This window comes from Nerophis lumbriciformis, linkage group LG01 (genome assembly GCF_033978685.3).
Source record: "Nerophis lumbriciformis linkage group LG01, RoL_Nlum_v2.1, whole genome shotgun sequence".
Taxonomy (NCBI): Eukaryota; Metazoa; Chordata; class Actinopteri; order Syngnathiformes; family Syngnathidae; genus Nerophis; species Nerophis lumbriciformis.
Window position 1 is genome coordinate 57,475,632 of NC_084548.2, and position 72,089 is coordinate 57,547,720.

At 42.9% G+C, this 72,089-nt stretch overlaps 1 protein-coding gene across 2 annotated transcripts; it reads left to right on the top strand.

Moving 5' to 3' along the window:
- Nucleotides 1-862: 862 nt before the first annotated feature.
- LOC133624424 (glutamate receptor U1) lies at nt 863-38,084 on the top strand. 2 transcript variants are annotated; one of them, XM_061987965.1, is made up of 10 exons: nt 863-966; nt 1,032-1,100; nt 17,708-17,739; nt 19,341-19,526; nt 23,373-23,596; nt 26,054-26,151; nt 33,593-33,810; nt 35,468-35,687; nt 35,744-35,994; nt 37,468-38,084. In XM_061987965.1, exons 2-10 carry the CDS (start codon nt 1,037-1,039, stop codon nt 37,564-37,566), a joined length of 1,392 nt encoding a protein of 463 aa, XP_061843949.1. In that variant the 5' UTR covers nt 863-966; nt 1,032-1,036; the 3' UTR covers nt 37,567-38,084. The 2 variants fall into 2 exon arrangements, with proteins under 2 accessions (XP_061843949.1, XP_061843958.1); XM_061987974.1 differs by having other exon boundaries at nt 865-966; nt 1,036-1,100.
- The last annotated feature ends 34,005 nt before the right edge of the window (nt 38,085-72,089 follow it).

A 72,089-nucleotide genomic window follows, 5' to 3' on the forward strand; every position in this document is an offset into this window, starting at 1 on the left:
CTATAAAATCCCACTAAATAACAGGGATCTAAAAATGTTAAAAATAAGTTATACTTTTTTTTCTTTTCTTTTTTGGAACTTTCAACGCCTAAATCTCTTGAATTAATTTTAAGATCAATCAGTCGATTATAACTTTTTATTATTTTAATGTTCGTTTTGTGTGTTTATATGCCCCTTTTCATTGCAAACTTTGGTTTTATGGCAAAGGCATAAAATATGTAGTATTTTCTCCAATTTTTTTTTTTTTACTGGATTATTTGGTATGACCAGTTGGAGCTTTAAATAGGTCAATAATTCATAACAACTTTGATTTATTATTTTTGAGCAATGACAGTAAAACAAACAAAAAATATAATTTATTATTAGGGTTGATCTGAATCATCATTTTAAAAAATCAATGTATTTTATAAATAAATAAATGTATTTGTTTTTAATCTGAATAATTTTTTTTTAAATGCGTTTAATGCAAACATTTTGCAACCAAAATTAGATTTTCTCACATGTAACCTGTTTTGACAAAGTTTCATTACAATTATTACACCAAATACCAATCAACACTGCAACTTTTTCTTGCTCTTTTATTCCACTTTTCTTTTTTTAATCATATTTCTAAAATGTGCCACAGATGACCCCCAGGCCGCACTTTGAACACCCCTGACTTAAGCAATACTTCATCACATTATTCCTGGTAGTTCAACTACTTTCCAGTATTTTTAAAGAGGGGGGAAAAAACACATTATTTGGGGGGGAAAACAACTGAGCGTTCCTACTTGACACATGTGCCCTGAGACTTTTTGTCAACATCCTGTTGTGGTTTAGTCCCTCCCCCTCTTCATCCGCCCACATTTAAAACGGCCCACTTACTGCCTGCCGCACACAGCATCCTTGCACACAGCATCGTTTATTGACAATTCCTTTATCTTCTCCCTACTTTCGTCTCTGTTACACGCAGCTCCGAGATCAGAGGTGAGGACTCCAAATATTATTCCACCAAAAGGATGCATTAAATCCGTATTCGACATTATTTTCAGGCAGGATGAAAGTCTGCACAGCCTTCGTCCTCACCATAGCGGCCCTTCAGAGATGGGCGTTTGCTGCAGGTAAGAGTCTCACCTTTTCATCTCCTATTTCTAACTCCCTTCAAAATCATAGAATTAGCTCCAAAAACAAGATTTTGTTGACTGCAGTTCACATTAGGCACGTAACATTGCCTATAAAACACCCCGAGAGATACGGTTTATGGCTCTTTGGAGGGAGCCGGATCGAACGAGTCGTTCCTTTCAAAGACTTGTTCAAAAGACTGGCTCGTAATGGAATTTTTTTTTGATCAGATAAACAATCACTAGTGTCAGATATACCATAGGATGTGGTACACAAATATTACTCTATTGGTGGGGAATTATACTGAAATTTAGTTTTCATTGTAAACATTCCATAAAGCGATGACATCACCAGTTTGAATTTGCCTTCGCCTAAAAAATGTGTCGCATTTTAACAATATAGAAGAAAAAAAATACACAAATGATAAATAAGAATAAAATGCAACAAAGGATATAAAAAGTATAAATAAAACATGCATAATGATAAATCAACCAAATTAATAAATATGTTTCTTAACTAAACTGTAGATAAAATTGAAGTGCAAACGACAATACGGATTAATCACTTTAGTCATAATTCTTGCGCTTAAGAATGACTTTAGCGGCAGACTTCTTCTGTTTGCTTGACACTGTCATTACTGCCACGAGTGGTGGAAAAGTGTATTACAACTGAGCACGGTCCACAGATGAGAAACAAATATGTTTTGACGGCCCAGCAATGGGCCCTACGGTTAAGGAACACTGCTCTGGAGTAATGAACCCGAAAAGGGAATCCAAACAAAAACAAATCAATACAATAATAATAATACTTTTAAAAATAGGTTCCAGCACCCCCCGCTACCCCGAGAGGGACGAGCGTATTAACTCTGAGGCATTTTCTAGTCCAGTTGCCAATGAGGTGGAACACGCGTGCATAGTGGGCAATTGTTGACGCTAAATTTGCCTGTGCATAATTGTTTTTGTTCTTATTGTTGTTGTTGTTGTAATTTTGCAAATTCATTCATAAGTTAGTATTTTATTTTTTTATTAACTACTTTAACTTTGTTTGTATTTGAAGTATATTTGTGTCTAAGCGTTTTTATTTTTTGAAAAATGCTAAACACACACATACACACGTGTATGTGTATATATATGTATGTATATGTGTGTGTGTGTGTGTTTGCAATATTGACATTAATAACACAAAGCTGCCATGTTGGCAATTTATTTTAAAACTTTCATTGCTCAAAAATAATAAAAAGATAAAATCAACAAATAGATCTGAAGTTGATCTAGAGATTTGTTTTAAATAATAATGACTTATTTTTACCACTTTTATGAGTGGGACCCTTTTAGATCCCTGAGAACTTTAGTGGGATTTTTTTTTTAACTGTCATTGCTTTAAAAAATTAAAAATCAATGTTATGAATTATCGACCTCTTTAAGGCCCCAATTACTTCACAATATTAATATTATTATATTGCATATTTTTGTGTTTTTGCAAAAAAAAACAGAGTTTTCTTTGAGAAGAAAGGTCATAATAATTGCAGATAGTCGTTTCCTCGTCGTATTTTTTTGTAAAATGAAGCCATGCTTTGAGGCGTTTTTTCCGGTCCATTGTTGTTGCTGCTTCTGTATCTGCCGCCTAATGACTGAGCTACGTCATTTCCTGGGACGTGTCACAAGGCATTTCCTGTGGGACGGAATTTGTTCCCAGGGATTCGAATAAAGAACCAACTCTTTTTCTTTACTATAGTGGCCTCGATAACGGGAACCGGTTCTCAAAAAGGGATTCGATTATTTTTTATTTTTCCCCTCCCTCAGGGGGGAACTCGACAGGGTGGTTGCTGGTTGTTCCATCTCCATCGTTGGGGTCCCTGCGGGTGGGGTGGGTGGTTCCCGTGGCCCCCGTGCTGGGCGGTCCTGCGGCGATCGGATTGGGTGGGGTGGCGGCCCGGTTGCTGGTGGGGCGTGGGCGGTCTTCTCGTCCGGTTGCGGGGAGTCTCTGGATCCCCCGGTTTGGGTGTCCTGCCTTTCTGCCCGTGTGGGGTGTGGTCTCTCGCTGGCTTGAGGTCTGGTTGTCCCCTGCTTCTCTCATGCCTTGTCCTCTGCCGGGTGCGTCTGTCTGCGGCCTGCTGCTGGCTCTTACGGGCGGAACGGTGGGCCTGGCTCTGGGGTTCCTGTCGCTGGCCGGCCTGGCTGCGTGTGGCCGGTGGTCCCTGGTTTCCTGGGCACCACACCTGCTGTTTGTGGGTTGGGCTCTCTGGGTGGCTGGAGCCGTACTCTGGCTCCCACACACACTGGGAGTCAAATATATTGTACATACAAATACACATATACTCACATACATACCGTTATTCATACATACATACATACATAGATACCTACGCTCCCACATACATACACAAATACAGTACATACCTACATACTCAAAGTTCGTACATCCACACGTACATTCACTGTACAAACATACGTATACACATTCTGTACATATACAAGTACATATGCATACATACACTCATGCACATAATCACGTTTCATCACACATATATTAACGTTGTTGCTCTAGGGGAAACTGGGTAACACATGGCACACTGACAAAGCTTTACCTATTGTTACTATAACAATCTACAAGGTTAATATAGGTTGCTTCTCTTTCTTTCCCTCCATTTTTCTGCATTATTTTGTATCTCTAGTTATCATTGCGTATATGTATTGTTGCATTTGAACAACTGTATTGTTGATAACAGAGGTAAATTATTGGTATTGTTCATTATCAATAGCGTTATTTCTATTGGTATTTGTATTGCTCCATTTGTAGTGTAATAATGCTCAGTGTCATTTCTGTATTATTATTTATTTCGCTAATTGCTTCTTTGCTATCACTTTTACCATCATATTTGTACATATCGTATTTGCTGATGTTGCTCTATTGTTGTTGTTGTTATTGTGTTTGCTGTTGTTGTTTTTGTCTCTCTGTCTAATCCCCCTCTTGTCCCCACAATTCCCCCCTCTGTCTTCCTTTTTTTCTCTTTCTATCCCCTTCTGCTCTGGCCTGGCTGTATCAAATGATAATATAAATACATTTAATAATTTCAAATACAAATAAGGCAACAAGAGAAGTATCCTACACTTCTCTTTTGTAAAGTAAATCTAACAACCGGGAGAACCGGTTTCGAACATCGTCCCTAGGTCTCTGGGACCTTTAGTTTATTTTATAAATTGTCATCGCTCGAAAGAATAAAAATCAATGTCGTTATGAATTATTGACCTATTTAGAAATGCTTTGGGAATAGCAATAGCGTAGGGTATGTAGTGCACTGGTTTGGTCCCTACTTTTCTTTTCAGCTCAGGACGCAAATCTGGTCATCAGCATGTGAGAGGGGCGTGCTAGCTACTGAGCTAAAAGCCTGAGCTATCAATCTGGTAGCCAGCGCTGCTCTTGAGGCGGTCAGGGAGTGAGGTTTAGCGAGGTGACATGAGCCAACTTGTTAGAGTCTTCACTGTGTTTTGTCCTGAGACACTTTTATGGCCTTCATGCTCTCTTGGAGCATGCAGGAGATGTTCTTCTCACTCCCTGACTTCACCAAAGATGCTTTGTTAGAAAATAATTCATTCATTTTCAAGTTTCTGATTGATGTTGTTAGAACCAACTTTTCATGTTTCATCCGAGCATTCGTGATTCTAATGACTTGACCATCACATCAAATGTTGTCTTCATCCTCACCCTTCTTCACCTTCTTTCACCACAACATTCCTCATCCTCACTTTACTCAACACAGAAACATTTTCAAGACTTTTCTCTCTGTCTTTCTCTCACTTCCTCATTCTCGCTCTCCGGCTCTCTAACTCTCTAACTCTCTCTTTCACTCTTCTTCTCTCTCTTTCGCTTGCTCTTTCTATCTTGCTCTCCTTCTCTAACTCCCTCTTGCACTCTTTCCCTTGGCCTCTCTAACTCTCTCACACTCCATCTCCCTCTCTAACTCTCTCTTGCACTCTTTCTCTTGGCCTCTCTAACTCTCTCGCACTCTCTAACTCCATCTCTAACTCTCTCTCTCTTGCACTCTCTGAGTCCCTCGCACTCTCTCTCTCTCTTGCACTCTCTGAGTCCCTCGCACTCTCTCTCTCTCTTGCACTCTCTGAGTCCCTCGCACTCTCTCTCTCTTGCACTTTCTGAGTCCCTCTCTCTCTGAGTCCCTCGCAGTCTCTCTCTCTCTGAGTCCCTCACACACTCTCTCTCTCTCTGAGTCCCTCGCACTCTCTCTCGCACCTTCTCTCTTGCACTCTCTCTCGCACTCTCTAACTCTCTCTCTAACTTCCTCTTGAAACTTTCTCTCGCACCTTCTCTTTTGCACTCTCTAACTCCCTCTTTAACTCTCTCTCTAACTTTCTCTCGCACCTTCTCTCTTGCAATCTCTAACTCTCTAACTTTCTCTCGCACTCTCTCTTGCGCTTTTTAACTCTCTCTCTTGCACTCTCTTCTTTGCCCTCTCTAACTCCCTCTCGCACTCTCTTTATTGCCCTCTTTTACTCCCTCTTGCACTCTCTCTCTCTCGCACTCTCTCTCTTGCACTCTCTCTCGCTCTTGCACTTTCTTACTCTCTCTTGCACTCTCTAACTCCCTCTCTAACTCCCTCTCGCACTCTCTTTATTGCCCTCTTTTACTCCCTCTTGCACTCTCTCTCTCACTTGCACTCTCTCTCGCACTCTCTCTTGCACTCTCTAACTCTCTCTTGCACTCTAACTCCCTCTCGCACTCTTTAACTCTCTCTAACTCTCTCTCACTCTCTCTCTCGTGCTGTCTAACTCCCTCTTTAACTCTCTCTCACTCTCTCGCGCTCTTTAACTCTTTCTCTAATGCTCTCTCTAGCTCTTTCTAACTCCCTCTTACACCTTCTCTCTTGCACTCTCTAACTCTCCCTCTAACTTTCTCTCGCACTCTCTCTCTTGCGCTTTTTAACTCTCTCTCTTGCACTCCCTCTCCTGGACTCTCTAACTCCCTCTCGCACCTTCTCTCTAACTCCCTCTCTAACTTTCTCTCACATCTTCTCTCTTGCACTCTCTAACTCCTTTTCTAACGCTCTCTCTAGCTCTGTCTAACTCCCTCTCGCACCTTCTCTCTTGCACTCTCTAACTCTCTCTCGCACTCTCTTTCTTGCGCTTTTTAACTCTCTCTCTTGCACGCTCTCCTTTTCCCTCTCTAACTCTCTCTCTTGCACGCTTTCCTTTGCCCTCTCTAACTCTCTCTCGGACTCTCTTTCTTGCCCTCTCTAACTCTCTCCCGCACTCTCTCCTTTGCACTCTCTAACTCCCTCTCGCACTCTCTCTCTTGCACTCTCTCCCTCTCGCACTCTCTCTCTTGCACTCTCTAACTCTCTTGCGCTCTTTAACTCTCTCTCACACTCTCTCTCTTGCACTCTTTAACTCTCTCTTTAACTCTCTCTCTAACTTTCTCTCGCACCTTCTCTCTTGCACTCTCTAACTTTCTCTCGCACTCTCTCTTGCACTTTTTAACTCTCTCTTGCACGCTCTCTCTTGCACTCTCTTCCTCTCGCACTCTCTCTCCTGCACTAACTCTCTAACTCTCTTGCGCTCTTTAACTCTCTCTCACACTCTCTCTCTTGCACTCTCTAACTCTCTCTTTAACTCTCTCTCTAACTTTCTCTCACACCTTCTCTCTTGCACTCTCTCTCTAACTTTCCCTCACACTCTCTCTCTTGCGCTTTTTAATTCTCTCTCTCTTGCACGTTCTCCTTTGCCCTCTCTAACTCCCTCTCGCACTCTCTCCTTTGCCCTCTCTAACTCTCTCTCGCACTCTCTTTCTTGCCCTCTCTAACTCTCTCTCGCACTCTCTCCTTTGCACTCTCTAACTCCCTCTTGCTCTCTCTCGCACTCTCTCTCTTGCACTCTCTCCCTCTCGCACTTTCTCTCTTGCACTCTCTAACTCTCTCTCTAGCTCTTTCTAACTCTCTCTCGCACTCTCTCTCTTGCACTCTCTAACTCCCTCTCGCACTCTTTAACTCCCTCTAACTCTCTCTCACTCTCTCTCTCGCGCTGTCTTACTCTCTCTCACTCTCTCTCTCTCTCGCACTCTCTAACTCCTTCTCTAACGCTCTCTCTCCCTCTTTCTAACTCCCTCTTGCACCTTCTCTCTTGCACTCTCTAACTCTCTCTAACTTTCTCTCGCACTCCCTGTCTTGCGCTTTTTAACTCTCTCTCTTGCACTCCCTCTCTTGGACTCTCTAATTCCCTCTCGCACCTTCTCTTTGCACTCTCTAACTCCCTCTCTAGCTCTTTCGCTCTCTCTTGCACTCTCTAACTCCCTCTCTAATTCTCTCTCTCTCTTACTCCCTCTCTAACTCTCTCTCACACTCTCTCCTGCACTCTTTAACTCCCTCACTAACACTCTCAAAACTCCTTCTCTAACTCTCTCTCGCTTTCTCTCTCTTGCACTCTCTAACTCCCTCTCTAACACTCTCTCGCACTCTCTCTCTTTCCCTCTCTAACTCCCTCTCTAACTCTCTCTCGCTTTCTCTCTCTTGCACTCTCTAACTCACTCTCTAACTTTCTCTTGCACTCTCTAACTCTCTCTTGCGCTCTCTAATTCCCTCTTTAACTCTCTCTCGCGCTCTCTAACTTTCTCTCGAAACTCTCTCTCGCACTCTCTCTTGTACTCTTTAACTCTTTCTCGCACTCTCTCTGTCTCTCTCTCGCACTCTCTAACTCTCTCCCTAACTTTCTGTCGCACCTTCTCTCTAACTCCCTCTCTAACTTTCTCTCACACCTTCTCTCTTGCACTCTCTAACTCCCTCTTTAACTTTCTCTTGCAGCTTTTCTCTTGCACTCTCTAACTCTAACTTTCTCTCGCACTCTCTCTCTTGCGCTTTTTAACTCCCTCTTTAACGCTCTCTCTTGCACTCTCTCTCGCACTCCTTTGCCCTCTCTAACTCCCTCTCGCACTCTTTCTTGCCCTCTCTTACTCGCTCTTGTCCTCTCTAACTCCCTCTTGCACTCTAACTCTTTCTCTAACTCTCTCTAACTTTCTCATGCACTCTCTAACTCCCTCTTTAACTCTATCTCGCACTCTCTCTCTCGCACTCAATTCAATTTCAATTCAATTCAAAGGGGCTTTATTGACATGGGAAACATACATTTGCATTGCCAAAGCCAGCAATAAATCACAATTAAAATGTATCAAACTTAATAAAAACTTAAACTAGAGAATTGTGCAATACCTTTCAAATAGAGCAGGAATACTCATATGGTTGATAGTCTTTATGGTGGTTGTATTCCATTGGATGTCCTTTTCTTGTCACAACAGCTCACAAATTTTGCTGCTGTGTTTGCACATTGCTTTACTTCTCCCAGCAGCTATGGGAGCTTTTTGTATAATTGTCGTGTTTTCAAACTCTCTTTGTGTATTTGCAATTTGTGGGAAGTATATGTCTCTGATGTCTTGGGACAGTGGGCAGGTTGTAAGAAAGTGCAGCTCAGTTTCCACCTCACCTTGTGAGACACTCTCTCTCTTACACTCTCTAACTCTCTCTCACACTCTCTAACTCTCTCTCACACTCTCTCTCTTGCATTCTCTAACTCCCTCTCTAACTTTCTCTGTAGTTCTTTCTAACTCTCTCTCGCACTCTCTCCCTTGCCCTCTCTAACGCCCCTCTCTCACACTCTTTCGTTCTCTCTCTCTCACACTCTTTCTGTACGGGAGCCTGTAAAGGACTGTATATTACTTTGGGGGATGCTCTAATTTTCACTATTTACCCAGTAATCTAGTCTAGGAGAGAGTGAGAGGAGACAATTTATTTAGTTAAACTATTTACTATATACCATATAACATACAATAATCAGACAATAATAAACACACATTAATTACACTCATACACTCATCACCACTCACACGCTACCTCCCCAATAGAACCTCCCGCACTTACCTACTCAGTGGCCTAGTAGTTAGTGTGTCCGTCCTGAGATCGGTAGGTTGGGAGTTCAAATCCCGGCCGAGTCATACCAAAGACTATAAAAATGGGACCCATTACCTCCCTGCTTGGCACTCAGCATCAAGGGTTGGAATTGGGGGTTAAATCACCAAAATGATTCCCGGGCGCAGCCACCGCTGCTGCCCACTGCTGCCCACTGCTCCCCTCACCTCCCAGGGGGTGATCAAGGGTGATGGGTCAAATGCAGAGAATAATTTCGCCACACCTAGTGTGTGTGTGACAATCATTGGTACTTTAACTTTAACTTTAACTTTAAACCAATTACACAACACACACACACAGTCCAACCTGGGCCCCTTGGCTGGGCCAGAAGATAGTCTGTTGTGGTCCTGCTGTATCGTTGGTGCACGTAGGGGTGGGCTGGGGTGAGTTGCAACTGCTGGATACCAAGGGGGCGTTGGAGAGGGGGGACACCTCCCGTTGTAGAGATGCGAAGAGAAAAGGGGGGCGGGGGGGGGGGGGGGGGGGGGGGGGCGTGCTTCCCTTTAGCTTGCCTCACGAGTCCAGTCTGGAGCGAGAGGAGAACCAGCCTCGTCCTGGGTCACCTCTCTGTCGACTAGTCCGTGAGCGCGTGCTATTAACACTCGTGCCTCGCGCTGTCCACTTCCCTCGCAGCAATATAGCCACGATAGCACACAACTATACTCTACAATGTTCAAACTCGCTCTCCAAACAGTAAAACAGTCACAAGGGAAAGTGTCTCTTAAATAAACTTAATCCAAACTAACTGTCACTTATGACGAACTTAAATAAGAAGCATAGAGTAGTTACCTCTTCGATCTGCAACTATGGTGAACTCTATCTCCCGTGTAATACTACCGACGCTTCGCTGCCTGCCAATGCTGGAGCTCTTTTAACGCTTTTTTCTACCTGCCGGCGGAAACGGAACTGCCCGTAACCATGGCAACCGTAACCGTAGCAACGGTTAAACAACTTAAAGAAAATACATTTCACCTTCCCAAACAACACATATGAAATAGAAATAAATAATAATAATTAATCCCTTAACAGAAATGATCTATCTATAGAACTAAAAGGGACAATTTACACCAATATGAAAACCTTCAGAACAGCCGCCCCCTGATTTATGTGAAGGAAATCAGTTATACTAATGAAGGTTTTATATACAAGCAGATCAAGGGGGTTTAGGGGGAGTCGGGTCAGAGTATGGGGGGAGCTCGATAAGGCGAGCGACTGGTTGATGGTAAGTTCTCTGGCCAGTGTCCACTATTGCTGAGCGAACTCTTCCATCCTTCCCCTTAGTGACTGTCTTCACTCTGCCCAGGAGCCAATGCGCTCTGGGTAGCGCTGGATCCACAATCATGACTGGAGTGCCCACCTCCAAGTTACTACGCTCTCTGTGCCACTTGCGACGGCCTTGCATGCTGGGAAGATACTCAGAGGTGTACCTCCTCCAAAACTGGTCAGCTATGGCCTGACTGTACTTCCAGGTACGATCACTGACATCATTCGTGGAAGCATAGGCTGCGAGTGGAAGAGTCGTGTCTGGCCGCCCCATGAGGAGAGAGTTGGGCGTGATGGGATCAAGTTCAGCCAGGTCGCTACTTGCATATTCCAATGGGAAGACTTCAGCTTTGGGGACCTGTGTTCCAAGGGCGAAGTTTAGAGTGTGAGGGGCGCTAGGTGGGTTATACTGGAAGTCAACTTGAAGGGGGGCTAGTTGCTTCTTAAGCTCCTCTGTCATGTCCATGACATCAGTTAGCTGGCAGTGAGCGGTTTGGAGCTGCAGGGCTAATGTGTTCTTCTCTTCTGACATCTTTGACAACTGATCAGAGAGGCTGTTCCTCTCGTGCAGAGCACTGTTCAGCTTCTGTGCTTCACAAGACGTTTCTACTTCTGCTGATTTAACTTTATTCTCCAAGGTTTGAACCTGAGCCAGGAGGTCAGAGGTCAACTCTTTCCTCAGTCGAAGGTCCGAGTTCAGGAGTTCAATCTCAGAGAGCAGGACCTGGACTTTCTCTTCTTGCGCTGAGAGCTTTTCCTTGTCCTGGTTATGTTGTGACTGAACAACTATTTCTGTCTCCATGGGTCCTAACTCCCTAGTCTCCTCAGATGTGGAACACAATGACAGCTCACAGGCAGCAGCTTTATTTTCAAAGACAGCCTTGGGACAGTTCTCCTCAGGAGCTTGATCAAACTGCTGCTGGTGATGATCCTCCTGCATTTTCTGCTCATCTTCAATGCTTGCATCCCCATCTTTCTCCACATTGTCCTCAATCACATCTGCTTTGATTACCTCAAGGACTGCTTCTATCTCACTGGCAGCCTTATTGGGCTGGTTTGAGGGATCCTCCATTTTGTAACCGGCCCCGAGGAAGTGCATTCGGGTCTGGTTGGGATTAGCACTCTTCAGGTTAATAGGGCCTTGTAGAGTCCAACCAAGTGGGGTGTCCAGGGCGACGGGGCAGCCACGTGGGCCTGGGAGGATGCGCCTTGGGAGGGTCAGCCTTGCTTGATCGGACCCGAGTAGGTTGGTCGGTACCACTTCCTCTTCTTGATCAAGATTCAACTCTGACAGATGGGGGTACTTTGCCTTGAGCGCCTTCATTGGGTAGCCATACGTCGAAAGGCTCACGTCAGCCGCGGTGAACACATCGCGCAGGGGGTGCACTTCTCCTGGTCGCCCCTTTGCCATGATCTCCAGGGACACTATCTCACCCGCGACCTGGGTGGGCTTGGGTTGGATGGTGAGGATCTTCATTTGATGAGGATGACCCTTGAGCCCGAGGGCGGTGGCTTACTCCTTCATCAGGATGGTGCACTCTGCACCGTCATCAATGATTGCGTAGGTCGACATCTCCCTCCCGTCATGGCGTAGGATGACCGGCACCATCTTGAATAACACTCGGGGGTTGTTACCACGGACTGGGCCTACGTAGTAGGTACGACCCTCCTGGATCTCACTGGATGGGTCCCGGGGGAACTCTCCGGTCTCCGGCTTGTCGCTTCTGGTATTGAGGTCGTGGAGGACCGTGAGGTGTATCCTGCCGCATTCCTTAATACGACAAGGCCTCTTCAGGGTGCATTGCTTGGCCATGTGCTCACGGGCGCACCTCCAACACCGCTTGTTGTCCTTAATCCACTGCGTCCTCTCTTCAGTGCTCTTTTTCCCGAACTCTGGACAGTGTTCAAGCCAGTGGGACCCTGTGCAACACGGGCAAGGTGGTTGAGGCTTCTTATCACCTTGCTTAGGGCCGCCCCTCTCACCGTGGGGGGTGTCCATCTTCTCGTTAGTGTCAGCCCCTGGGATCGTCGTTATCACCCGGACTGACCCTTCCTTCCTCTTGGTTGCTCGATCGGTCCGTTCGTTGGTCAGTTCGTATACGCCGTACTTCGGCTCAGCTTTTGTTGGGAGACGGATGTGCTTTACCTCACTTCTCAAAAAGTCAGATAGCTCCTCCAAGCTGGCTGCTGGCTGGTCGGGATTGAGTTGGTCGTGACGCCGCCGGAACCTTTCCTCTCTGTGTCTAGGCAGCTTCCTTATGAAGCGCTCCACGGTGGAGCCTGTGTTCAATTCCCTGGCTCCAGTCGGTCCCTGCAGCTTCAGCATCGTGACCAGAGAGCGGATGCGGAGGGCGTAGTCATCCAGGGCTACGTCGGTTCGGATCTCAGGTAATTCCCCGAGTGCTTCAACCTCGTCGAGGATGTGGTCCCATGGACAACCCCAGCGGCGATCTAGCTCGCTGATGCTGTCTGTGTAGGGTGTGAGGGACTTGGCGTGGGAGAAGCAACGTCTCTTAGCTATTGGTAGCTTGCAATGAAGATGGAGCGTGAGCCACTTTTGCTGCTCACTACGGTACGCCTGCGGTTCTCCTATCAGATACTCCAGGCTCAGCCGCATCTCCTTGTAGTTCTCCCTGCTGTCTTGGTTAAAGAAGGGAACGATGGAGCCAGGCGGGTGAAGAGGAAGCGGGTCATATGATCCTGCATTACGACGGGCTGATTGTGATGGTGAGGAGGGGGGAGGGGCGTGTGGATACTGCACCCTACGAGCCAGAAGGGAGTCCAAGCGTTCGTCAGGCTCCATCTCCTCCTCGTGTGTGCTCTGGGTTTCAGGGTCCAGGGCTCGAGACCTCTCGATGCTCCTCTTCCTTTCCTCTGGCGAGCCAGGCCTTGAGGGCGCTCTCGATATCCGGACTGGGGGTGAGGGCTCTGGTTGTCGGGAGAGAGCGAGCTTAGCGAGCTCCAGGCTCTGGACTGCCGCCTTCTCTAGTGCCTCCGCAGTAGCCTGGGTTTGTCGTTCCAGGCGCTCCTTGTCAGCGCGGGCCTCTATATGCAGGCGCTCGTCTCTAGCACGGGCTTCTTCGTGCAGACGTTCCTCTCTAGCGAGGGCGTCCTGGCGCTGATTTTCCTGGTTGTCAATCAACTGCTGGATTAACTTCTCAGAGAGTAGACTCTCAAGGCTCGATCGTCCTGAGTGGCTGCTACGGTGACTGCTACGGTGACTACCCGTACGGCTGCTATGGACGCTGCTGCGCCGGCCAGAAGATAGGCGAGACTTTATGTTGGGGGGCCTGGCTTGAGGATTAGAGTTCTTGAAGAACTCACCTGGATGGTTCGGGGGTCGGTCCTGTCTAGTGGGGTGGCGGCATCAGGGGGAATTATTTCCTCACCGTTCTGTAAATTGCCACCTCCTGGTGGATCCTCTTTGTGCCGTTCCTCCTCCTCCGCTTCACCTTGGCTGGCGATTTCTGTCGGCGGGGGGATGACTGATGCCAGCAGCGGGCCCGCCTTTTCCTGTCTCTCTTCATCCCTTGGTAGCGAGGAGAAGGGGTGAATACTGGGTTGCATAGTCAAACCTAACTCAGGTGTTGCAATATTGCCCTCCGCCACTTGGGGTGCTTTACTCTCTAAACTACTGGGGCTGTCAGTCTCATCTAGGGTAGTCAAGTGATAGTCCTGTAGTCTAGAAGGTAACCTGCGCTCTCTAACAGGGCGTGCTGGTAGTTCTGGTTCTGGGGAGGGGCTTAGGGTTCTCTCACTCTCTTTGGACATCCTAACTGATTATATCCGGCTCGAAGGACCAAAATGTACGGGAGCCTGTAAAGGACTGTATATTACCTTGGGGGATGCTCTAATTTTCACTATTTACCCAATAATCTAGTCTAGGAGAGAGTGAGAGGAGACAACTTATTTAGTTAAACTATTTACTATATACCATATAACATACAATAATCAGACAATAATAAACACACATTAATTACACTCATACACTCATCACCACTCACACGCTACCTCCCCAATAGAACCTCCCGCACTAAACCAATTACACAACACACACACACAGTCCAACCTGGGCCCCTTGGCTGGGCCAGAAGATAGTCTGTTGTGGTCCTGCTGTATCGTTGGTGCACGTAGGGGTGGGGTAGGGTGAGTTGCAACTGCTGGATACCAAGGGGGCGTTGGAGAGGGGGGACACCTCCCGTTGTAGAGATGCGAAGAGAAAAGGGGGGCGGGGGGGGGCTCGGCCGTGCTTCCCTTTAGCTTGCCTCACGAGTCCAGTCTGGAGCGAGAGGAGAACCAGCCTCGTCCTGGGTCACCTCTCTGTCGACTAGTCCGTGAGCGCGTGCTATTAACACTCGAGCCTCGCGCTGTCCACTTCCCTCGCAGCAATATAGCCACGATAGCACACAACTATACTCTACAATGTTCAAACTCGCTCTCCAAACAGTAAAACAGTCACAGGGGAAAGTGTCTCTTAAATAAACTTAATCCAAACGTGACCGAACCTGGCGTTCGTGAAGTCACTTTGCAGCAAACAAACACAGGTGCGAGCTGCGGTGAGCTAACTAGCGGTTAGCATGCGCTTCACCTCCTACTGGCAACGTGAAGCGCCCAAATGTCCTTAAACGTAAACTAATGTACTAACTGTCACTTATGACGAACTTAAATAAGAAGCATAGAGTAGTTACCTCTTCGATCTGCAACTATGGTGAACTCTATCTCCCGTGTACTACTACCGACGCTTCGCTGCCTGCCAATGCTGGAGCTCTTTTAACGCTTTTTTCTACCTGCCGGCGGAAACGGAACTGCCCGTAACCATGGCAACCGTAACCGTAGCAACGGTTAAACAACTTAAAGAAAATACATTTCACCTTCCCAAACAACACATATGAAGTAGAAATAAATAATAATAATTAATCCCTTAACAGAAATGATCTATCTATAGAACTAAAAGGGACAATTTACACCAATATGAAAACCTTCAGAACACTTTCGTTCTCTCTCTCACACACTTTTTCGTTCTCTCTCTAGCTCTTTCTCAGTCTTGATAGCTCTCTCTCTGTCTCTCACTCTTTCTCTCTAACTCTTTCTCTGTCCGTCTCTCTCTCTCACTCTTTCTCTCTAACTCTTTCTCTGTCCGTCTCTCTCTCTCACTCTCTCTCTTTCTAGCTCTCTCACTCTTCCTCTCACTGTCATTCTCTTTCTCTCCATTAATCTCACTCTCTCTCTTTCTAGCTCTCTCACTCTTCCTCTCACTGTCATTCTCTTTCTCTCCATTAATCTCACTCTCTATCTTGCTCTCTCTCTCCAGTTTTTTCAATTCTAAGGGGCTTTATTGACATGGGAAACATACATTTACATTGCCAAAGCCAGCATCTCTGTGTCTAGCTCACTCACTCACTCTTTCACTCTGTGTCTCTCTCTTTCACGCGCTCCCTTTCTACCTCCCTCGCTATTTCTCGCTTCCTCTCTATCGCTCACTCTCTCTCTTGCATTCTCTAACTCCCTCTCTAACTTTCTCTCTGGTTCTTTCTAACACTCTCTCACACTCTCTAACTCCCCTCTCTAACTCCCTCTCTCTCACACACTCTTTCGTTCTCTCTCTCACACACTCTTTCGTTCTCTCTCTCTCACACACTCTTTCGTTATCTCTCTCTGTAGCTCTCTATCACACACTCTTTCGTTCTCTCTCTTTAGCTCTTTCTCACTCTTGATAGCTCTCTCTCACACTCTTTCTCTCTAACTCTTTCTCTGTCCGTCTCTCTCTCACTCTCTCTCTTTCTAGCTCTCTCACTCTTCCTCTCACTGTCATTCTCTTTCTCTCCATTAATCTCTCTCTCTCTCCAGTTCTTTCAATTAAATTCAAAGGGGCTTTATTGACATGGGAAACATACGTTTACATTGCCAAAGCCAGCATCTCTGTGTCTAGCTCACTCTCTCACTCTGTCTCTCTCTTTCACGTGCTCCCTTTCTACCTCCCTCGCTATTTCTCGCTTCTTCTCTATCTCTCTCGCTCTCTCTCTTTCTCTCACTGTCGTTCTCGTTCTCACAATTAATCTCACTCTCTATCTTGCTCTCTCTCCAGTTATTTCAATTCAAAGGGGCTTTATTGACATGGGACACATACATTTACATTGCCAAAGCCAGCATCTTTGTGTCTAGCTCACTCACTCACTCTCTCACTCTCCCTTTCTACCTCCCTCGCTATTTTCTCTCAACTCTCTCTCTCTCTAGCTCTTTCTCACTTTTGCCAGCTCTCTCTCTTTAGCCCCTCTATCTCTAACTTTTTCTCTCTGTCCCTCTCTCTCACTCTTTCTCTCTCTAGCTCTCTCACTCTTTCTCTGACTGTTGTCTCGTTCTCTCGATTAATCTCACTCTCTATCCAGCTCTCTCTCTGTCGAGCTCACTTACTCTCTCACTCTGTCCCTTTCTCTCTCACACTCTCTAGCTCTCTTGCTATTTCTCTCTCTCGCTCACTCTTGTTCTCTCTCCTTTGCTTACTCTTTCTCTGTAGCTCTCACTTGCTGTCTTTTTCTCTCTCTCTCTCTCTCTCTCTCTCTCTCTCTCTCTCTCTCTCTCTCTCTCTCTTGCTTCTTCTCCTTCTCCTGTATTTCTTTTTGTAGCAGCGTAAAACTACATTTGAGATCCCAAATAAATACTTAAGGGACTAACGTTTTGCCGGCTTGACAGAAAAAAATTGAGACCCTTTCGGGTCGTGGGCCCTATAACATGCACCAAAACGGAGGAGCGCTCTAATGGTTGTGAGTGAAAAAAGTCAAAATGACCCCCGCATGTTTAGATTTTTAATGTGCGGCCCTCAGTGGAAGAAGTGTGCCAACATCTCAATACCGCTGACATCAGACTCTGGCTGACCTTCCCAAAGAGGTCCCGCTCCAAAACCGCTTTTTTAGAATGGGGTTTCGCCGCCAGCTGCGAAAGCATAATGGACACGGGCAGCTTCCTGTTTCTCAGCAGTGGGAGGGGCTGAGGACGTGCTGAGCGTTAGAAAGCTCCGTGATCAATCAATTAGCCGGCAGACATCTGGTCTGACAGGGTGTCATGAGCCTCGTACGACAAGCTTTTGTCCACCAGGAACTTGCACCCCCAGCACCTCCTGACCCCCACCAACACTTGGCGGCCATGTTAGGTCCTGCAGACATGCACTGATATCACTGCTAGTGGACATTGTGGCGGCGGAATCCTTGGTCCTTGGTCTTGCTTGGTGTCGTTCAGCGTAGTCTAAAGCCGTCCTTTATCCTCCTGAGCTGCTCGCCGTATTTACTGCAGCCGGGGACAAAAGACAAAAACATCCAAAGTATCTTTTGGCTCACTTGGTGACTTCTTTCAAAGACTGATGTGTTTTTTTCTCCATTCCAGGCTCCAAAGAGTTATCCATCACGACAATAAAGGTACAGCACTTCTTTTCTTCCTTACAGTCGCAAACCCATAAAAACTTTTTTTAATTTAGTAACAAATTAGAGCCTTGAGTATTGGCTGATACCGACATTGACCCAACACAATATCAGCATTGACCCAATACGATATCAGCAGAAATGATTCATACTCGTGTGCGGAGTGTCAGAAGGTTTGATCAAGTAAAGTGAGTCAACACAAACAACAATGGTAGGTTTGAAAAACAATAAATCTATTTATTATTAAACGTCTGGAATGGGCTTCTGCTGTCTTTACGTTGAAGTAGGGTGGTAATTGTTTTAGTGCAGACACCCAGTGGTCACAATGATTCATTTAGTTAAGGTCAAGATGCAGAAAGCTGAATTATGCGGACACGTTTGTTACTGGATACTCTCTAATACGCTTTGTATGTGTAAGTAATATGCAACTATAGTTATTTGATACTTGTTTGTATTGACAAATATGCTGTTTTACACTGCAATATTGTTCAATGATTATTATCTGTCTAGCTTGTGTGCTACTGTTTGATGAGCTGTTGTGTAGCTGCTAGCTCCTAGTAGTCTATAGCCTAGCATGTTTACCTTTTTGTAAATGACTTTATTAAAATAGAAGAAATTGTCTGCTCTTTGGAGGAGATTTAGATGTTAACTTTGCATTCTGCAGGACTGCATGTGTCGCACATGATATCACACACAAACACTGCAGGACTGCTTGTATCGCCCTTGATATCACACACGTAAACACACTGCAGGACTGCTTGTATGGCGCATGATATCACACACAAGTAAACACGCTGCAGGACTGCTGGTATCACACATATCACACACAAGTAAACACACTGCAAGACTGCTTGCATCGCACATGATATTACACACAAGTTAACACGATTTTCGACTGCTTGTATCGCATGTGATACCCCACACAAGTAAACATGTTGCAGGACTGCTTGTATCGCACATGATATCACATGTGATATGACACACAAGTATACACACTGCAGCACTGTTTATCGCACATTATATCACACACAAGTAAACACTCTGCAGGACTGCTTGTATCGCACATTATATCACACACAAGTAAACACGCTGCAGGACTGCTTGTATCGTACATGATATCACACACAAGTTGACATGATGTATGACTGCTTGTATCGCACATGATATCACACACACATTATACATGCAAAATGATACCATCCCATGCTTGTTTTTATTTTGCTGATATCAAACTGATACAGATATCAAATCGGGGCACCCCTACTGCTTAACTTTACAACTTGGATGCATTTTGAGTCGCGTTGTCAAATGAACATTTTTAATAAGATTAATCAAGGTTTCTGTGGATTAATTCCATTTAATCACAATACATTTTTATTATATATTATATTTCATTTTGCATTAGGAAATACAAACTTTTCAGGAATTGTGCCTCATTCTACGCCGCAGTCGGATTAATATTTTAACCCAATTAATTCATGAATTAATCTGCATTATTCTGAGAAATCTTTTTCCTGATCTACTGACATGGTGAGAATCGATCTTTAGGGTCTGGTCCTCCATGAGCTGCTTTTCAAAGAAGTGATGTTGTTTTCCAGCAAGAACCGTACACCATGACCAAGGGGTCTGAAGGAGAGCTAGAAGGTTTTTGCATCGACTTGATCTCTGAGCTCAGCCAAAAGCTTGGTTTCACTTACAAGCTGCACCTGGTGAAGGACAACCGCTACGGAGTTATGGACGCCAGCGGTAACTGGAACGGCATGATCGGTGAAGTCATAAGAGGGGTAAGTCGCTGGAACACAGCGTAGTAATGATAACAACTACCATACTTGTAGACCAGGGGTATCCAAAGTGCGGCCCGCGGGGCCATTAGCGGCTCAAAGCTTTTTTTTTTTTTTTTAACAGCACGTAGCACAATCGTTAGCATTCCACTATTAGCATGTTAGCTTTATTTTTTTGCAAATTTTGCAGGTATACACCTCAGTGTCAAAGAATTGGGTATTTGACTAATGCTAACGGTAAGCATGCTGTTGTTGATATGGTCGAGTTTATTATTTTAGCTAATTTTGTAAGTATACACCTTGACAAATGATACCTAGCATTAGTATGCTAGCTTTTTCTTTTCACTAAATTTGTAGCTTACACCTATGGTACTTAATGCATGCTAACATTAGCAGGCTAGCATTTTGAACAAATTACATATCTCGTAGTAATCTGTTTTGGTACTTGACACAGGTTACAGTTGGCACTTTAGCATAACATTAGCATGCTAGCTTTTTTAGCTAATTTAGCAGATGTATACCTTAAATATGTTAAATATTTTGGTATTTTACTAACTTTTTGCTAACTGTTAGTATAGTAGTAGCTAATTTGGTAGGTATACACCAAAGTCATATTTTGAGGCTTGATGCATGTTAACACTAGCAGGCTCGCATTTTAAACAAATTACACAACTCAGAATACATGTTTTGATACTTGACACAGGTTACAGTAAACATTTTAGCACGCTAACAGTAGTGTGCTAGCTTTTTAAAAGCTAATTCAACAGGTTTACACCTCAGTATCATATATTTTAGTATTTCACTAATGCTAATTGTAAGCATGCTATTGTTAGTATGCTAACTTTTTTTTTAGCTAGTTTTGTAGGTATTTACCGCAGTCATATTTTGGTACTTGACACATGTTAACATGAGCAGGCTAGCATTTTGAACAAATTACACTTCTCGGAGTAATATATTTTGTTACTTGACACAGGTCACAGTTAGTATTTTAGCACGCTAACATTAGCATGCTCGATTTTTTAAGCTAATTTAGTAGGTATACACCTCAGTGTCATATGTTTTGGTATTTCACTAATGCTAACTGTAAGCATGCTATTGTTAGTATGTAACTTTTTTTTTTGTAGCTAAGTTTGTAGGTACCTGTATTCACCTCAGTCATATTTTGGTACTTGATGCATGTTAACGTTAGCAGACTAGCATTTTGAACAAATAACACATCTTGGAGTAATATATTTTGGTACTCAACGCAGGTCACAGTTAGCATTTTAGCACACTAACATTAGCTAGCTTTTTTTTAAGCTAATTTAGTAGGTATACATCTTCTTCCGCTTATCCAAAGTCGGGTCGCGGGGTAAGCAGCCTAAGCAGGGAAGCCCAGACTTCCCTCTCCCCAGCCACTTCGTCCAGCTCCTCCCGGGGGATCCCGAGGCGTTCCCACGCCAGCCGGGAGACATAGTCTTCCCAACGTGTCCTGGGTCTTTCCGTGGCCTCCTACCGGTCGGACGTGCCCGAAACATCTCCCTAGGGAGGCGTTCAGATGGCATCCTGACCAGATGCTCGAACCACCTCATCTGGTTCCTCTCGATGTGGAGAACAGCGGCTTTACTTTGAGCTCCTCCCGGATGACAGAGCTTCTCACCCTATCTCTAAGGGAGAGCCCCGCCACCCGGCGGAGGAAACTAATTTCGGCCGCTTGTACCCGTGATCTTGTCCTTTCGGTCATGACCCAAAGCTCATGACCATAGGTGAGGATGGGAACGTAGATCGACCGGTAAATTCAATCAATCAATCAATGTTTATTTATATAGCCCTAAATCACAAGTGTCTCAAAGGGCTGCACAAGCCACAACGACATCCTCGGTACAAAGCCCACATAAGGGCAAGGAAAAACTCACCCCAGTGGGACGTCGATGTGAATGACTATGAGAAACCTTGGAGAGGACCGCATATGTGGGTAACCCCCCACCCCCTCTAGGTGAGACCGAATGCAATGGATGTCGAGTGGGTCTGACATAATATTGTGAGAGTCCAGTCCATAGTGGATCCAACATAATAGTAAGAGTCCAGTCCATAGTGGGGCCAGCAGGACACCATCCCGAGCGGAGACGGGTCAGCAGCGCAGAGATGTTCCCAGCCGATGCACAGGCGAGCGGTCCACCCCGGGTCCCGACTCTGGACAGCCAGTACTTCATCCATGGCCACCGGACCTGTGCCCCCCCCTCCACAAGGAAGAGGGGAGCAGAGGAGAAAAGAAAAGAAACGGCAGATCAACTGGTCTAAAAGGGGGGTCTATTTAAAGGCTAGAGTATACAAATGAGTTTTAAGATGGGACTTAAATGCTTCTACTGAGGTAGCATCTCTAATTGTTACCGGGAGGGCATTCCATAGTACTGGAGCCCGAATATAAAACGCTCTATAGCCCGCAGACTTTTTTTGGGCTCTGGGAATCACTAATAAGCCGGAGTTCTTTGAACGTAGATTTCTTGCCGGGACATATGGTACAATACAATCGACAAGATAGGACGGAGCTAGACCGTGTAGTATTTTATACGTAAGTAGTAAAACCTTAAAGTCACATCTTAAGTGCACAGGAAGCCAGTGCAGGTGAGCCAGTATAGGCGTAATATGATCAAACTTTCTTGTTCTAGTCAAAAGTCTAGCAGCCGCATTTTGTACCAATTGTAATCTTTGAATGCTAGACATAGGGAGACCCGAAAATAATACGTTACAGTAGTCGAGACGAGACGTAACGAACGCATGAATAATGATCTCAGCGTCGCTAGTGGATAAAATAGAACGAATTTTAGCGATATTACGGAGATGAAAGAAGCCCGTTTTAGTAACACTCTTAATGTGTGATTCAAACGAGAGAGTTGGGTCAAAGATAATACCCAGATTCTTTACTGATTCGCCTTGTGTAATTGTTTGGTTGTCAAATGTTAAGGTGGTATTATTAAATAAATGTCGGTGTTTAGCAGGACCGATAATCAGCATTTCCGTTTTCTTGGCGTTGAGTTGCAAGAAGTTAGCGGACATCCATTGTTTAATTTCATTAAAACACGCCTCCAGCTGACTACAATCCGGCGTGTTGGTCAGCTTTAGAGGCATGTAGAGTTGGGTGTCATCAGCATAACAATGAAAGCTAACACCGTATTTGCGTATGATGTCGCCTAGCGATGCCTTCCGGCTCAGCTTCACCACAACAGATTGATACACCTCAGTGTCATATATTTTATTGTATTTCACTAATGCTCACTATAAGCATGCTATTGTTAGTATGCTAACTTTTTTATTTTTTTTTAGCTAATTTTGTAGGTATCCACTTCAGTTATATTTTGGTACTTGATGCATGTTTAACATTAGCAGACGAGCTTTTTTTTTTTTTAAATTACACATCTCGGAGTAATATATTTTGGTACTTGAAACAAGTTACAGTTAGCATTTTAGCACACTAACATTAACATGCTAGCTTTTTTAGCTAATATAGTAGGTATACACCTCAGTGTCATATATTTTGGTATTTTGCTAATGCAAACTGTAAGCATGCCATTGTTAGTATGCTAACTTTTTATTTATTTTTTAGCTAATTTTGTAGGTATTTATCTCAGTCATATTTTGGTATATAGCAAGCGTGCTAACTGTTAGCGTTTCAGTTAGGCTTTGGCTTTTCAGCATTCACATGAACTTTCTATTTAAATTGCATTTTGTAGTTCTTTAAAAAATAAAATCCATATTTTGTACTGGTTTTGAAAGTGAAAACTACCAAAATGGCCCCTGCTTCCTTCAGTTGTCAGCCTGTGGCCCTTAGTGGAAAAGGTTTGGGCACCACTGATGAGTTCCCTCCATCAGGATGCTGACCTGGCTGTGGCGCCGCTGACACTCACTGCCATCCGGGAGCAGTACGTGGACATGACCACGCCCTTCATGCAGACTGGAATCGGTTTCATCCTCCACAAAGGTGTGGCCAACGATGACGACACGTTCAGCCTCCTGGCGCCTTTCTCCACGCAGATGTGGGTGGGCGTCCTCCTCGCGTTCCTGCTAACTGGCGTCTGCGTGTTCCTGATGGGCAGGTGTGTTGAAAAACAGGCTAACGTATGTCTATGATATGCAATGTAGCCCATAAAAAAATATAATTTCTCACTTTAAACGCCTACTGTCTGGAGATGTGACATTCGCTAACGAATCGGGTCTTTTGAATGGCTCTGAAAAAGTGAACAATGAGAGCCAATTCCCAGTTGTGAGTCTCTGCAAATTTAGCGTCTGCAATTTTTCCAGTACTAATAAAGTACTACGGTACTAATGAACTAAAAACGGTACTATACTGCTCCTGAAAAATACCTGTACTTTTTTTTTTTTTTTTTAGCAGACATGACATTGCTGGTAAAACGAGCAGACGCGCATGTTAGGCAACACACACACCGAGTACTTACAAGCAGAAACTGTGTGGAGATATATAAAAAAAAAAGAATGAACACATTTAGGCTTAGAAACAAACAATACAGTTGAAGATATAAACACTAAAGCGTCGCTCTGCAAGAGGTGCTTAGCTCTTGGTCTTGTTAGCCATTAGCTAGCTAGCGGCTAACGCCCATTCGCAGTTGGTAGTGTCACTAATCCTGGCCTCCATGGCGATGAATAAAGTAAGTTTCTTACAAGTATCATAAAATAGCTAAACATGCTTCACTACACACCGTAGGAGGATACAATAGCTAACAGCAAGCTAGCACTCCTGAATAAATGGGTGGATCTACACAGACAACGACTGTGTATACTACAAAACCCAAAACCAGGGAAGTTGGCACGTTTAGGGTTCATTATTTTAATGATAGCAACATCAGGTCCTCCACAAAGTAATTAAAAAATATATAATTAAAGAACATATAAGTTCAAATGTACACACAGCAAATATGGTAATTGTACAATTCAAACCATAACCAACAGTAGTAATATATAGAGGTTCATTTGTGTCAATATTTCAAAAGCTTTTATTTGCTTTTACATTTTGTGAACTGTATTTTTTCAAATCATGCTGACAATTTCATTGAAACAAATTTGTTAGCAAAAAGTGTTTAAGAATATAAAAATTCAGTGTCGCTCTAACCTGCAGATTCTAACCATTGGAATCATTTCTGTAGTTTGAGAATATCCAGCCCACCATAATACAACATTATGTTGTATTATGCCAATGTATTATTAAGTGCAGTCTAGTAACTGCCTTTTTTATGCTGTTTTGTAAGACCCGTGTCACGTGATTTCAAACTTGACACCTCATTGGCTGCTTCTGAGACAAGATCGTAACTTGAGTCTTAATTTACCGGAAGCGAGTCTTGCTTTTTGAAGCACTGAATTTTTCGACACCAAATTTTTTTAACACTCATTTTTTTAAACTTAATTTTACACTGCATCTTTATGCAGTGTAAAAAATTCAGTGTACAAAAATTCAATGTAAATACATTTGGTGTAAAAAAAATTAATTAATTAATTTTTTTACACGTTTTTTAGACTGAATTTTTGACACCAAATCTTTTTTACACTGAATTTATTTGCATTTAATTGTTTTGCATTGAATTATTATTCACTGAATTTTTAGATACCGAATTTTTTTACACCAAATTTATTCACATTAAATTTTTATACACTGAATTTTTTACACTGCATCTTTATACACAGATTTTTTTAGACAACATTTTATACACTTAATTTTTTAACACACATTTTTTTCAGACTGAATTTTTCGACACTGAATCTTTTTTACAATTAATTTTTTTATGCTGAATTTTTCAGCTCAGAATTTTTCGACACTGCATCTTTATACACTGAATCTATGACACTGATTTCTTTTCACATTGAATTTTTTTACACTTAATTGTTTTGCATTTAATTTTTATACACTGAATTTTTTACACCAAATTTATTTACATTGAATTTTTTTATACAATGAATTTTTTACATTTAATTTTTACAGACTGAATTTGTTTACACCAAATGTATTTACATTTAATTTGTATCCACCCATTTTTTGACACAAAATGTTATACACAGAATTTTTTTACATTGATTTTTTTTACATTTCATTTTTATACACCGTATCTTTATACACTGAATATTTTTACATTTAATTTTTTTACACAGAATTTTTTTGTCACTGAATTTTAATACTCACGCATTTTGCTAACCATGTTTTTAAATTGAAATTATTGGCATAATTTTGATGTCGAAAAATTCAGTTAACAAAATCCAAACACAAAAAATTCAGTTATGTAATTCAGTGTGAACAAACGCTTTCGTAATAAAGACACAAATTAACCTCCATAGTAATACAAATTATTATTGAGTCAGCAACAAAGTCTTTGTCTGGGGGCTTTGACTAGTTAGTTGTTCGATGTTTGGCCGTACGATAATTTCAATGACTTACGAAAACCCAACTGAAAGAGAGGCGCTGCGTCCGGACAGAGCAGAATTGTCCTGGACTAAAGAAAACCCCAAAAGTGAACCTTGTCCGTGTTTTTGTTCCCTGGACTGTACAGGATCAGTCCGACTGAGTGGGCCAAGCCTGAGACGGACGAGCACACGTTTACTCTGTTCCACAGCTACTGGTACATCATTGGAGCGCTCACCCTGCAAGGTAACCTAGCAACCAGCTGGACTCACACACACACACACACACAAACACACACGCACGTACACACTTGCACACACACTTACTTTTTTTGCTCTTTGGGAACATTGTCAGCATTCTTAAAGCCACAGTCCCGCTGCTTCCAGGTAACACTTTAGCTTCCACACGAAGGACGCGGGAATGGAAAAGTGTCTTCCACAAACGGTTTGCACTAAGCATACAGTTATCAAACATATCTTTATGACATGAAAAATTAAGATTAGCTCAAATCAGGTGTGAAATCGTATTGGTTCGATATCAGTATCAGCCATTACTCAAGGCTCCAATATCGGTGTGGTGTTGGAAGTGAAAGAGTTGAGAACTTAACAATATGTTTATGATTATCATTGGCAACATGGTCATCTTTATTATTATTGATGTTAATGATTATCATTATCAACGTTTTCATAGTTATCATCATTACCAGTGTGCTTATTTTAGTCACCAACATGTTCATGATTATCACTAACAATATGTTCACAATTATCATTTCCAGGGTTAATGATTATCATTACCAACATTTTCGTCATGATTATCGATATGTTCATGATTATTTGTACCTAATTGGTAAATGGGTTATACTTGTATAGCGCTTTTCTACCTTCAAGGTACTCAAAGCGCTTTGACACTATTTCCACATTCACACACACATTCACACACTGATGGCGGGAGCTGCCATGCAAGGCCCTAACCACGTCCCATCAGGAGCAAGGGTGAAGTGTCTTGCTCAAGGACACAACGGATGTGACGAGGTTGGTAGAAGGTGGGGATCGAACCAGGAACCCTCAGGTTGCTGGCACGGCCACTCTCCCAACTTCACCACGCCGTCCCCAACATTTTCATAGTTGTTACCCTTATCAATACGTTCACAATTATCGTTACCAACATGTTCATTGTTATCATTACCAGTGTTAATAATTATCATTACCTATATGGTCATCATTGTTGTTACCAACATGTTCATGATTATCATTATTTATGTTAATTATAATCGTTACCGATATGAACACGATTATCAACCAAAATGTTCATAATAATTATAATTACTAATGCGTAAATTTTTGTCACGGTCCTGTTCATGATTATCACTAACAATATGTTCACGATTATCATTATGTTCATAGTCATTATCACTACCATAATGTTAATGATTATAATTACCAAAATGTTAATGATCATCATTACCATAATATCAATGATTATCATACCACAATGTATATCATTATCATTACCAAAATGTTAATGATTATCATTACCAATTTGTTAAATATTTGTATTACCAATATGTTCATGATTAATATGATAATGTTATGCCAGGTGTTCATGACTATCATTACCAACATGTTCGTCCATCCATCCATTTTCTTCCGCTTATCCGAGGTCGGGTCGAGGGGGCAGCAGCCTAAGCAGAGAAGCCCAGACTTCCCTCTCCCCAGCCATTTCATCCAGCTCCTCCCTTGGGATCCCGAGGCGTTCCCAGGCCAGCCGGGAGACATAGTCTTCCCAACGTGTCCTGGGTCTTCCCCGTGGCCTCCTGCCGGTCGGACGTGCCCTAAATACCTCCCTAGGGAGGCGTTCGGGTGGCATCTTGAGCAGATGCCCGAACCACCTCATCTGGCTCCTCTCAATGTGGAGGAGCAGCGGCTTTACTCTGAGGTCCTCCCGGATGACAGAGCTTCTTACCCTATCTCTAAGGGAGAGACCTGCCACCCGGCGGAATGAACTCATTTCGGCCGCTTGTACCAGTGATCTTGTCCTTTCGGTCATAACCCAAAGCTCATGACCATAGGTGAGGATGGGAACGTAAATCGACCGGTAAATTGAGAGCTTTGCCTTCCGGCTCAGCTCCTTCTTCACCACAACGGATCGATACAGCGTCCGCATTACTGAAGACGCCACACCGATCCTCCTGTCGATCTCACGATCCACTCTTCCCTCACTCCTGAACAAGACTCCTAGGTACTTGAACTCCTCCACTTGGGGAAAGATCTCCTACCCAACCGGGAGGTGGCACTCCACCCTTTCCCAGAGAACCATGGACTCGGACTTGGAGGTGCTGGTTCTCATCCCAGTCGCTTCCCACTCGACTGCGAACCGATCCAATGAGAGTTGAAGATCATGTCCCGTTGAAGCCATCAGGACCACATCATCTGCAAAAAGCAGAGACCTAATCCTGCAGCCACCAAACCGGATCCCCTCAACGCCCTGACTGCGCCTAGAAATTCTATCCATAAAAGTTATGAACAGAATCAGTGACAAAGGGCACCCTTGGCGGAGTCCAACCCTCACTGGAAAGGGGTCCGACTTACTGCCGGCAATGCGGACCAAGCTCTGACACTGATCATACAGGGAGCGGACCGCCACAATCAGACAGTCCCATACCTTATACTCTCTGAGCACTCCCCACAGAACATCCCAGGGGACACGGTCGAATGCCTTCTCCAAGTCCACAAAGCACATGTAGACATTGTTAGGCAAACTCCCATGCACCTTCAAGGACCCTGCCGAGAGTATAGAGCTGGTCTACCGTTCCACAACGAGGACGAAAACCACACTGTTCCTCCTGGATCCGAGGTTCAACTATCCGGCGTAGCCTCCTCTCCAGTACACATGAATAGACCTTACCGGGAAGGCTGAGGAGTGTGATCCCACGATAGTTGGAACACACCCTCCGGTTCCCCTTCTTAAAGAGAGGAACCACCAAACCGATCTGCCAATCCAGAGGTACCGCCCCCAATGTCCACGCGATGTTGCAGAGTCTTGTCAACCAAGACAGCCTCACAGCATCCAGAGCCTTAAGGAACTCCAGGCGGGTCTCATCCACCCCCGGGGCCTTGCCACAGAGGAGCTTTTTAACTACCTCGGCAACCTGAGCCCCAGAATTAAGAGAGCCCACCACAGATGCCCCAGGCACTGCTTCCTCATAGGAAGACGTGTTGGTGGGATTGAGGAGGTCTTCGAAGTATTCCCTCCACCGATCCACAACAGCCGCAGTAGAGGTCAGCAGCACACCATCCTCACCATACACGGTGGTGACAGTGCACTGCTTCCACCCCCAGAATCGCTTCGAAGCCGTCCGGAAGTCGTTTTCCATGGCTTCCCCAAACTCCTCCCATTATGTCCGAGTTTTTGCCTCCGGGACCGCTGAACCCGCACTTTGCTTGGCCTGTCGGTACCTGTCCGCTGCCTCTAGAGTCCTATGAGCCAAAGGGACCCGATAGGACTCTTTCTTCAGCTTGACGGCATCCCTCACTGCTGGTGTCCACCAGTGGGTTCTAGGATTACCGCCACGACAGGCACCAACCACCTTGCGGCCACAACTTCAATCAGCCGCCTCGACAATAGAGGCACGGAACATGGTCCACTCGGGCTCAATTTCCAGCACCTCCCTCGTGACATGTTCAAAGTTCTTCTGGAGGTGGGAATTGAAACTCTCTCTGACAGGAGACTCTGTTAGGCGTTCACAGCAGACCCTCACAATGAGTTTGGGCCTGCCAGGTCTGTCCAGCATCCACCCCACCATCGGAGCCAGCTCACCACCAGGTGGTGATCGGTAGAAAGCTCTGCCCCTCTCTTCACCCGAGTGTCCAAAACATCCATCCATCCATCCATCCCATCCATCCATCTTCTTCCGCTTATCCGAGGTCAGCTCGCGGGGGCAGCAGTCTAAGCAGGGAAACCCAGACTTCCCTCTCCCCAGCCACTTCGTCCAGCTCTTCCCGGGGGATCCCGAGGCGTTCCCAGGCCAGCCGGGAGACATAGTCTTCCCAACGTGTCCTGTGTCTTCCCCGTGGCCTCCTACCGGTCGGACATGCCCTAGGGAGGCGTTCGGGTGGCATCCTGAGCAGATGCCCGAACCACCTCATCTGGCTCCTCTCGATGTGGAGGAGCAGCGGCTTTACTTTGAGCTTCCCCCGGATGACAGAGCTTTTCAACCTATCTCTAAGGGAGAGCCCCACCACCCGACGGAGGAAACTCATTTCGGCCGCTTGTACCCGTGATCTTGTCCTTTCGGTCATAACCCAAAGCTCATGACCATAGGTGAGGATGGGAACGTAAATCGACCGGTAAATTGAGAGCTTTGCCTTCCGGCTCAGCTCCTTCTTCACCACAACGGATCGATACAGCGTCCGCATTACTGAAGACGCCGCACCGATCCGTCTGCCGATTTCACGATCAACTCTTCCCTCACTCGTGAACAAGACTCCGAGGTACTTGAACTCCTCCACTTGGGAAGGGTCTCCTCCGCAACCCGGAGATGGCACTCCACCCTTTTCCGGGCGAGAACGATGGACTCGGACTTGGAGGTGCTGATTCTCATCCCAGTCGCTTCACGCTCAGCTGCGAACCGATCCAGTGAGAGCTGAAGATCCTGGCCAGATGAAGCCATCAGGACCACACCATCTGCAAAAAGCAGAGACCTAATCCTGCAGCCACCAAACCGGATCCCCTCAACGCCTTGACTGCGCCTAGAAATTCTGTCCATAAAAGTTATGAACAGAATCGGTGACAAAGGGCAGCCTTGGCGGAGTCCAACCCTCACTGGAAACGTGTCCGACTTACTGCCGGCAATACGGACCAAGCTCTGACACTGATCATACAGGGAGCGGACCGCCACAATCAGACAGTCCGATACCCCATACTCTCTGAGCACTCCCCACAGGACTTCCCGAGGGACACGGTGGAATGCCTTCTTCAAGTCCACAAAGCACATGTAGACTTGTTGGGCAAACTCCCATGCACCCTCAAGGAACCTGCCGAGAGTATAGAGCTGGTCCACAGTTCCACGACCAGGGCGAAAACCACACTGTTCCTCCTGAATCCGAGGTTCGACTATCCGGCGTAACCTCCTCTCTAGTACACCTGAATAGACCTGATCGGGAAGGCTGAGGAGTGTGATCCCACAATAGTTAGAACACACCCTCCGGTTCCCCTTCTTAAAGAGAGGAACCACCACCCCGGTCTGCCAATCCATAGGTACCGCCCCCGATGTCCACGCGATGCTGCAGAGTCTTGTCAACCAAGACAGCCCCACAGCATCCAGAGCCTTAAAGAACTCCGGGCGGGTCTCATCTCCCCCCGGGGCCTTGCCACCGAGGAGCTTTTTAACTACCTCAGCAACCTCATCCCCAGAAATAGGAGAGCCCACCACAGATTCCCCAGGCACTGCTTCCTCATAGGAAGACGTGTTGGTGGGATTGAGGAAGTCTTCGAAGTATTCCCTCCACCGATAAACAACATCCGCAGTCGAGGTCAGCAGAACACCATCCTCACCGTACACAGTGTTGATAGTACACTGCTTCCCCTTCCTGAGGCGGCGGATGTTGGTCCAGAATCGCTTCGAAGCCGTCCGGAAGTCTTTTTCCATGGCATCCCCGAACTCCTCCCAGGTCCGAGTTTTTGCCTCCGCGACCGCTGAAGCCGCTCACCGCTTGGCCTGTTGGTACCCGTCCGCTGCCTCAGGAGTCCTATGAGCCAAAAGAACCCAATAGGACTCCTTTTTCAGCTTGACGGCATCCCTCACAGCCGTTGTCCACCAACGGGTTCTAGGATTACCGCCACGACAGGCACCAACTACCCTGCGGTCACAGCTCCAATCAGCCGCCTCGACAAAAGAGGTGCGGAACATGGTCCACTCGGACTCAATGTCCAGCACCTCCCTCGTGACATGTTCAAAGTTCTTGCGGAGGTGGGAATTGAAACTCTCTCTGACAGGAGACTCTGCTAGATGTTCCCAACAGACCCTCACAATGCGTTTTGGCCTGCCAGGTCTGTCCGGCATCCACCCCCATCATCACAGCCAACTCACCACCAGGTGGTGATCGGTAGAAAGCTCCGCCCCTCTCTTCACCCGAGTGTCCAAAACATGAGGCCTTAAATCCGATGACACAACTACAAAGTCGATCATGGAACCGCGGCCTAGGGTGTCCTAGTGCCAAGTGCACATATGGACACCCTTATGTTTGAACATGGTGTTCATTATGGACAATCCGTGACGGGCACAAAAGTCCAATAACAAAACACCACTCGGGTTCAGATCCGGGCGGGCATTCTTCCCAAGCACGCCTCTCCAGGTTTCACTGTCGTTGCTAACATGAGCGTTGAACTCCCCAAGTACCCCCTCGAGTGAATCCAAAAAGGGTGGGTACTCTGAGCTGCCACTTGGCGCGTAAGCGCAAACCACAGTCAGGACCCGTCCCCCCACCCGAAGGCGGGGAAAAGCTACACTTTCGTCCACCAGGTTGAACGCCAACGTGCAGTCTCTGAGCCGGGGGGCAACAAGAATTGCCACCCCAGCCCGTCACCTCTCACTGCCGGCAACGCCAGAGTGGAAGAGAGTCCAACCCCTCTCGAGAGAACTGGTTCGAGAGCCCTTGCTGTGCGTCGAAGTGAGTCCGACTATATCTAGCCGAAACTTCTCGACCTCGCGCACTAGCTCAGGCTCCTTCCCCCCTAGCGAGGTGACGTTCCACATCCCAAGAGTTAGCTTCTGTAGCCGAGGATCGGACCGCCAAGTGCCCTGCCTTCGGCTGCCGCCCAGCTCACACTGCACCCATGACATGTCAATGATTATTATTACAAATATGTTAATGATTTGCATTTTCAAAATGTTAATGATTATTATTACAATTTGTTATTGATTATCATTCATTAGTATGTTAATTATAATCATTTCATATATTATGATCATCATTATCAAAATGTTAGTGATCATCATTATAAAATGTTATTGATTATCATTATTTAATATGTTAATTGTTATTTTTACAAATATGTTAATGATAATCAGTATCAAAATGATAGTGATCATCATTATAAAAATGTTAATGATTATCATCAATTAATATGTTAATTGTTATCATTACAAATATGTTAATGATAATGAGTATCAAAATGTTAGTGATGATCATTATTAATGTTAATGATTATCAATATTATGTTTATTATAATTACAAATATGTTAATTATCATCATTATCAAAATGTTATTGATTATCATTACCATCATGTTCACAGCTATCTTTGATTATTGAAATGTCAACGATTATTTTTACAAATATGTTAATGATTTGCATTATCAAAATGTTAATGATTATCATTACATTGTGTACAATATGTGATTAGTATGTTAATTATAATAATTTCAAATATAATAATGATCATCATTATCAAGATGTTAATGATCATCATTTTCAAAATGTTATTGATTATCATTACCAATATGTTAATGATTATCATTAATTATTAATATGTTAGTTATCATTACAAATATGCTAATGATTATCATGAACGATGTTGATTATCATTATCAATATGTTAATGATTATCATTACCGATATGCTAATGATTATCATTACCCAGATTTTCATGATAATCCTAATAGAATTATGAATGTGTTACTTGGTTAGGAGCTGGTCCTCATCCTAAAGCAGTGGGTGGAAAGGTGGTGAGCGCCATCTGGTGGATATTTGTGGTGGTGGTGCTGGCCTGCTACTTTGCCAACTTGAACTCCTCCACGCACGACACCAACAAGCACATGTCCATCAAGACCTTCGAGGACTTGGCCGACCAGGACTTGATTGAATATGGAACAGTCGATAGCGGCTCCACAATGCTCTTCTTCAAGGTGGGTTCATAATTTATAAAGTCACAGACCAAGGGTGTCTAAAGTGCGGCTCGTGGTGCCATTTGTGGCATGCAGCTCATTTTTTAACAGTCTGTTTAAAAAATAAAATTACAAACAAAACATCACAAGCGGAATAAAAGAGCTAACAGACAAAGACAAAGTTGCAATGTTGACACCAATAACACAAAGCTGCCATGCAGACTTTAAAACTGTAATTACTCAAAAATAATTATACATCAAAATCAGTCTTGTTAGAAAAATAACCAATTGAAGGCTCCAAGTAATTCACATCAAACATTTGGGAAAATATTGCAAATGTTGTGTGTTTGCCATAAAATAAAGTTTTCTGTTACAAAAAGGCCATTAAAACAAAACAAAAACCATCTGCGATGAGATGGCGACTTGTCTAGGGCGCCTTCCGCCCGAATGCAGCTGAGATAGGCTCCAGCATCCCCCGCAACCCCAAATATCTGACAAGCGGTAGAAAATGGATGGATGGGAAAATAAACATGAAAAAATTATAAAAACTTAAAATTGACAGACCGAATTTGATCTAGAGATTTACAGGTTGAAAGTAATAAAATAAAATAAAAATAATGTATGACTTCTTTTTAACACCTTTAGGAGTGGGACCCTTTTGGATCTCAGAGTTTTGGTGGGATTTTTTTTAAACTGTCATTGCTAAAAGAAATGATGATGAATCAAAAACAAATGTTGTGAATTATTGACCTATTTAAGGCTCCAGTTACTTCACTTGAATTATTCTACTTTGAAAACATTTTAAGGAAAATATTGCTTTATTTTTTGTTTTTGCCATTAAAAAGATAGTTTTCTTAGACAAAAATGACAAAAATCAAAAATACGTTAAAAAAAATTATAATAATCGACAGATAGATCTGAAGTTGATTTTAGTTGAAAGTAAAAAGTAAAACAAATGTTTTACTACTATTCAACACTTTTATGAGTGGAACCATTATGAATCCCTAAGATATTTTTTTTGTATTGTCATTTCTCAAAAAAATAATAATGAATCAAAATCAATGTTATAAATTATTGACCTATTTAAGTTACTTCGCATCAATTATTCCACTTTGAACATTTTTGAGGGTAAACTTTTTGCATATTTTGTGGTTTTGCCATCAAAAACATTTTCTTGAACAAAAAAGTGTACACAATATATATATATATATATATATATATATATATATATATATATATATATAATTATTGTTTTTTCAATTCTTTTTTTTTTTTTACAAAATCGATGGATCTGAAGTTGATCTAGAATGTAAGCGTTGAAAAAAAAAAAGAATTATTTTGAAAATTGTTATGACTGAGACCCTTCTGGATCCCTAAAGGTAAAAAAAACTAAATCTACAACTTGTATTTGATTTGAAAATGAAAACTATAATTTATTTTATTTAATACATCATTTTTGTGGGTTACTTGATGAGCGTTTGACATGTGTTCAATGGTATTTCTGCACTGTACATGTCAAAAATCCAATAAACAAAAAGCTGCTTTAAATTCCATCTAACCTCAAAAAAAAACCAACAACAACAACAACATGGCTTTTGTTTGTCATCCCTGGGTGGCAGAAGTCTGGAGCTGGCCGCCATGGCCATGTTTCAAAGAAAAAAGTGGTTTGTTATTGCAGAACTCCAACAACGCCGTCTACCGCCGCATCTACCAGCACATGGAGCGCAAGAAGAGCAAGGTGGCCAACATGGAGGAAGGCATTCGCCGTGCTCAGGAGGGAAACTTCGCCTTCATCGGCGAGGCGGCGTCCTTGCGCCTCGCCGTGGCTCGCGACTGCAACCTGAGGCACTCGCGGGAGGTGGTCGCCATGAGGGCCTACAGCATCGCCGCACGCCAGGGTGAGTGCTCTACCGGACCCCTCTGCCAGAAGCTCCAGATCTCCTTCCTTGTGCAGGGTCCCCCATGGTGAGGAACCTCAGCATGGCCGTCCTGCAGCTCAGCGAGTCTGGCGAGCTGACCTTCCTGCAAGACAAGTGGTGGGCCAGCAGCTGCGCGGGCGATGACGGGGCCCCTGACTCGGACAGCCTTCACCCTCACGACCTGCGGGGCCTCTTCTTGCTCCTCGGCCTGGGGCTGGGCGTCGGCCTCCTCTTCGCTCTGCTGGAGCTTCTGTTTGAGGCTCGCAGACAGGCCACGGACGAGAAGGTGAGAATGGATGGATCTCATCCTTTCAATCTGGAACATGTAAAGCAGTGATTCTCAAATTGGGGAACCACGAGTGGTACGCCAAAGAACCACTAAAATAAATATTCCCACTCAGTGTTACTGTTCAAACTGTGTGTAATGTTACAGTGACCACAATCTTAAAATATACTTAAAACTCTGCCTTGGTTTCAATGAATACTCAGGCCTACTACGCTACTGTGTTCTACTGTTGGTTATTATGGCAGTACTTGGTGAACAGTTTTAATGAATACTCAGGCCTACTAGGCTACTGTGATCTACTGTTGGTTATTATGGTGGAACTTGGTGAAAACATGTAAGAAACACTGCTCTAAAGCACTAAGGGGCCGCATACGGAAACATTAAAACATGCAGGGGCCATTTTGATAGATTTAATTTTAAAACTAGTACACTTTTTTTAAACTTCAGGGCTCCCCTAAATTTGGTCCGTAAGGCTCTCAGTCATAAAAATTTTCAAAATAAGTCATATTACATTTTTTTTGTTATCATTTTTTAACGCTTAAATCTCGAGATCAACTTAGTGTGTGTGTGTGTGTGTGTGTGTGTGTGTGTGTGTGTGTGTGTGTGTGTGTGTGTGTGTGTATATATATGTGTATATATATACATATGTACATATATGTATATGTATATATATATATATATATATATGCATACATACATATGTGTACCATATATATGTATATGTATATGTATATATATATATATATATATATATATATATGCATACATACATATGTGTACCATATATATGTATGTGTATGTATATATGTGTATATATATATATACATACATATATATATATATATATATATATATATATATATATATATATATATATACATATATGTATATATGTGTGTATATATATATACATACATATATATATATATATATATGTGTGTGTATGTGTATATATATATATATATACATATATGTATATATATATACACACACACACATATATATACATATATGTATATATATATATATATATATATATATACATATATGTATATATATATATATATATATATATATATATATATATATATATATATATATATATATATATATATATATATATATTTGTTTTTTTTATTTTTTATTTTGTTTGACACCCCTGTGGTAGTGATTGGTGTTCTTTATTGCAGTAAAAAAAGTGTCTTGCTGAGTGGATTAGATTCCTCAAATTGAGGTAGAATAAGCTTTTTGTTTGTACAAAGTGCTAGCTAGTTGACACACACAGATGATTTAATAATTAATTATGATCAGTTTCTCAATTAAGGAAGTGGAAAAAAGATGTTTGTCCACCTGGGGGCGTGATTTTAAAAGATGAGGACCACTTATTTTGTGGTTATTGTTGCACCTTTTTTTCATAAGCAGCACTTCTTAGAGAAATAATATAATAATTGTGATTATTTCTCTTTGCTCCAGAAGTCCTGCTGCTCGGTGTTGACATCGGAGCTGAATCAGCGCTTTGGCGGCGGAGGCGAGGTGACAGAGCAAGACACCACCGACAAAAGCAAAGCCTAATAATAACACAACCCCGCTTTCATACGACAAAACAACAACTCTGTGCCGCTGCATTCCAACTGCCTCACTCGTTTCCATAGCAACCGTTTGTGGTTGAGTATGTGTTTCATATCTTTCACACAAATCTGAGCGAACCCACGAAAAACAAGGAAAAGCAGCGACAGGTCGTCAATATAAAAGGTCAGAAATGCTAACCGCTACTTATAATGCTAACATTTGTAGTTATACTGTTTGTATCAAAACAAAAATATTACATGAACTTTCAAAGAGGTGTCACGGCAAGCTAAGCAGTAAGAGTCACGGCAAGGCTAAGCAGTAAGAGTCTTAATTATTAATATCCATTTGACGTTTAACGAGTGTTGAGTAAGACAGTGTTATTTTGTATGTTTTTAAGCTCGGAAAGTTTTACAGACTTTACTTTTAGCATCTTGCTAGGATAAAAAGGTTTAAAGATGGTTTAGCGTAGTTTGCTGACATCCACTGTAAGACAACAAATAAAAATACTTTTCAGAAGAAAAGTTTCTTTTGTCCTCTTTTGTCGTCTGTAAAACACAATGTTAACATATGTAAACTGTCCTTCAAAAGTGTATTGCAATGAGGGTGCATTAAAAGATTGATTCATATCCGAATCGCGATTCGTGTTCACCCGGTTCTAAATCTTACATAATTTATCAAAAATCATAAAAAGAATAAAAAAGTTCTTATTAATATAAAAAAAATTTAAAGGATGTTTTTAGTCTGGATGCATAAAAAAATCGATTCACATCAGAACTGCGATTCTTGTTAATCCCCATTCTAAATATTTCATAATTTTCAAAAATTGAAAAAAAAAACATTTAAAAAAAATGTTTTTTTATTAAAATCTATTTTTTTAGAGCACGTTTTTAGTCTGGATGCATAAAAAATCGATTCACATCAGAATTGCGATTCTTGTTCATCCCGATTCTATATATTTCATAATTTTAAAAAATCGTCAAAAAAAAAACAACATGTTTTTTTTTATAAAAATACATTTTTTATAGGACATTTTTAGTCTGGATGCATTAAAAAAAATCGATCCACATCTGAATCACGATTGTTGTTCATCCCGATTCTAAATATTTCATAATTTTCAAAAATCGTAAAAAAAATTAATAAATAAATACATAAAAGTTTTTTTTATTAAAATCTATTTTTTTAAAGGAAATTTTTAGTCTGGATGCATAAAACATCGATTCACTTCCAAATTGCAATTCTTGTTCATCCTGATTCTAAATATTTCATAATTATAAAAAATCGTTAAAAAAATAACTAAACATTTTTATTTTTTAATTAAAATAAATTTTTATAGAACGTTTTAAATTGGGATGCATTAAAAAATCGTTTTACATCTGAATCACGATTCTTGTTCATCCCGATTCTAAATGTTTCATAATTTCCAAAAATCGTAAAAAAAAAAAACGTTTTTTTATTTAAAAACAATTTAAGGACGTTTTTAGTCTGGGTGAATAAAAAAAATTGATTCACATCCGAATTGCAATTCTTGTTCATCCCGATTCTACAAATTATGTTCATCATAATTTTTAAAAAAATCGTCAAAAAAATTGACAAAAAAAGTTTTTTTAATTAAAAAATATCTTTTAAAGGACATCTTTATGCATAATTAAATTGATTCACGTCTGAATTGTGATTCTTGTTCATCCTGATTCTAAATTTCATAATTTTGTAAAAGTGTAAAAAAAATTAAAAAAATAAAAGTTTTTTTATTAAAATCAAATTTTTTAAATGACGTTTTCAGTCTGGATGCATAAAAAATTTGATTCACATATGATTATTAATTCTTTTTCACCCCAATTCTAAATATTTCATAATTTTCAAAAATCGTAAAAAAAACCCCAACAAAAATAAGTTGTTTTTTTTTTAAATAATTTTTTAAAGGACGTTTTCAGTCTGAATGCATAAAAAAATCGATTCATATCTGAATTGTGGTTCTTGTTCATCCCGATTGTAAACATTTTATAATTTTCACAAATCCTAAAAAAAAACTTTTATTTTTTTATTTTTTATTAAAATACTTTTTTTTAAGGACATTTTAGTCTGAATGTATAAAAAAATGTATTCACATCCGAATCACGATTTTTGTTAATTCGGATTCTAACTATTTCATCATTTTCAAAAATCGTAAATAAAAACGAAACAGGACATTTTTAGTAGAGGTGCACAAAACATCGATTCACATTCAAATCGCGATTATTGTTCATCCCAATTCTAAATGTTTCTTAATTTTCAATAATCGTCAAAATAATAATAATAATAATAATAAGAAGAAGAAGAAATGATATCAATACATTTTTAAAAGGACATTTTAGTAAAGGTGCATTCAAAAATCGATTCACATGCAAAACGCGATTCTGGCTCATCCCGATTTTGAATCTTTCATCATTTTCAAAAACTGTAAAAAAAAAAAAAAAAAATTACAAATAAATACTAAAATATTTTTAAAGACATTTATTTTTGAAAGTGACATTTTTAGTAGGAGTACATGAAAAATCGATTCACATCCGAATAACGATTGTTGTTCATCATGATTCTAAATTTTTCATCATTTTCAAAAATTGTACATATATTTTTTTTACGATTTTGAAAATATTTGTATATATATTTATATATATATATATATACTTTTTTTTTCTTGTTATAATCCATTTTCAAAGAGATGTTTTTAGCAGGGGTGCATAAAAAAATCGATTCACATCCGAATCGCGATTCTTGTTCATCCCAATTCTAAATCTTTCAGAATTTTCAAAACTTGTTAAAAAAATGAATATACAAACCCCGTTTCCATATGAGTAGGGAAATTGTGTTAGATGTAAATATAAACGGAATACAATGATTTGCAAATCATTTTCAACCCATATTCAGTTGAATATGCTACAAAAACAACATATTTGATGTTCAAACTGATAAACTTTTTTTTTTTTGCAAATAATCATTAATTTTAGAATTTGATGCCAGCAACACGTGACAAAGAAGTTGGGAAAAGTGGCAATAAATTGGGAAAGGTGGCATGAAATACTGATAAAGTTAAGGAATGCTCATCAAACACTTATTTGGAACATCCCACAGGTGAACAGGCAAATTGGGAACAGGTGGGTGCCATGATTGGGTGTAAAAGTAGATTCCATGAAATGCTCAGTCATTCACAAACAAGGATGGGGCGAGGGTCACCACTTTGTCAACAAATGCGTGAGCAAATTGTTGAACAGTTTAAGAAAAACCTTTCTCAACCAGCTATTGTAAGGAATTTAGGGATTTCACCATCTACGGTCCGTAATATCATCAAAGGGTTCAGAGAATCTGGAGAAATCACTGCACATAAGCAGCTAAGCCTGTGACCTTCAATCCCTCAGGCTGTACTGCATCAACAAGCGACATCAGTGTGTAAAGGATATCACCACATGGGCTCAGGAACACTTCAGAAACCCACTGCCAGTAACTACAGTTGGTCGCTACATCTGTAAGTGCAAGATTAAAACTCTCCTATGCAAGGCGAAAACCGGTTATCAACAACACCCAGAAACGCCGTCGGCTTCACTGGGCCTGAGCTCATCTAAGATGGACTGATACAAAGTGGAAAAGTGTTCTGTGGTCTGACGAGTCCACATTTCAAATTGTTTTTGGAAACTGTGGACGTCGTGTCCTCCGGACCAAAGAGGAAAAGAACCATTCGGATTGTTATAGGCGCAAAGTTGAAAAGCCAGCATCTGTGATGGTATGGGGGTGTATTAGTGCCCAAGACATGGGTAACTTACACATCTGTGAAGGCGCCATTAATGCTGAAAGGTACATACAGGTTTTGGAGCAACATATGTTGCTATCCAAGCAACGTTACCATGGACGCCCCTGCTTATTTCAGCAAGACAATGCCAAGCCACGTGTTACATCAACGTGGCTTCATAGTAAAAGAGTGCGGGTACTAGACTGGCCTGCCTGTAGTCCAGACCTGTCTCTCTTTGAAAATGTGTGGCGCATTATGAAGCCTAAAATACCACAACGGAGACCCTCGGACTGTTGAACAGCTTAAGCTGTACATCAAGCAAGAATGGGAAATAATTCCACCTGAGAAGCTTAAAAAATGTGTCTCCTCAGTTCCCAAACGTTTACTGAGTGTTGTTCAAAGGAAAGGCCATGTAACACAGTGGTGAACATGCCCTTTCCTAACTACTTTGGCACGTGTTGCAGCCATGAAATTCTAAGTTAATTATTATTTGCAAAAAAAAAGATAAAGTTTATGAGTTTGAACATCAAATATCTTGTCTTTGTAGTGCATTCAATTGAATATGGGTTGAAAAGGATTTGCAAATCATTGTATTCTGTTTATATTTACATCTAACACAATTTCCCAACTCATATGGAAACGGGGTTTATATATATATATATATATATATATATATATATATATATGTTTTGCTTTTAATAGGGGTGCATTAATACAAATTGATTCACATACAATTAAAAAAAAAAATATATATATATATATATCGTAATTATTTCTCTCAGGGCATTTAATCAATCGCAACTGGACTGCTTGGTTTGTCTTAGAAGATTTTTCGCCTCTCATCCGAGTAGACTTCATCAGTTCATGCTCATAGATTTAAATTGGGCAGATCTAGTCTTGGACTTAGATTGGTCAGATCTAGTCTTAGACTTAGACTGGTCAGATCTGTGAAGTGAAGTGAAGTGAATTATATTTATATAGCACTTTTCTCTAGTGACTCAAAGCGCTTTACATAGTGAAACCCAATATCTAAGTTACATTTAAACCAGTGTGGGTGGCACTGGGAGCAGGTGGGTAAAGTGTCTTGCCCAAGGACACAACGGCAGTGACTAGGATGGCGGAAGCAGGGATTGAACCTGCAACCCTCAAGTTGCTGGCACGGCCGCTCTACCAACCGAGCTATACCGCCCCTAAATCTAGTCTTAGATTTAGATTGGTCGGATCTAGTCTTAGACTTAAGACTGGTCATATCTAGTCATAGACTTAGATTGGTCAGATCTAGTCCAGTGGCTGGTGCCAAAACCCCAAATATTTATACTCCAAAACCTGGAGGATGTGCCTAGGCAAGGATAGCCGCCCTGTCATAGTGAGAAAAACAACTGTTGAGATGAAAAAAAGCAAAAGCTGTCAAAGCCAACGACAGTCGTTGAAGTGTAAGTTCCCCTCATTAGCATTGAAGTATTGTGTGGCAGAACGACCGCTGTGGATTCACTACTACCAGTCCAAAATAGTCGGAATACCCTGCGTAAATATTCCATTCAGCCTGGACAGATGTAGTTGTGACTGTAAAGGTCGTCCATGAAGGTTTCGATGGGTGGGTGTCGAGCTCAGGACTTGGTGAGTGGAGCCCTACATTAAATTTCCGCAGACCTCACCAGCATGTTTATGACGAGTGCAAAGAGAATGACGAGATCGTACAACCGGTAGTAATCCCCTTTTCAAGCGTGTGCCAGTCGAAGGTTGTTGTTTAGAAGAGATTGTCCGGAAGTTGGCATAGTAGTCTAGCATGAGGTCTTTCAAATTCTTCGGAATGTGATGATTGTGAGGTATTGATCCGTATGCGTCTGCCAGGTCCAACCACAGTACCCCCAGGTCCCCCTTGTTCTTTGACCATGCCCGTGTGCTACAGACAACCGGATACCTTTGGGTTCCCTCCTTTCTGTACGAGGTATCGATGTAGGAGTTCTTCAGGGAGTAGTCTGTCAGTCCCCTGGCAACGAGGCTGAAGAAGATCTCCCCTTCAACACTCAACAGCGAGATGGTTCGGAACTGATCGATGTTCTTAGGCTTTTCCTCCTTTGGGATCCAAATATCCTCCGCCTGTCTCCATTGGTCTTCTACCTTGCCCCTCCTCCAGAACACCTTTAGGATCTTGGGCAGTTCTTGTACACCTTACAAGGTACACCGCTGGGCCCCGGAGCACAGCTTGATCTTGCCCTTTTAACATACCCTGGTTTTACTTCCAACCGAGCTCCTTCTCGTTGAACTCCTGGGCTGGTGCAGGTGGATTAATCAGAGACCTCCAGGGGCATAGATCTTGCTTTCTGCATTCATTGTTGTAGGTTTTCTTGAGGTGGTGGTCGACCTCAGCTCTGGAGCAGGCACGTTGACTGCTACGCTTCTGTCCTAGAAGCTGTTTTGTGAACCCAAAGAGGTTCGCTCGGAAAGCTGCTTCCCTCCAAGACCTCTCCTTTTCCTCCTTCTATGCCACTCCGCTCTCCTCAAGATCATCATCCACTCACAACCTTGAACTGCTGCCTCAAGCTCTTCAGTTCCTGTCTGAGCTCTGTTATTCATGGTGTAGGGAGGCTTTTCCTTTAGCCGGAACCTCTCCAAAACTAGGTAGATGAGGACCATGGTCATCGTCTCCAGACGTCGTTCAGCTCCTCCTTTGGCAGTTGCCCCCAAGTTGGTGTCAGTGTCCTTCCCCTGACTGGCTTGGAACCACTTCACCCGACAACATTCTGATGTCAGGTGCTCGCATGACCTGGAGGCTGCGGGCACTGCGGGGCGACTCCAGGCCAAGCTCCTCTTGCATTTCACCAGACGTACAAACCCCGTTTCCATATGAGTTGGGAAATTGTGTTAGATGTAAATATAAACCGAGTACAATGATTTACAAATCATTTTCAACCCATATTCAGTTGAATATGCTACAAAGACAACATATTTGATGTTCAAACTGATAAACATTTTTTTTTGCAAATAATTATTAACTTTAGAATTTGATGCCAGCGTGACAAAGAAGTTGAGAAAGGTGGCAATAAATACTGATAAAGTTGAGGAATGCTCATCAAACACTTATTTGGAACATCCCACAGGTGAACAGGCAAATTGGGAACAGGTGGGTGCCATGATTGGGTATAAAAGTAGATTCCATGAAATGCTCAGTCATTCACAAACAAGGATGGGGCGAGGGTCACCACTTTGTCAACAAATGCGTGAGCAAATTGTTGAACAGTTTAAGAAAAACCTTTCTCAACCAGCTATTGCAAGGAATTTAGGGATTTCACCATCTACGGTCCGTAATATCATTAAAGGTTTCAGAGAATCTGGAGAAATCACTGCACGTAAGCAGTTAAGCCCGTGGCCTTCGATCCCTTAGGCTGTACTGCATCAACAAACGACATCAGTGTGTAAAGGATATCACCACATGGGCTCAGGAACACTTCAGAAACCCACTGTCAGTAACTACAGTTGGTCGCTACATCTGTAAGTGCAAGATTAAAACTCTCCTATGCAAGGCGAAAAGTGTTTATCAACAACACCCAGAAACGCCGTCGGCTTCGCTGGGCCTGAGCTAATCTAAGATGGACTGATACAAAGTGGAAAAGTGTTCTGTGGTCTGACGAGTCCACATTTCAAATTTTTTTGGAAACTGTGGACGTCGTGTCCTCCGGACCAAAGAGGAAAAGAACCATCCGGATTGTTATAGGCGCAAAGTTGAAAAGCCAGCATCTGTGATGGTATGGGGGTGTATTAATGCCCAAGACATGGGTAACTTACACATCTGTGAAGGCGCCATTAATGCTGAAAGGTACATACAGGTTTTGGAGCAACATATGTTGCCATCCAAGCAACGTTACCATGGACGCCCATGCTTATTTCAGCAAGACAATGCCAAGCCACGTGTTACATCAACGTGGCTTCATAGTAAAAGAGTGCGGGTACTGTAGTCCAGACCTGTCTCTCATTGAAAATGTGTGGTGCATTATGAAGCCTAAAATACCACAACGGAGACCCCCGGACTGCTGAACAACTTAGCTGTACATCAAGCAAGAATGGGAAAGAATTTCACCTGAGAAGCTTAAAAATGTGTCTCCTCAGTTCCCAAACGTTTACTGAGTGTTGTTAAAAGGAAAGGCCATGTAACACAGTGGTGAACATGCCCTTTCCCAACTACTTTGGCACGTGTTGCAGCCATGAAATTCTAAGTTAATTATTATTTGCAAAAAAAAATAAAGTTTATGAGTTTGAACATCAAATATATTGTCTTTGTAGCATATTCAAAAGGATTTGCAAATAATTGCATTCCGTTTATATTTACATCTAACACAATTTCCCAACTCATATGGAAACGGGGTTTGTAGTTCCTGTGCGCTGCGACTCTACCGCCTTCTGCCAGTGACGTGCAGTCAGTAGAAAAGAAAAAAATGTAAAAAGAAAAAAAATTAATTAAATTGTTATATGTATCTAGTGATTATACTAAACTTATTTTCCATTTAACTTCACCAGTTTTAGATTATTTTTATTCAAAATCACTGAATTTTCACATTTGCCGTTCAAATACTGAGAAGAGACGGTGCGGTGATCAGCAGTCAGGTGAGGCACGTCACTCAGTTGTGCCTCAACATGGATTGTGCAATGACTCGGCTAACTGCTGGCCTGCTGTGCAGTGAGACCGTATTGCTATATGAATTATATCAACTAACTAAACTATGGCATAGTTTAGTTAGCTGAGGTATACAATGTACAGTGTATTTTGTCAACAACTGTATGTGTGTAACGCATACTTGCCAACCTTGAGACCTCCGATTTTGGGAGGTGGGATGGGGGCGTGGTTAAAAGGAGAGGAGTATATTTACAGCTAGAATTCACCAAGTCAAGTATTTCATATATATATAGATATATCTATACATCTATATATATATATATATGTATATAGATATATATATATATACATATATATATATTTATTTTATTATATATATATATATATATATATATATATATATATAAAATAAATACTTGAATTTCAGTGTTCATTTATTTACACATATACACACGCATAACACTCATCTACTCATTGTTGAGTTAAGGGTTGAATTGTCCATCCTTGTTCTATTCTCTTTCACTATTTTTCTAACCATGCTGAACACCCTCTCTGATGATACATTGATGTGTGGCACGCACAAAAGTGCTTTCATCAAATGCACTAGATGGCAGTATTGTCCTGTTTAAGAGTGTCACAACATTGCTGTTTACGGCAGACGAACTGCTTTACGGTATACAAAAACGTGACTGCTGTTGTTGTGTGTTGTTGCCGCGCTGGGAGGACGTTAATGAAACTGCCTAACAATAAACCCATGAGGACCTGAGTCCGCCTGAATTTCGGGAGATTTTCGGGAGAAAATTTGTCCCGGGAGGCTTTTGGGAGAGGTGCTGAATTTTGGGAGTCTCCCGGAAAATCCGGGAGGGTTGGCAAGTATGGTGTAACGTATTTTTTGTGCTGAGCATTCATAAAACGGCTGCAAAAGACGTACTGGCTGAGGCTCGCAGTAATCCGGCCTCCTGGTGGTAGAGGGCGCTAGTGATCCCAGAGATCATTCCTCGGCCGCAGAAGAAGGGAGAACAAGTAACAGTTAGCAAGTCAAGTACAGCGGTGGTTTATTATTTCCTCTCGTCTGAACTTTTATTAAAAACATGGAGGATTACATATGTAAAATAAGACAGTTTTCTAAACTGGACTTTAAATCGAAGCAGGAGGTAATAATCAAAGGTAGACCAACGCCGGAGCTAAAAGGTTTGCTTCAGTCTTCGGGACAGAAGACCAGTTCTTTTCAAACGGCGTGGTTCACACGCAAAGGCTGGCTGTGTGGATGTCCAGCAAGAAAGGTAAGACCATAATAATGTTTTTTTTTATTAAATGTGCTTTTTTGTGTGCTACAGTTTGTATGTGTAAAGAATGCTGGTATGAGCTTTTAAACATAACCCGTTAACTGCTGCCAATCAAATGGTGAATAAGATAGTCTTTAGGGTTCATATGTTTGTAAATCTGACTGTGATGAAGTCAGTGCCTCACCAGCCATCAACCTCACCGCACGTCACTGCCTTCTGCACACATGATGGATCCACAGGCCATGTCGGTTCTTGCATATCTTGCCACATATGCATTCCATAGTTGTCATCGTGTTTCCATTGCTGTTTGTCGTCATCCTTTGGTCCGCCCTGGGGGATTATCTTCTGCTTCCCCACTCTCGGAAATCCCTGTGGGTATCTCTCTTGTAGCTTGAATAATAACTTGTGAGTTCTTTGTCTCAGAAGATGCTTCTCTGGATGTTACCCTTCACTGCCCCGTGCTGTATTTCCGGGCTGTCCACCGTTGAATGTGTCATAAATGAATTTAAAGTAAAATCTAATTTATTTAACTAATACATTAATTATTAATAATAATATATAATTATTTCACATGTTGGTTATTTATTTCTCAATTTAATAACTTGTTTCATGAACGTGTGTGTCAGCACTTTATGAATATCTGTCAAACTAAGCTGTCAAAATCAGTGGGCGGGTCCTAACACCTGATTGGTTACTACCACTTAGAGAAGCGGAAGCGTACTGGTCGATATCTTGCTCTAAACTTGCGTAAATAACTCTAAAAACGGTAATAAATTCCTAAATTTAATCGCTACATGACCCGGGTCAGCAGGTCCTGTGTCCACACACTCTACAAATATCTACTGACAACTTCCCAAAAACTACGATTATATCCTCCTGAGCCGCCATGTTTTCAAAGCCTTCCAAGCAATCATTGGACGAGATTCCTGTTTGCTCCGCCCACTGACTTTGATGGCTGACTTTGACAGGTAATGGAAATATTAATTAAAAACAATACATGCCATTTTTTTAGGGCAAAAATTGTAATCTGTTTTTGATGCTCATACAGTGTCAGTTTATGTTTTGGTCATTATTTTTTGTTTCATAAATGGAAATTGAAAAGCAACAAACTATTTGTTTATTTGTATTTAATTTTAAAATAAATAAAAAATAAATTTGAAAAAATAAATAGTGTGGTGTTGTATCCCCCGTCGGAAAGAACAGATGATCATTGATCAACAACACCACTTTTTCCAGGGGGTCAGTCCACGAGCTTGTCTTATCCGGTTCCGGTGCCGGATAACAAAATAAAACAGCTGCTTTTGGTCAGTTTTTCCCTTTTTTGCAAACTGATTGCTTTAATTTTTGCTATGTGAAATATAAAGCATGAATCAAACCTTTTTTGTAGATGTAGTTATTGCTTTAACCCTAATTAAGAATCAACCTTCCATTTTATGTTTTGTTTTTTTTATACCTCAAAATTGAATATAAATACATTTAAAAAAAGAATTCATTCAGAGCGAAGTCAATGTTCAAAACAATTGGCTTGTGAGGTGGGCGGCGGGACCCTCTCATTGACGTTTCTGTTGCTGTTCTGCGGTGTCACCACTTGGCTGTGCTGTTGTAACTGTTTTGGCTAAATGCGCAGTATTCAGAGTTCAATGAACTCTTACAGATTAAACAACCCTTTGGGATAATACTTGAATGCTGTTGTAATACTTGAACTGTTGTGTGTGTGTTAACTTTAATAACAAACAAAATAAGATTACTGGTTGGTCAAACTAATTTTAATAATCATTAAAAAAATACTGTAATTAGTATAGACACTATTCTACTAATTACATTATTTTACTAATTTCGGTCCATAGGCGGATTTAGGCTGGAAAAAAATCCTGTTGTGGTCACTCATAATGTTAGTGCTGTTGTGATGCTGGTGGCCTGACCCCGGGATGCAGAGATGGACGTCGACGTGCATATAAAGAGCATTATAAATTGTAAAAAGTGGGAACAGAGATAGTAGTATCGGCAAACAAACAGCACAAATACACAACGGCGACTGAACCGGCAACTAACTAACTACAACTAATTCCCAGAGGTGGGTATAGTAACGTGTTAAATTTACTTATAGTATAAGCAATTGTGCGGCCAAGGTGGAGAGGAACTCTTCATCTTTGACAACAGTAACAAAGTTTTGGCTTAAGCAATGTGGACTGAAAACGCGGATGCTAACAGTTAACACGCTGGTTAGATAATGTCAAGTCGCAAAAAACAATTGCAAAATGAGCTAAAATAAAGTTAGCATGCTAATGTTAGAATGTTAACGGTTGACATTTGTCAAGTACCAAAATATGACTCTAAGGTTTTCCTCCATAATCAATCAATCAATCAATCAATGTTTATTTATATAGCCCTAAATCACAAGTGTCTCAAAGGGCTGCACAAGCTCGAACAAAAACTTTTAGTATGCTAATATTAGCATGCTTTCTTTTACGTACCAAAAAATCTATGACAATGAGGTCTAAAACTGCAAAAAAATTATTTAAAAGACAATATGATAATGTTAGCCTGCTAACAGTTAGCATGTGTCAAATACCAAAACATGCGTCTGAGATACCTGCAAAATGAGCTGAAAATACCTTTAACAAGCTTGTTTTTAAGTACCAAAATGTATTACTCGGAGGGCTATATTTTCAAAAAATTCTGAAAAAGACAACATGCTAACATTAGCATGCAAACAGTTGACATGTTTCGAGCACCAAAATATGACTCTGCGGTATATACTCATGTAAAATGAGTATGTTAATGTTAGCACACTAACAGCATGTGTCAAGTACCAAAATATATGACTTAAATTTGTATACCTGCAAAATGAGCAAAAATAACTAGCATGCTAACAGTAAGCATGTGTCGAGTAACAAAATGTGATTCTCAGGTGTAGCATACCTTCAAAATTAGCTAAAAAAAATACTTGCATGCTAACAGTTAGCATTTGTCAAGTACCTAAATATGACTCTGAGGTGTATACCTGCAAAATGGGCAAAAACATAACTAGCATGCTAACAGTTAGCATGTCTCAAGTACTAAAACATGACTCTGAAGCGTATACATGCAACATTACCATAAAAAACTAGCATGCTAACAGTTTGTATTTGTCCATCCATCCATCCATTTTGTACCGCTTGTCCCTCTCGGGGTCACGGGGGATCTCAGCTGCATTCGGGCCAAAGGCGGGGTACACCCTGGACAAGTCGCCACCTCATCACAGGGCCAACACAGATAGACAGACAACATTCACACACAAGGGCCTATTTAGTGTTGCCAAAATATGACTCTGAGGTGTACGATATGCCTGCAAAATGAGCTGAAAAAAAACTAGCATCCTAACAGTTAGCATGTATTGAGTACCAAAATATGACTCTGAAGTGTACAGTATACCTGCTAAATGAGCTAAAAAAAACTAGTATGCTAACAGTTAGCATGTGTCTATTACCAAAATATGACTTTGAGGTGAACATTTTACCTGCAAAATGAGGTTAAAAAAAAAAAAAACTACTATGCTAACAGTTAGCATGTGTCTAGTACGGAAAATATGACTCTGAATAAAGCTGATTCTGATTCTGATTCTGAGGTGTATACCTGCAAAATGAGCTAATAAATAAATGCAAATTAGAGACGGCAGGTTTTAAAGGACAACTGGCAGCAGGATGTTGGCAAGTGCAAATGTCCTCTGGCTGTGTGAAAGGACCTGCATGTGAACCTGCTAATCAGCTGCAGGACTCATTGATTTGGTGTCGGCAGGAGCGGCTGACAGGATGAGGCCGAGGAGCCGGGATGGAGGAGGATAGGTTGCAGCCATGAGGGAGGGAGAGTACAAAAAGACAAGTATTGATTTGGTGGCAGGCAGCTCCTGACAGCTGCGCTAAGATAGCACACACTCGCTCTGCCAGTCTGCAGCTCAGCCGACAGGGAAGTGTCGAAGAAGATTAAGCTGTAAATCCCACAGATTTCCTGCCGCCCCCTCGGTGCCTCAGACTCCCGCCTTCCCATCCCCCACTTCCTGTTCTCACAATCCTAACCTTCCTTATCGATGCAAATTCTTTTGGATATGAAGTAGGGATGTGACGTCGCGAACGAATCAAGTCTTTTGAACGGCTCTTTTAAGCGGACGATGAGAACCGATTCCAGGTGTGAAGGACACTTAACAGCATTTGGACTATATATATATATATATATATATATATATATATATATATATATATATATATATATATATATATACATATATTAGAGATGCGCGGATAGGCAATTATTTCATCCGCAACCGCATCAGAAAGTCGTCAACCATCCGCAATCCACCCGATCTAACATTTGATCAGAACCGCATCCGCCCGCCATCCGCCCGCACCCGCCCGTTGTTATATATCTAATATAGACGATGCAAGGCATTAGTGAGGTTATAAAGCTTTTGCCTGTTAAAGAAAGGAGACTGATCCAATGCAGCACAGACATTCGCATGCCACGCTGTCACGACCCAGACGCACACCAGTGCGCAATCATATCCAAGCGCGTCTCGCTGCCGGCGACGGCCGGGTATATGGGCCCGACGCTCCAGCGCCATCCATTTTCAGGGCTAGTTGATTCGGCAGGTGGGTTGTTACACACTCCTTAGCGGGTTCCGACTTCCATGGCCACCGCTGTCTATATCAACCAGGGTGAGCCCCACCCCTTTCGTGAGCACACTGCGCGCGGAGTGACCCCTGTTACGCGCCCCCGGCAACAGGGGTGGCGGGCAGGTAAGCTGCGCGGGCGGAGCGTGCGGAGTGACCCCTGTTACGAGCCCCCGGCCACGGGGTGGCGGGCAGGTAAGCTGCTTACCTGCTGCGCGTGACGCCGGCCGCGGCGAAGGCGGACGAGGCGGGGTGTCGGTGCGGTGGGCGCGGTGGTGACCCTGGACGTGCGTCGGGCCCTTCTCACGGATCGCCTCAGCTACGGCTCCCGGTGGGGCCCTCTCGGGGGAAGGGGCCTCGGTCCCGGACCCCGGCGAGGCGTCGGGGGCCTTCTCCGCTCCGTAAAAGTGTCCATCTCTTTTTTTTTTTTTCTTCTGTTGTGGCATATGCAGCAGGTGCCTGCTCGTTTTTCGTATGTGGGTAACAACATTTAACTATGTATATATATTTCCGAATTGGTTTAACTGCCACCCGCCTGAATCTATTTAAAATCTAATTTTTTTTAATTTCAACCCCCCGACCCGACCCGACCCGCGGATAAAATCTAATTTTTTTAAATTTCATCCGCCCGATCCGCGGACTCCGCAGTTGTGCCCGCAAACCGCGCATCTCTCAAATATATACATATATATATATATATATATATATATATATATATATATATATATATATATATATATATATATATATATATATATATATATATATATATATATATATATATATATATATATATATATATATATTCAAATATGTATACATACATGTATGTATGTATATGTGTATATATATATGTATATGTATATTTATAATTATTCTTTTTTTTAATTATTCTTTTAATTTATATATGTATAGATGTATATATATACACATATATACTATGATGTCGGGTTGGGGAGGAGATCTTTCCCCAAGCTCTCGATTTACCGGTCGATCTACGTTCCCATCCTCACCTATGGTCATGAGCTTTGGGTCATGACGGAAAGGACAAGATCACGGGTACAAGCGGCCGAAATGAGTTTCCTCCACCGGGTGGCGGGGCTCTCCCTTAGAGATAGGGTGAGAAGCTCTGTCATCCGGGGGGAGCTCAAAGTAAAGCCGCTGCTCCTCCACATCGAAAAAAGCCAGATGAGGTGGTTCGGGCATCTGGTCAGGATGCCACCCGAACGCTTCCCTAGGAAGGTGTTTCGGGCACGTCCGACCGGTAGGAGGCCACGGGGAAGACCCAGGACACGCTGGGAAGACTATCTCTCCCGGCTGGCCTGGGAACGCCTCGGGATCCCCCGGGAGGAGCTGGACGAAGTGGCTGGGGAGAGCTAAGTCTGGGCTTCCCTGCTTAAGCTGCTGCCCCCGCGATTTGACCTCGGATAAGCGGAAGAAGATGGATGGATAGATTGATATACTGTATGTATATATAGGACAGGACTATATATGTATGTATGTATATATATATATATATATATATATATATAGTCAAGGTTTCAGTGGTTTATCCGTTATACAGTGCTCAATACCGTGGTAGAGTGGAATATACGTTAGGTCAGGAAAAAACACAATATCATCCCTACAAGCCTGTTTTGCAGGTTTCCCTGCTCATCAGGGGATTTTATTGAAGTACATGGGGGTGTGGCCATTGTTGCACAATAGCGCCTTGGTTCTGTGTCGGCATGTTTGTTGCGTTTGTTTAAAGTGTACATGCTGGGGTGGTATATAATAAACAATTTTTCTTTCAGGCACAGGTTACATCTTTTAGCTGCACTGTTGTATGATGAGCTAGATGCGACAATTCGCCATGAAATGGCGTGATTAATTTTATTGTCTTTAAGAGTCCATATGTACTTACTCAGCTATGTAGAGTTCTTGAGTTTGGGCCTACAAAATGATTCTGTGTGATTGTTATAACGGGTTTTAAAGATGTTTTCTGTGAGTCCAATGTAAGTCTCTGTGTTTGAGTTGTCCTTGCGGGTGACGCTGGCATGGTAAACAACTGATGTTTTTAAGCAGTTTCCATTGAGTGGGCAGGTAATCCTTTGTCTGCAATTGCAGCTGTCTGTGGAGTTACAGTCGTTAGCGGTTGCTTGTCTGTGAGTGCTCAGGATCTTTTTGTTGTGAGTCAATGGTTTGTTTGTTTTTGATATAACATGCAGCTGTTGCTAAGTTTCAAAGTGTTCCTGTTGAATATCTTACTGAGTACATGTTTTTTGGGGAAGTGCTTGTCAATGAGTGCGAGGAATTTGTGTTCGATGTTCGTGCTGACGTTTTTGCTGAATGAGGGGTTGTACCAGAGTATGTTGTCCCGTTTCCTGTTTTTTCTTGGTTTAGTTGCTGGTGGGCCATATTGGAGGGTGAATTGGTATCCACTTTTGTTGAGTGCTTTTCTGGTATAGAGGTTGGTTGAATGATTCCCTGTGTGATGACAGGGCTGACAGTCTCTTGTTGATGCCGGCTGGTATGTTCCTGGTTGTGACAGGCGGGTGGTTGCTGTCGCGGTGTACATATTGTAATGTGGTGTCGGGCTTTGTAAATGGCTGGTGAGTGTTATTGTTCAGGTTGAGTGTTACATCCAGGAAGTTTACAGTGTGTTTGTTTGCCTCCATTGTGATCTTTAGTGCATTGTTTTTGAAGATGCGGCATATTTCTTTTTTGATGTTTTCCAAAGCTCTCAGTCTGGCATTGGAAATGGCCGGTGTTGCCTGATTCCGACATCTTTGGCGAGAACGTACTGTTGCGTACGGCGGGGGAAGGAGACGACACCAAAGTCAGAATCAGTTCAATAGGTTTATTGAACCTCTTGATGAGTGTGTGGGAGGTGTATGCTACTCTAAGTGTTTGGTGCAAAACGCTGTGTAGGATTAACAATGTAAATGACACCAGTTTGTTGTATGTTGTACGTGTTGGATGAATCTTCCGTCAGACCAGAGGGGCAAGGCAAGAAGGCAGTCCGTGGGCAAGCAAGCGGTCGGGGGCTGTAGAGAAGCAACGAGATCCGTGTCCAAGCAGGGGTCAAGGATCAAGGGAGGCAGTCCAAAATCCAGAGAGGAGTCGAGGCACACAGCTCGATCACGGAGAACAGGAAATGCACTGCGGGCACCACAGAGGACTTAAGACACAGGAACTGGGAAGTCACAGAGGGAGCAAGTCCACAGGAGGGAAGCCAGGGATGCTTACTACGAAGAGTGAACTACATTCCGGCGCAGGATATTTGGGTCCACTGGTCTTTATACTGCTCGCCTTCATCAGTCCCAGGTGCGCTGATTGCTGATCGCCAGCAGCCTTGACGGCGCGTGGCCGCGATGCGGCCAGAGCGAGCGGGGGCGTGTCCTGGCGCGCTGCCGGCGGAGCTTGCCGCAGATGACATGCGGGATTGAGCACGCGCCGTGACAGAAGAGGGGGCCATATTGGTAATTTTCACCTCCAAAAACAGTAAAATATACAGTATACAATTTTTACTCAAAGAACTACAAAATACACTTTCGGTAGAACTGTTGTGTAAATGTTAAAGAGCCAAAGCCGAACTGAAATGCTAACAGTTAGCACACTGGCCAGATAGCATCAAATGCAAAATGAGCTAAAAAAAAAAAAATACTAACATATTGTCACGGCCAGGGGGCATTTCAATGCGCCCTCATCTTTTATATATAAAGATGGCGCTGCTCCGTTCGGCTGCCTCTCCATGCTCTCCTCACAATTTGGTTAATTTGTGTAGTCTTTTTTGTTTGTTTTACTTCGACCAACGGCACAACATTGTTTATGATCGACAGACTCTTTTGGACATGAATTCAAAAACAACTCACCAACTTCAACGAAGCTCGAACCTCTTGAAGGAACTGCCGGCAGAATTGAGAGTCCATCCTAATGCCGGTAACAACAACAAAGGACAATGGCGGACACACCATCGATACCGTGGCAGCTGAGGGGGAATAAGGAACCGCGTAAGAAGACGTGCGAGCCGGACGCCTCTCCCTTCTATCCTGCTCTCCAACGTCCAGTCAATTGAGAACAAGCTGGACGACATCAGGGTGAGAATTAAGTTCCAGCGGGACATCAGAGACTGTAACGTCCTGTGTTTCACGGAGACCTGGCTCACACCGGAGGTTCCAGACCACGCCATCAGCCTGGAGCCCTTCTCCGTGCACCGGAGCGACAGGAACGAATCGTCGGGGAAATCGAGAGGCGGAGACGTGTGTTTTATGGTGAATAAACACTGGTCTGGACCGAGCAGTGTGGAGAAGATAGGAGAACACCTGCTCACCGGACCTGGAGTTTCTCATCATCAAATGCCGTCTGTTCTACCTACCAAGGGAGCTAACATCAGTTATACTCAATATCGGTGTGTACATTCCACCCCAGGCCAACGTTGAGACCGCGCTTTCGGAGCTCTACGACCAGGTAAATAAACTCCAGACAGTTCATGTTGATGCTGCTATTGTGGTTGCTGGGGACTTTAATAAGGCGAAACTTAAAACGGTATTACCAACGTTTTACCAACACGTGACCTGTCCTACCCGAGGCGATAATATACTCATACTTGCCAACCCTCCCGGATTTTCCGGGAGACTCCTGAAATTCAGCGCCTCTCCCGAAAACCTCCCGGGACAAATTTTCTCCCGAAAATCTCCCGAAATTTAGGCGGACCTGAGTGACGTGTCGACAGCCTGTTTTCACGTCCGTTTTCCCACAATATAAACAGCGTGCCTGCCCAATTACGTTATGACTGTAGAATGATCGAGGGCGAGTTCTTGGTTTCTTATGTGGGTTTATTGTTAGGCAGTTTCATTAACGTCCTCCCAGCGCGGTAACAACACACAACAACAGCAGTCACGTTTCCGTCTACCGTAAAGCAGGTCGTCTGCCGTAAACAGCAATGTTGTGACACTCTTAAACAGGACAATACTGCCATCTACTGTACATGCATATGTGACAATAACATCTCGGACTTTTAGAGAGTGCAGTGCACAACTGCGCACACAACAAGGAGACGAAGCAGAAGAACGAGGAAGATACAGCAATGGCGACGCCGATGACGAGTAAGATGAAGAAATACGCTTGTAAGTTCCAAGCAGCAGCTGCGATTGGACATAGATAGCCTTCGGGAAGAAGTAGTAGACTACCAAGTGCTTGGCAGTGAAGATCTTCATCAGGAAGCAAAGATTGACCGGTTTTGTGCCATGCTAGGGAGAGATGGAAGATTCCAGACTCTAGCGCATTTGATGAAAGCACTTTTGTGCGTGCCACACAGCAATGCATCATCAGAGAGGGTGTTCAGCATGGTTAGAAAAATAGTGACAGAGAATAGAACAAGGATGGACAATTCAACCCTTAACTCAACAATGAGTAGATGAGTGTTATGTGTGTGTATATGTGTAAATAAATGAACACTGAAATTCAAGTGTTTCTTTTATTTATATATATATATATATATATATATACAAACCCCGTTTCCATATGAGTTGGGAAATTGTGTTAGATGTAAATATAAACGGAATACAATGATTTGCTAATCCTTTTCAACCCATATTCAATTGAATGCACTACAAAGACAAGATATTTGATGTTCAAACTCATACATTTTTATTTTTTTTTGCAAATAATAATTAACTTAGAATTTCATGGCTGAAACACGTGCCAAAGTAGTTGGGAAAGGGCATGTCCACCACTGTGTTACATGGCCTTTCCTTTTAACAACACTCAGTAAACGTTTGGAAACTGAGGAGACACATTTTTTAAGCTTCTCAGGTGGAATTCTTTCCCATTCTTGCTTGATGTACAGCTTAAGTTGTTCAACAGTCCGGGGGTCTCCGTTGTGGTTTATTCGGCTTCATAATGCGCCACACATTTTCAATGGGAGACAGGTCTGGACTACAGGCAGGCCAGTCTCGCACTCTTTTACTATGAAGCCACGTTGATGTAACACGTGGCTTGGCATTGTCTTGCTGAAATAAGCAGGGGCGTCCATGGTAACGTTGCTTGGATGGAAACATATGTTGCTCCAAAACCTGTATGTACCTTTCAGCATTAATGGCGCCTTCACAGATGTGTAAGTTACCCATGTCTTGGGCACTAATACACCCCCATACCATCACAGATGCTGGCTTTTCAACTTTGCGCCTATAACAATCCGGTTGGTTCTTTTCCTCTTTGGTCTGGAGGACACGACGTCCACAGTTTCCAAAAACAATTTGAAATGTGGGCTCGTCAGACCACAGAACACTTTTCCACTTTGTATCAGTCCATCTTAGATGAGCTCAGGCCCAGCGAAGCCGACGACGTTTCTGGGTGTTGTTTTTGTTAAACGGTTTTCGCCTTGCATAGGAGAGTTTTAACTTGCACTTACATATTTAGCGACCATTTGTAGTTACTGACAGTGGGTTTCTGAAGTGTTCCTGAGCCCATGTGGTGATATCCTTTACACACTGATGTCGCTTGGTGATGCAGTACAGCCTGAGGGATCGAAGGTCACAGGCTTAGCTGCTTACGTGCAGTGATTTCTCCACATTCTCTGAACCCTTTGATGATATTACGGACCGTAGATGGTGAAATCCCTAAATTCCTTGCAATAGCTGGTTGAGAAAAGTTTTTCTTAAACTCTTCAACAATTTGCTCACGCATTTGTTGACAAAGTGGTGACCCTTGCCCCATCATTGTTTGTGAATGACTGAGCATTTCATGGAATCTACTTTTATACCCAATAATGGCACCCACCTGTTCCCAATTTGCCTGTTCACCTGTGGGATTTTCCAAATAAGTGTTTGATGAGCATTCCTCAACTTTATCAGTATTTATTGCCACCTTTCCCAACTTTTTTGTTACGTGTTGCTGGCATCAAATTCTAAAGTTAATGATTATTTGCAAAAAAAAAAATATATATCAGTTTGAACATCAAATATGTTGTCTTTGTAGCATATTTAACTGAATATGGGTTGAAAATTATTTGCAAATCATTGTATTCCGTTTATATTTACATCTAACACAATTTCCCAACTCATATGGAAACGGGGTTTGTATGTATATATATATATATATATATATATATATATATATATATATATATATATATATATATATATATATATGTTAGGGATTGATCAAGGAGGTGATCCCAGGATGGAGTGTCGCTAGGCAACGGAACATCTGCGGGAAGTGGACGTCTCTGCTGGATTGATGGGTCGGCCGTAGGGGGAGTCATCGCCTGCAGTGCGGTGAGTACGCTTCCCAGTTGTCTCTCCAATGCGTCAAGGCGGGCGTCTTGGCGTTCCGCCATGGCGTTGACACAAGCCCCAAGAACGCCAAACTGTTCCTCCTGTTGTCCCAGTCGATTAGCCTGTTGTTGTAGCGCCCTCTTTACCGATCCATGATATGGCCGATTATTTTGTTAGAGTTTGATCAAGGAGGTGATCCCAGGATGCAGAGACTGGAGGCGAGGCTGATTTACAATATGTTAAACAATTTAATATGAGTCCAAAAAGTGTAACAAAAAGCGATGGAGCAAAAGTGCACACCATGAATATACAAACAAAAGCAGGTCCTTCAGTGGTCGGCAGGGGGAAAAGGCCAGGGCGCACTGAGCTCAACAAAAGGTCCAACAAAATCGTCTTCACCTCAGGAAGGCTAGAAAGCAAATACAAAGAGGTGAGGAATTTAAATAATAAGAAAAGACAACATACCAGGCAGGACGAAGTGAATCATGCGCCTGCACGTGGAAGGTGCAGGAGACAATAATCGTCAGGGACCAGCTGTCGGTGACGAGCCTATATACTACTGGGTAGAGATTAGTTGCAGGTGTGTCTCGCTGGGGACTAATTGACTGAAGAAAGAAAACAGACAACAAAAAAGAGAAGGCAGGGAAATGACAAAATGCAACAGTAACCCCCCCCCCACCCCCCCCTTAATGGACGCCACCTGGCGGCTTACCTGGCTTCTCCGGAAAACGGTCATAAAATGCAGTTAAAAGTGAAGGGTCTAGTATAAGGGAACGCGGGACCCAGGATCGGTCCTCGGGGCTGTAACCCTCCCAGTCGACCAGATACTGGAAACCCCTGCCCCTTCTCCTCACGTCGAGAATGGCCTTGACTGTGAACGCTTGGTGGCCATCAATAAGTCTGGGAGGTGGAGGAGGCACCTCTGGAGGACTCAAGGGACTGGAGGACACAGGCTTGAGTAGAGAGACGTGGAAAGAGGGATGTATTTTGAGAGAGTCCGGAAGGCATAGTCGAACAACTGCGGGATTGATGACTCGCTCAATGGGGTACGGCCCAATATATCGTGGTTGCAGTTTCTTGGACACCACCTGGAGAGGTAAGTCACGAGATGACAGCCATACTTTCTGACCGGGCCTGTAATCTGGTGCTGTGCTGCGATGGCGGTTAGCGAGACGCTGGTTGCGCTCCGAGGTGCGTGACAGTGCAGACCGGGTATTCTGCCAGGCTTGCCGTGCACGGTGCAGGTGGGCAGCCACAGATGGGACGGAGATTTCTGCTTCCAGGGAGGGAAAAGCGGGAGGTTGGTACCCGTAGGCGGAGTGAAATGGAGACATGCCTGTAGCAGAGCTTACGAGTGTATTGTGGGCATAATCGATCCAAGGTAGACCAAGCGCCCAGGAGGCCGGCTGCTGGTGGCAAACACAGCGGATGGCAGCTTCCAGATCCTGGTTGGTGCGCTCAGTCTGTCCATTAGTCTGCAGGTGGTAACCAGAAGAAAGGCTCGGTGATGCTCCCAACGACTTACAGAAGGCCTTCCAAACCGCAGAGGAAAATTGTGGCCCTCTGTCCGAGACCACATCCATCGGGATTCCATGTAGCCGAAACACGTGGCGTACCAGCAAATCTGCAGTCTCGAGTGCCGAGGGCAACTTGGGAAGAGCGATGAAATGGGCCATCTTTGAAAAGCGGTCCACCAAAGTTAAAATAACGGTGTTGCCCTTAGATGGTGGAAGTCCTGTGACGAAATCCAAGGCCACATGGGACCACGGGCGGGAAGGGATGGGAAGTGGCCGCAGGAGACCTGCAGGTGCCCGATGTGAAGCTTTATTGCGAGCACAGGTGGAACAGGCGGATACGAACTCTGAAAGTTGGCCACCAGAAGCGCTGGGATAGGAGGAAGGCAGTACGGGTAATACCTGGGTGGCAGGCGACCTTGGAGCTGTGGGCCCAGTTTAAAACTTCCGGACGGAGCTCTGGGCTCACGAACAAGCGCCCCTGAGGACAGTTCTTGGGAGAGGGAATGTTCTTGAGTCCCTCTGTCACGCGACCCTCGATGTCCCACTGTAGCCCTCCCAGCACTTCGTGATGGAGGGATGATGGTCTCGGTCTTTACCTCTTCCTCAGGGCAGGCGTAAATCCTAGATAAGGCGTCTGGTTTACCATTCTGGGAACCGGGGCGGAAGGTCATGGTAAAGTTGAATCGGGCAAGGAATAGTGCCCACCTAGCTTGTCTTGGGTTGAGCCGTTGGGCCGTGCGAATGTAGGCCAAATTTTTGTGGTCCGTGTACACCACAAATGGGGTCTCCGAGCCCTCCAGCCAGTGCCTCCATTCTTGCAGCGCTAATACCACGGCGAGTAGCTCTCTATTGCCAATGTCATAGTTGCGTTCCGCAGGAGTCAGGCGGCGTGAGAAGAAGGCACAGGGGTGCAGCCTCTGGTCGGAGGTGGAGCGCTGGGAGAGAACAGCTCCCACGCCGGAGTCGGACGCGTCAACCTCAACAAAAAATTGAGAGGAAACGTTAGGGTGGACAAGTACTGGTGCAAAAGTAAACAGCAACTTAAGTTTATTAAATGAAGTTTGTGTCTCAGAAGTCCACAAAAAGGGTAGCTTGGTGGAAGTAAGTCTGGTTAATGGTTCAGCTACCTGACTAAAATTGCGGATAAAACGGCGATAAAAATTAGCAAAACCTAGAAACCTCTGGAGGTGTTTTCTAGAAGTGGGTGTGGGCCAATCAACCACCAACTTGATCTTCGCGGGATCCGCTTGGAGTTGACCCCTCTCCACAATAAAACCCAAGAATTGAACAGACTGAGTGAAACACGCACTTCTCGGTTTTGACATAAAGACGATTCTCGAGAAGGCGTTGGAGAACCAAGCGAACATGCTGGACATGAAGTTCGGGAGTAGGAGAGAAAACGAGGATATCGTCCAAGTAGACGACCACAAAGCGGTCAAGCATGTCGCGCAAAACATCATTAATTAGGCTTTGAAAAAACGGCCGGTGCGTTGGTGAGGCCAAAAGGCATGACCTGATATTCGAAATGTCCAAGTGGAGTGTTAAATGCAGTCTTCCATTCATCTCCTTGCTTAATTCTAATTAAATGATATGCGTTGCGGAGGTCCAGTTTGGTGAAGTATCTAGCAGTGTGTAATGGGTTGAAAGTGGAGTTGAGAAGCGGGAGAGGATATTTATTTTTAACAGTAATAATATTAAGGGCGCGGTAATCGATGCAGGGACGGAGTGTCTTATCCTTCTTCTCCACAAAGAAAAAAACGGCGGCTAGAGGTGAGTTGGAGGGACGAATGAGACCAGATGCGAGTGACGTGGTAATATATTCCTCTAGTGCATCTCTTTCATGCTTAGAAATGTTATAAAGACGCGATGAAGGGAGTGTGGCACCAGGGAGGAGATTAATGCAGCAATCATAGGGACGGTGTGGAGGTAACGACAACGCGCGGTCCTTGCTAAAGACTTACTTAAGGTCGTGGTAAGCAGTTGGCACGACCGACAAATCAATGACCTCCTGGGTTACAACACGTGCGGGACCTGTGCGAGGGCAAGCGGACCGCAGACAGTGCGTATGACAAAAAACCCCCCAATTAATAATAGAAGTCTTGGCCCAGTCAATATGGGGATTATGTTTAGCTAGCCAGGTAAGCCCGAGCACAACAGGAGCCGAACGAGAGGGAATGACGAGAAAATTGATAGTCTCAAAATGGTTACCAGATAATTTAAGAATTAGCGGCTGGGTCTGATGGGTGACGCTCGCCAGGTGGCCTCCGTCGAGGGATCAGACTGTTCTAGGTCTGTGTAATCTAACAACGGGTATAGAAAAACGCTTAATGACAGAATCATCAATAAAATTGTCATCAGAACCTGAGTCAATTAGAGCCATAATGTCCAAACTCTGATGCTTATCCCAGGAGAGCACGCCAGTGAGTTGAAGCCTTGACAGTGTCTGACCTGAAGATGGCAGTAGAGGAGCCGGATCGGTCGCTGGAGGATGTGCAGCTGGGGTGCGGCAAGGGGGTGGAGCTTGAGTGCGACGAGGAGGAGAAACTAGAGTATGACGAGGAGGTGGAGCTTGAGTGCGACGAGGAGGAGAAGCTTGAGTGCGACAAGGAGGAGAAGCTTGAGTGCGACGGTGGGCAGGACGATGAGGACAGTGGGTGACGCGATGCTCAGCCTCTCCGCAATATAGGCAAAGATGAAGTCTAAAGCGACGATCCCTCTCAGCTTGAGTGAGACGATTCCCTCCAAGCTGCATTGGTTCATCTTCCCATGATATCGGCCCAGCATCGACAATGGGTATCGGGGCAGACGTAGCTGGATGAGCTCCCTGGCCACGCCCACTGTATGTCGAGGTGCGCGGTCCTTGCCGTCTGAGTTTCTCTCTCTCCCAGTCTACGAGGCGATTCTCAATTTCCACCGCCAAAGCGACGAGCTCATCGAGGCTATCGGGAGTCTTGAGCGGGATCATCTGCTTCCGGATTCGATCGGCCAAGCCGAGGGAGAAGACGTCCACCAATGCGGAAGTGGGCCATCCGCTTTCAGCAGCCAGCCTTCTAAATTCGATGGCGAAGTCTGTGACACTGCGCTGACCTTGCTGCAGACGTAGTAATGATCGTGCTGCCTCACGTCCTGGCATCTCGCGTTGAAAAATGTTCTCCATGGCTTTGGAAAACGCGGCGTATGAGGCACACACGGGAGATTGACGCCCCCATTCTGCGGTGGCCCAGGCGGAAGCCCGACCACTCATATGGGACATAACGAAAGCCACGCGAGCTCTTTCAGTGTGAAAGGACGCGGGTAATAGTTCAAAATAAACTTCACACTAGGTGAGGAAGGGGCGCACGTCACCTGACTCGCCGGAGAAGCGCTCAGGCTTGGAGAGTGGAGGACAAGGGGCAGGAGGAGTGTCGCTAGGCAACGGAACATCTGCGGGAAGTGGACGTCTCTGCTGGATTGATGGGTCGGCCGTAGGGGGAGTCATCGCCTGCAGTGCGGTGAGTACGCTTCCCAGTTGTCTCTCCAATGTGTCAAGGCGGGCGTCTTGGCGTTCCGCCATAGCGTTGACACAAGCCCCAAGAACGCCAAACTGTTCCTCCTGTTGTCCCAGTCGATTAGCCTGTTGTTGTAGCGCCCTCTTTACCGATCCATGATATGGCCGATTATTTTGTTAGGGTTTGATCAAGGAGGTGATCCCAGGATGCAGAGACTGGAGGCGAGGCTGATTTACAATATGTTAAACAATTTAATATGAGTCCAAAAAGTGTAACAAAAAGCGATGGAGCAAAAGTGCACACCATGAATATACAAACAAAAGCAGGTCCTTCAGTGGTCGGCAGGGGGAAAAGGCCAGGGCGCACTGAGCTCAACAAAAGGTCCAACAAAATCGTCTTCACCTCAGGAAGGCTAGAAAGCAAATACAAAGAGGTGAGGAATTTAAATAATAAGAAAAGACAACATACCAGGCAGGACGAAGTGAATCATGCGCATGCACGTGGAAGGTGCAGGAGACAATAATCGTCAGGGACCAGCTGTCGGTGACGAGCCTATATACTACTATATATATATATATATATATATATATATATATATATATATATATATATATATATATATATATATATATGAAATACTTGACTGAGAGAAGCTCTGTCATCCGGGGGGAGCTCAAAGTAAAGCCGCTGCTCCTCCACATTGAGAGGAGCCAGATGAGGTGGTTCGGGCATCTGGTCAGGATGCCACCCGAACGCCTCCCGAGGGAGGTGTTTAGGGCACGTCCGACCGGTAGGAGGCCACGGGAAAGACCCAGGACACGTTGGGAAGACTATGTCTCCCGGCTAGCCTGGGAAAGCCTCGGGATCCCCCGGGAAGAGCTGGAAGAAGTGGCTGGGGAGAGGGAAGTCTGGGCTTTCCTGCTTAGGCTGCTGCCCCCCCGATCCGACCTCGGATAAGCGGAAGAAGATGGATGGATGGATGGATGAAATACTTGACTTGGTGAATTCTAGCTGTATATATACTCCTCCCCTCTTAACCTTGCCCCCAACCACGCCTCCTTCCCGCCCCCCGACCACGCCCCCACCCCGCCACCTCCCGAAATCGGAAGTCTCAAGGTTGCGGCTTTAAGTCACAGTCTTTATCAGCCTTCGGTAAATCAGATCACTCCGCCATCTTGCTCGTACCGGTGTATAAACAAAGTTTGAAGCACGCGGCTGTGGTGACGCGAGAAGTCAAGCGTTGGTCTGTGAACTCAGAGAGCGCGCTTCAGACGCGCTAGTTTGTACAGACTGGAGCGTGTTCCGCGAGGGCACAGACAACATTGACGAATATCAGAGGTGGGTAGTAACGCGCTACATTTACTCCGTTACATCTACTTGAGTAACTTTTGGGATAAATTGTACTTCTAAGAGTAGTTTTAATGCAACATACTTTTACTTTTACTTAAGTATATTTATAGAGAAGGAACGCTACTTTTACTCCGCTACTTTTATCTACATTCAGCTCGCTACTCGCTACTAATTTTTATCGATCTGTTAATGCACGCTTTGTTTTGGTCTGTCAGACAGACCTTCAAAGTGCCTGCCTTACTGGTGACGTTTCACTTCGTTCCACCAATCAGATGCAGTCACTGGTGACGTTGGACCAATCAAACAGAGACAGGTGGTCACATGACCTGACTTAAACAAGTTGAAAAACTTATTGGGGTGTTACCATTTAGTGGTCAATTGTACGGAATGTGTACTGTACTGTGAAATCTAATAATAAAAGTTCCAATCAATCAATCAAAAGTGTGAAGGAAAAAATATACTTTTTTTATTTCAACCATACATCCCGTCAAAAGCCTCAAGACTGACCGCACATGAGGACGTTCCTGTCTTCACAATAAAAGTGCCGCTCCATCGCGCCTGCGCTTTCAAAACAAGACTCTCCGAAAGCCAGCGCAAACAAGCTAGCAAGCTACGGAGTTTGATGCCAATATATTTCTTGTAAAGTGTATAAAAACGAATATGGAAGCTGGACAAATAGGATGCCAAAAACCCACCACTTTCATGTGGTAATAGACAGAAAGGAGGAACTTTTCTTCTCCTCCATTTGAAAACGTGGACATTATCATCACTACTGTCTGATTACAATCAATGCAAGTCATCAGAATCAGGTAATTCACCAACTTATATTCTAGTCTTCATTAAAGAAAGGAATCTATATGTTAAACATGCATGTATATTCATTAAAACACCTTTAACATGTAAACAAAAACAGCAAAATAAATACATATAAATGATATACTGTATATATCAATGTATATGTATGTATATATATATATGTGTATATATATATATATATATATATATATATATATATATATATATATATATATATATATGAGTACAATTTCTGGCTACTCTACCCACCTCTGACGAATATACAGACACTGTGCTGGATTTTGTTGGTAAACTGGTCGAGGAAATAGTCCCCACATACACAGTACGGGTTTTTCCAAATCAGAAGCCCTGGGTTGATAGATCGGCTCGATAGGCTTTGAAAGCGCGCACCTCAGCCTACAGCAGAGGGCGCACGACCGGCGACATGCACGCGTACAAGGCAGCGTGCAATGACGTCAGGCGTGACTATATATATAAAATACATTATTGAACATTACTGCCCTCTGGTGTCTAAGCCATCCCCTCCCCTCTGCAAACCATAACACATATATAATACTGAGGTGTGTCAATCAATCAATCAAAGTTTATTTATATATTAATGAGTACCTGCTAAATTAACAAAAAAAGCTAGCATTCTAATGTTAGCATGCTAAAATACAAACTGTAAAATATGTCGAACACTAAAATATATTACTCTGTGTGTACCTGAAAAATGTGTTTTAAAAGCTAGCATGCTAACGTTAACATGCATCAAGTACCAAAATATGACTGAGGTGTATACTTAAAAAAAGATAGCATACTAATGTTAGAATGCAAACAGGAGTAATTCATCAAGTAACAAAATATTTGACGATGAGGTGTTGACCTACTGAATTAACTAAAAAAGCTAGCATTCTAACGTGAGCATGCTAAAATGCAAACTTTAAAATGTGTCAAACACTAAACTATATTACTCTGAGGTGTGTACGTGGAAAATGTGTTTAAAAAGCTAGCAGGTTAACATTAGCATGCTAACATAGCTTCCCCTGTAGCTTAGCTACATTTAATTGAGTGTAACTTGTAGCTTAGGTTACTACATTTTTCAAATAGCTTACCTATCACTGGTTATGCATGACCAGCTGTAAATGTGAAAAAAATGTGTTTTCATCAAGCTTTTGGGAAACACTTAAATTTAGAAACATCTGAAAAACTACCTCATAATTGTTTCAGCGATATTCACGAGGATTTTGGAAATAGGGGTGTTTCCATCACCAGTTTCTTATTGCGATATTTAGGTTTTGCGCATTTCTAGGAGTAATGGAAACGCACATTTTTCTCTGACCACAAATGACAACATTTGTACAATTACATTTTTGAGCGTAAAACTGCAAGCTAAAAGGTTTTTTTCAAAAAGTGATGCAACAAATAGGAAGCTCGCCGCCTCTGCTGCAGCGCCACGCCTGTCAACTCGCTGAGAATTAGACATTCTTCCGGGCGAGTCACCGCTTTGAACTGCGGGCTTGAGGAGCTTTGAGTCTGCTGCGCCCTCGGTTGCAGCAGCCAGAGTCTGCGTATTGATCTCTCCGACTTTGACACGTCTTCTTGCTCTCTCACTTCTTGGCCTGTCTTCTCCTCTCCTCTCCTCTCCTCAGTGCTCCGTTTGACGAGGGAGCGCCGCAGGAGATATACGAGTATCAATCGCCATGGCTCCTGTACCGTAGTGGTGTTCACTTCTGAAGGCCGACAGAAGAACTCGCTCACTCTCAGGGCCTCTAATGTACTACTGTACATGTATTACATGTACAGTGTGTACATGTAATAAGTAATAAATACCCGTATATCGCCATACCTTTTTTTAACAGTATAATTAGGGATGGCTATCGACACCAAGGCCCAGTACTTGGGTACCAATTTTCAGCATGTTTGTGTGTTTTAATAAATATCAATTGTTAATAAAATCTCTTTGTTTTGCAACATTTCAAAATGAGCTGATTATGACAACTGCTGTCCAGTTGTCATATCTTCTCATATTATTGCATTTATGAGTCTCATTTGCAGGTATGACACTAAGTCGCAATGGCAAGACCAAGACGGTAGATGGCACTATAGTTTATGGTGTGGTGTGTTGTTTTTCTTTTTTGTTGCACCCTAAAAAGTGTTAATACTGTAAGTATAGTACTTATCACACACCAACTGTTTGGGTGTAGCGTGCATCTTAATTGTAGTTTTCATGAACAAATTTGGAGATGATGAAATTAGTGCTGTGCGATACCACCGATTTTCTTTCCGATCCAACACCAAACTCAGCATGGTATTGGCGATACCTTTTTCGATACCGATACTTTGTGCAAATACCTATTGTGTCTGGTTAATAGGGGTGTTGAAATTGATTTTTAATTGAATCACAATTCTTTTTTTGTAACCATTTTTAATCGATTGAAAAAAAATATATACAGTACAAGCCAAAAGTTTGGACACACCTTCTCATTCAATGCGTTTTTCTTTATTTTCATGACTATTGACATTGTAGATTGTCACTGAGGGCATCAAAACTATGAATGAACACGTGGAGTTATGTACTTAACAAAAAAAGGTGAAATAACTGAAAACATGTTTTATTTTCTAGTTTCTTCAAAATAGCGACCAATAGTCTTTTTGCTCTGATTACTTTTTCGCACACTCTTGGCACTCTCTTGATGAGCTTTTAAGAGGTCGTCACCTTAAATAATTTTCACTTCACAGGTGTGCTTGAAGCTCATCAAGAGAATGCCAAGAGTGTGCAAAGCAGTAATCAGAGCAAAGGGTGGCTATTTTGAAGAAACTAGAATATAAAACATGTTTTCAGTTATTTCACCTTTTGTTGTTAAGTACATAACTCCACATGTATTCCTTCATAGTTTTGATGCCTTCAGTGTCATAATAATAAAGAAAACGCATTGAATGAGGAGAAGGTGTGTCCAAACTTTTGGCCTGTATTGTGTGTATATATATATATATATATATATATATATATATATATATATATATACATATATATATATATATATATATATATATATCAATCAATCAATCAATGTTTATTTATACAGCCCTAAATCACAGGAGTCTCAAAGGGCTGCACAAGCCACAACGACATCCGCGGTACAGAGCCCACATAAGGGCAAGGAAAAACTCACAACCCCAACGGGACGTCGATGTGAATGACTATGAAAAACCTTGGAGAAGACCACATATGTGGGTCTGACATAATATTGTGAAAATCCAGTCCATAGTAGATCTAACATAATAGTGAGAGTCCAGTCCATAGTGGGGCTAGCAGGAGACCATCTCGAGCGGAGACGGGTCAGCAGTGCAGAGATGTCCCTAACCAATGCACAGGCGAGCGGTCCACCCCGTGTCCCGACTCTGGACATATATATACGTATATATATATATATATATATATATATATATATATATATATATATACACTACAGGCCAAAAGTTTGGACACACCTTCTCCTCATTCAATGCGTTTTTTTTATTTTTAAGACATATATATTTCACACACTATATACACGTAGTGTGTGAAAGTGAGTGTGAATGTTGTCTGTCTATCTGTGTTGGCCCTGGGATGAGGTGACGACTTGTCCAGGGTGTACCCCCGCCTTTCGCCCGAATGCAGCTGAGATAGGCTGGATGGGATATATATACATACACAGTATATGTATGTATATATGTATATACAGTATATATATATAAATGTATATGTATGTATATATGTATACATATATATGTATATACATGTATATATATATATATATATATATATATATATATATATATATATATATATATATATATATATATATACACAGTATATGTATACATATATATATATATATATATATATATATATATACATATATATATATACATACACAGCAGTGACGGGCCTCACCTGCCATCATGGAAAGAAAAAAAATGTAAAAAGAAAAAAAAAAAATTAAATTATTATATATCCAGTGATTATACTATAAAGTTATTTTCCATTTAACATCACCAGTTTTAGATTATTTTTATTCAAAATCGCTGAATTTTCACATTTGCCGTTCAAATACTGAGAAGAGACGGTGCGGTGAACAGCAGCCAGTTGAGGCACGTCACTCAGTGCCTCAACATGGATTCCGGACTCGGCTAACTGCTGGCCTGCTGTGCAGTGAGACTGTATTGCTATATGAACTATATTATACATTTCCATAGTTTAGTTAGCTGAGGTATATAATGTACAGTGTAATTTGTCAACAACTGTATGTGTGTAACGTATTTCTTGTGCTGAGCGATCATAAAACGGCTGCAAAAGACGCACTGGCTGAGGCTCCAGTAACCCCGCCTCCTGCACCCCCGCCGTAGAATTGTTATATCAACTAAAGCCCACACTTAAACTTTCCACGTGCAAGATTGAATCTATTTAAAAAAAATATTTCATAAGAAGCCAAAAAGTGCAAAAACAATAATGTTCGTGTTGGAGGAGTTGTGAATGACTGCAGGGCCACAACATTAGGTACACCTGCAGACTGCAGGTGTATCTAATTCACAACTCCTCCAACACGAACATTATTGTTTTTGCACTTTTTGGCTTCTTATTAAATAACTTTTGTAACCTATTTTCATGGGCTTTCCTCTTTGTGATGTTAAGTTCCTGTTATGCGCTGTTATACAGTATATGCCTTGAGCTCTTATTTTGAAGGCGCTAAAAGCGGAAGTGATGTCACGTTGCGGAGGTTTTTGAAAGAAGGTAAATAAAGTGGTCCTCGTGTAAACTGGAGCCTCCGTGTTTGTTATTTTGTAGTTTCATACAGTATAGGCGACATTTATAAACCCTCGGTTACACTTTTTTAAATAGATTAAATCTTGCACGTGGAAAGTTTAAGTGAGGGCTTTAGTTGCGGCGCATGGATTTAATTTCTAAGTAAAGGTAAGACCATAATAACGTTTTTTTTATTAAATGTGCTTTTTTGTGTGCTACAGTTTGTATGTGTAAAGTTAAAGTTAAGTTAAAGTACCAATGATTGTCACACACACACTAGGTGTAATGAAATTTGTCGTCTGCATTTGACCCACCCTGGGAGGTGAGGGGAGCAGTGGGCAGCAGCGGCGCCACGCCTGGGAATCATTTTTTGTGATTTAACCCCCAATTCCAACCCTTGATGCTGAGTGCCAAGCAGGGAAGAATGCTGGTATGAGCTTTTAAACATAACCCGTTAACTGCTGCCAATCAAATGGTGAATAAGATACTCTTTAGGGTTCATATGTTTGTAAATCTGACTGTGATGAAAGTCGGTGCCTCACCAGCCATCAACCTCACCGCACGTCACTGATGCACAGTATATGTATGTATATATGTATATATGTATGTACAGTATATATATAAGTATGTATATATATATATATATATATATATATATATATATTAGTTGAGCTCGTAGGACTAGATAGTACAATCCCTCAGATTAATCAGCAGTTAGTGTTGAGTGGGGGGTGGGGAGTTAGGGGCAAAAGCTTCACTGGGGTCTTCAGGTGGGCACCCTCCTTCATTGGTGTTTCGTTGATAGGCCCACGACACCTCCGGAGGGCTCAACGGCGACATCTGGCGTCCCAGGTGTGCCCCCCTCTGCCTTTACCCCTAGATGTCATTTAGCAGCCCAGTTTGGGTCCTTTCTCTTGAACCATATCCATCTGCTACCTCGTTCAGCTGCATCCGACAGCGATTTGACAGCCCGCCGGAAGGCCTGACCTCTTAATCCCATTCCTTTGAGGAGCTTGGTTGTGGA

Excerpts from the sequence above, each read along its gene's own strand:
- LOC133624424 (XM_061987965.1), top strand. The coding sequence starts at position 1,037 with ATGAAAGTCTGCACAGCCTTCGTCCTCACCATAGCGGCCCTTCAGAGA. Across the intron at positions 17,740-19,340 it reads TATCCATCACGACAATAAAG|CAAGAACCGTACACCATGAC; the intron begins GTACAGCACTTC and ends GTTGTTTTCCAG. Across the intron at positions 19,527-23,372 it reads TCGGTGAAGTCATAAGAGGG|GATGCTGACCTGGCTGTGGC; the intron begins GTAAGTCGCTGG and ends TCCCTCCATCAG.